General features: G+C 44.4%; 3 protein-coding genes, 1 non-coding gene and 2 pseudogenes across 4 annotated transcripts; 4 read left to right on the forward strand and 2 right to left on the reverse strand.

The window, feature by feature from the left end:
• The first annotated feature begins 7551 nt into the window (after positions 1–7551).
• On the forward strand, positions 7552–7669 carry LOC112896091. Its single transcript, XR_003229379.1, has one exon. It is a non-coding gene; the product is annotated as a small nucleolar RNA snoR104 (small nucleolar RNA).
• Positions 7670–9023: 1354 nt separating this feature from the next.
• Positions 9024–11124, forward strand: LOC112892614. The gene is given in 5 exon segments (XM_025959748.1): positions 9024–9187; positions 9269–9658; positions 9660–9836; positions 9928–10157; positions 10968–11124. Coding segments are annotated over 5 exon segments (1092 nt in total). The 5' UTR covers positions 9024–9049.
• A 610-nt stretch (positions 11125–11734) lies between these two features.
• LOC112893687 (AMSH-like ubiquitin thioesterase 3) lies at positions 11735–20146 on the forward strand. The gene is made up of 14 exons (XM_025961145.1): positions 11735–12131; positions 12304–12368; positions 12668–12761; positions 12973–13137; positions 13277–13383; positions 14400–14505; positions 14600–14646; positions 14748–15057; positions 15240–15329; positions 15403–15465; positions 17506–17580; positions 18300–18362; positions 18931–18983; positions 19627–20146. The coding sequence occupies exons 1-14, from the start codon at positions 12003–12005 to the stop codon at positions 19805–19807; spliced, it is 1548 nt and encodes a 515-aa protein (XP_025816930.1). The 5' UTR covers positions 11735–12002; the 3' UTR covers positions 19808–20146.
• Positions 20147–22989: 2843 nt separating this feature from the next.
• On the reverse strand, positions 22990–24434 carry LOC112892615 (uncharacterized mitochondrial protein AtMg00810-like). Its single transcript, XM_025959749.1, has 2 exons — positions 24000–24434; positions 22990–23265 (listed from the first exon to the last, which is right to left on the reverse strand). The coding sequence occupies exons 1-2, from the start codon at positions 24432–24434 to the stop codon at positions 22990–22992; spliced, it is 711 nt and encodes a 236-aa protein (XP_025815534.1).
• A 20558-nt stretch (positions 24435–44992) lies between these two features.
• LOC112892616 lies at positions 44993–45684 on the forward strand (annotated as a pseudogene).
• A 3193-nt stretch (positions 45685–48877) lies between these two features.
• Positions 48878–49468, reverse strand: LOC112891905 (annotated as a pseudogene).
• Positions 49469–72089: the final 22621 nt, after the last annotated feature.

The raw sequence follows: 72089 nt of genomic DNA on the forward strand, positions 1-72089 counted from the left end.
TCCTCGCGATAGTGGCGCTTCACTGCCCATTACCGCGTAGAGTTGTACGGTGATGTACCATCTGATGTAATAAAAGTGTTATCAGCCTCCTGGGACTGATAAATCAACACTTTTAAGTCTCCCTGATGGGGGGGACGCTTCAGTTAGGGGTGGTGCTTTGTGACTTCCTTTGTATCCAGACTCGCGTCTGTAGCACGGTCGAGACTAGAACTAGCACAGTACCACCGTTGAATGATTATTCAGCTTGCTTTTGTGACTAACGTGGTGCTAGTACTTCCTTGTTCCAGCCCACCTACAGCTCCACATATTCGACTACAGCTACACAAGTCTTGTTGCTGCAGCACTGATACACTTTATTCCATGGTTGCGGACTTGTTGGTTGCCGTTCCCTCCTAACAGCAAGGTAAGAATTGGTAAGAACTTGTGCAACAGGTTAAGAGTTAGCATCTTGCAGTAGCTACACCCTATTAGCTGTAAGAATTTTACTACTTCACTTGTTCTTCTTATTGTCCTTGTTTTTCTCACCATGGCAGGCTCCGAGGAGGAGGATTATAGCTTGCAGCAGTCTCCACGTACCAGGGGCATCATACAACATTTTGAAAGGCAAGTGTAGCGGCGCACAGGGTGACTTGATAATGATATGCAGGTGACGAATGACAAGATTGGACAATTGGAGGCTACGCAGATTGCCATCAACACCAAGCTTATGGGTCTGGAAACAGCGGTCGGCAATATTGACAAGAGTGCCGCTGCTCTTTTGCGGTGTTTTGATGAGGTCCATGTGAAAATCAACGAACAGCGTGATGATTGGGAGGATGAATATATTGTTGATACTGAACAAGATGAACAAGACGCTCGCCATCGCTTACGGCTACGCACTAATCGTAGAGGTATGGGTGGTTTTCGCCGACGTGAGGTACACAATAATGATGATGCTTTCAGCAAAATTAAATTTAAGATATCTCCTCTTGATGGTACATATGACCCTGATGCATACATTACTTGGAAAATTGCTGTGGATCAAAAGTTTGCATGCCATGATTTTTCTGAGAATGCATGTGTTAGAGCTGCTATTAGTGAGTTCACTGATTTTGCTTCTGTTTGGTGGATAGAACATGGCAAGAAAAATATTGATGACATGCCACAAACTTGGGATGCTTTGAAACAGGTCATGCGGGCTAGATTTGTTCTTTCTTACTATGCACATGATCTGCTACATAAGTTACAACAATTGAGATAGGGCACTAAAAGTGTAGAAGAATATTATCAGGAATTGCAAATGGGTATGCTACGTTCTAATTTAGTGGAGGGTGAGAAACCTGCTATGGCTAGATTTTTGGGAGGGTTAAATTGTGAAATTCAGAATATTCTTGCATATAAAGATTATACTAACGTAACCCATTTGTTCCATCTTGCTTGTAAACCTGAAAGGGAGGTGCAGGGACGACGTGCTAGTACTAGGCCTCATGTTTCTGCAGGTAAATCTACATCATGGTAGCCACGCACGAATACTTCTATGGGCGGACGTGCTCCTGTACCAACTCCTTCACTGAGCCATGCAGAAGCACCTTCTCCATCCAGCGACAAGACACGTACTCCTCCCACCACTTCAGCAACCAAGACTGTTCAGAAGCCAACCGCCAGTGCATCCTCGGTTGCATCCACGAGTAGAACAAGAGATGTCCAGTGTCATCGGTGCAAGACTTTGGGCACGTGCAGCGTGACTGTCCTAGCAAGCGCATTTTGGTGGTCAAAGATGATGGTGCGTATTCCTCCGCTAGTGATTTTGATGAAGATACACTTGCTTGGTTTGCTGCTGACCATGCAGGTAACGAGAGAATACCAGAAGAACATATTAATGCAGGTGCCGGCGAACACTATGAGAGTCTCATTGTGCACCGTGTGCTTAGTGCACAAATAGAGAATGCGGAGCAAAATCAGCGACACATACTTTTCCAAACTAAGTGTGGCATTAAAGAGCGTTCATGTCGTATAATTATTGATGGAGGTAGCTGCAACAATTTGGCTAGCAGCGAAATGGTGGAGAAGCTTGCACTCAGCACCAAACCACACCCACATCCGTATCATATTCAATGGCTAAATAACAGTGGTAAGGCTAATGTAACGAGGCTAGTGCGCATTAATTTTGCAATCGGATTATATCATGATGTTGTGGAGTGCGATGTGCCTATGCAAGCTTGCCATATTCTGCTCGGTAGACCTTGGCAATTTGATACGGATTGTGTGCATCTTGGTAGATTAAATAAGCTTTCGCTCTTGCACCATGATAAGAAAATTGTGTTGCTTCCTATGTCTTCTGAAGCTATTGTGCATGATGATATTGCTAGAGCTGCCAAAGCTAAAAGTAAGAACAATAAAATTGTTAAGTCAGTTTCTAATAAGTATGATGAGATACGATTGAAAGTAACTTTCTTGCTTGCTACTAAATCTGATATTAATGACTTAATTGCTACCACTTCTGTTGCCTATGCTTTGGTGTGCAAAGACGCTTTGATTTCGATTCACGATATGCAGCACTCGTTACCCCCTGCTGTCGCTAACGTTTTGCAGGAATATTCTAATGTGTTTCCAAGTGAAATACCAGCGGGACTGCCACCAATATGGGGGATTGAGCACCAAATTGATCTAAATCCAGGTGCATCGTTGCCCAACCGTGCGCCGTACAGGACCAATCCAGAAGAAACGAAAGAAATTCAATGACAAGTGCAAGAACTACTCGACAAAGATTATGTGCGTGAGTCCCTTAGTCCTTGTGCTGTTCCGGTTATTTTAGTCCCCAAGAAAGATGGAACGTGGCGTATGTGTGTTGATTGTAGAGCTATTAATAATATCACAATTCGATATCGACATCCTATTCCACGTTTGGATGATATGTTGGATGGATTGAGTGGTGCTGTTGTGTTTAGCAAAAGTTGATTTGCGTAGTGGGTACCACCAGATTCGCATGAAATTGGGAGATGAACGGAAAACTGCTTTCAAAACTAAGTCCGGGTTATATGAGTGGCTAGTCATGCCTTTTGGGTTAACTAATGCATCTAGTACCTTCATGCGATTAATGAACGAGATTCTGCGTGCTTTCATTGAAAATTTGTTGTTGTCTACTTTGACGATATATTGATTTACAGCAAATCCATGAAGGCACATCTTAATCATTTACGTGCTGTTTTTGATGCTTTACGTGATGCACGTTTATTTGGTAACCTTGAGAAGTGCATATTTTGCACAGATCGAGTATCTTTTCTTGGCTTTATCGTCACTCCATAGGAAATTGAAGTTGATCCAACTAAGGTGGAAGCTATTCAGGGATGGCCTGTACCAAAGACCATCACACAAGTGCGGAGTTTTCTAAGACTTGCTGGGTTCTATCATCGCTTTGTGAAGGATTTCAGCACTATTGCCGCACCGTTGAATGTGCTTACGAAGAAGGGGTGCCTTTTTCTTGGGGCACCAGACAAGAGAATACGTTCACCATGTTGAAAGATAAGTTGACACATGCACCTCTCCTCCAACTTCCTGATTTTAATAGGACCTTTGAGTTTGAATGTGATGCTAGTAGAATTGATTTGGGTGGTATTTTGTTACAAGATGGTAAACCTATTACATATTTTAGTGAGAAATTGAGCGGATCTGTTCTGAATTATTCTACTTATGAAAAGGAATTGTATGCTCTTTTGCGCACATTATAAACATGATAGCATTATTTGTGACCCAAAGAGTTTGTTATACATTCTGATCATAAATCTTTGAAATATATTCGTAGTCAAGGAAAACTGAACCGTAGACATGCTAAGTGGGTTAAATTTATTGAATCTTTTCCTTATATCATCAAACACAAGAAAGGGAAAGAGAGCGTCATTGCTGATGCTTTATCTAGGCAATTTACTTTGTTGACACAACTTGATTGCAAAATTTTTGGTTTGGACACAATTAAAACATAATATGTAAATGATGCTGATTTTAAGGATGTCTTGCTGCATTGTAAGGATGGAAAAGCATGGAATAAATTCGTCGTCAATGATGGGTTTGTATTTCGAGCCAACAAGCTATGCATTCCACCTAGTTCCGTTCGTTTGTTGTTGTTACAGGAAGCACATGGAAGTGGCTTGATGGGGTAATTTGGAGCAAAAAAGACAGAGGATGTACTTGCTGGTCATTTCTTTTGGCCAAAAATGAGAAGAGATGTGGAGCGATTTGTTGCACGCTGCACTACATGTTAAAAAACTAAGTCACGTTTAAATCCGCATTGTTTGTATATAGCTTTACCAGTTCCTAGTGCTCCTTGTGAGGATATTTCTATGGATTTCCTGTTGGGATTGCCTAGAACTAGAAAAGGGACGTGATAGCGTTTTTGTGGTTGTGGATAGATTTTCTAAAATGGCACACTTTATACCATGTCATAAAACTGATGATGCTACACATGTTGCTGATTTGTTCTTTCGAGAAATTGTTCGTTTGCATGGTGTGCCAAACACAATTATTTTTGATCATGATGCCAAATTTCTTATCTACTTTTGGAGAATTTTATGGGCACAATTGGGAACTAAGCTTATATTTTCTACCACTTATCATCCCCAATCTGATGGTCAAACTGAAGTTGTTGATCGAACCTTGTCTACCGTATTAAGGGCTATTTTAAGGAAGAATATTAAGTTGTGAGAAGAATGTTTGACTCATATTGAGTTTGCTTATAATCGTTCCATGCATTTTACTACAAAGATGTGCCCCTTTGAGATTGTTTATGGCTTGATACCTCGTGCTCCAATTGATTTAATGCCTTTGCCCACTTGTGAAAAATTGAACTTTGATTCTAAGCAAGGTGCTGAACTGATGTTAAAACTGCATGAAACAACTAAAGAAAACATAGAGCACATGAATTCTAAGTATAACCTTGCTGGTGATAAATGATTTTTGAACCTGGTGAATTAGTTTGGTTGCACTTGAGAAAGGATAGGTTTCCTGTTTTGAGAAAGTCTAGCACCGTTTAAAGTGCTAGAGCGAATTAATGATAATGCATGTAAGCTAGACCTGCCTGTAGATTTTGGGGTTAGTCCCACATTTAACATTGCAAATTTGAAGCCATATTTGGGAGATGACGATAAGCTTGAGTCGAGGACGACTCAAATGCAAGAAGGGGAGGATGATGAGGACATCGCCACCAACGATACATCTACTCCTACACCAGTATCTACTTCGACAACACCACTTAGTCCTATTACTCGCGCTCGTGCTCGTCGGCTTACCCATAAAGTAAGTTCACTCTTAAGCTCAGGTTCATGATATTTAGACAATGGAGACACGTGCGCTCTTGTTTTACTCAGGAACAATGGATTGGATCAAAAGGGAAGAGGCATCACGCAGGCTGGATTCGGACTGCAGGATAGACACTACTTGTGACGGCCGCCACGACTTCATCCGGACCCCGTTTTGGTCGTTCAAGTACTTTCTAAAAAGCTTATCAAATCCACTTTTCAAAGGATCCGGAATCACCTTCATATCTATTTGGAGTCAACCGCAATCGTCGATTTACTATAGAGTCCTTCTCAGCCACAGTGCTGCGTCATCCTATTTTGGCCCAGTGGGCTGTGTATCAAGTTGAGTCCAATTCGGACGCGTCCTAAGGTTGGAGCATGACCCCAACACTCTTGTGGTCGTTCTCCCACTTCTTTATAACCTTTAGCCGCCGCCAAGAACACTCAGATTTTGTTAGATGCAAGTTTAGCTTTTGCTACTTTCTTGTAGGCGCGCGTGTTGATCCAGCCGCTCGTCTACTTATTTCCGGAACCCTACCGTATTTGAGTTCAGTTTGAGACCTTCAATTATATCTCGTATTTTCAGTACTTGTTATACTTGTTCTTGCTAGTTTTTCGATTGCTTGCAGGACGAGTGCCCTAGTGGCCGGGTGTCACGCTCCATGAGATCGCGGCGACCGTAGGAGGTGGTGTATCGGTTGCTAAGGCGCAGCATCCTTGGAAGGGTGTAGTCGGCCGTGAACGTTATTTCCTCCATCAATTGAGCTATCCCACGCCTCTCATCGAAAGATCGGGAACAAACTCTAGCAGGTTCACATCATAGGGGGCCAGCGGCGAAGGCCCTGGCCGGCAGCGACGACAGGCAGCGCGGCGGCGGGGGGGGGGGGTGGTGAGGGAAGGAGGGAGGGGGGCGAACGCGCGCCGCACGGCCGGGGTAGCGGGGGGTTTCCGCAAAAACAACAACGGGCGTGTTTTTGGAAAATAGCCGGAAAACTCGAATTTTGTCTTCTTCGTGTTGAGATATTTCAAACAACAGGGGGTTTTCATAACAGAATTGAGCGTGTTTACTGTAGCTGAGGGCGTCCGTGGACCGCAGGTTGGTTCCGGCAAACAAGGAGGGCTTTTTCGCAAATTTCTACACGCCTGCCTGCCTGCCTACGGACGACCGGATCGGCGCGATCGGACAGAGGCGACGTAGCAGCGCTCCCGGGGCGCGACTTTGTGCAGGAACAGAGAGGTTCGATACCTTGGGCCTGTTTGGCGCCGCTTGTAGGGCAGTTTCTGCACAATTTTAAGCTGTGGGGTAGCCAAACGGTCCGCTTCCGCCCAGCTTCCGCGAGCAGCGCTTGTGGACAGCCCTTCTATCCGCGCTTCCTCCCGCAGCCGGACCCGAGCAGCTTATCGCGCTTATCCTCCACCCGTCTCTTCCCCGATCCCCAATCCTCCCGTGCCACCCCCTGCGCCGCCCCACGCGCCGCCCCCCGCGCCGGCCCCCGCGCGACGCCCCAGCGCCGGCCCCCGCGGCGCCGCCCAGCGCCGCCCCCCGCCGGCCCCCACGCGACGCCCCCGCGCCGGCCCCCGCGACGCCCCAGCGCCAGCCCCTGCGGCGCCGCCCCCGCCGCGGTAAGAATTTCTCGCCCAAGCTGCTACTGTCCTCTGCTGTCTTGTCGCCGGATGCTGTCTCCTCCGTCCTCTCTGCACCCCAATTGCCTGTCCCATATCTAGTTTATCCAACTTGATGCTCTGCTTGACTGCTTGTATTTCCCGAGCTTTGACTTACATATGCAGCTACTCTGCCTCAGTGGTAGTGGTAGTGCGGTGCCATGGCTGAGATAGAAATGGAACAAACTGCTGCCCCTATCTTGTCGGGGAAACAGTTTCCATTTCAGTCTGGAACAGTATCAATTCCTGGACTTTGCATACACAAATGCAGTGAAATGCGCTTTAGCTTCAGCTAAGAGGTTCTTTTGTATCGGATATATTATCAGATGTCTGCATTCTGTAAAAGCAGATTGACTAACAAGTTTGTTGTTTTACCATGCAAACATATTAGATGTTAAGTGCTAATATGTGTTCTTAGTTGTTTATGCATCAGAAATTTTTGTTGTTCATCCGTTTTCTTTGTTTGAACTGAGCAGAAATGATCGAGTGTTATATATAAAATTATTATGCTTGCACTACTGTAAACAATTGATGTCACATTATGTGGTAATCCATCTATAACGTAGCAATTAGCAATTGAATCCATGTCGATTTCTGTTTGTGCAATGGAAGAAAAGAAAGGTAGCATTCAAAAGAAAAGATGCCTACCCGATACAATCTTCGTAAAGTAAATTTGTCATTTCCTGCTTGTGGTATTGAAAGCGAGTTCTGGAAGTCTCAAATGACAAGACAGCCATCCTCTGTTAGCAACCATCTTAAGTGGATCAGGTGCTGCTTCTGTTATTGTTTTCTTTTGTAAAAAAAAACCTTGCTTATTTGATTGCGGTCTTTTTCATGTTCTTTGATTTCTAGTTCAAAAGTAAGATGCCTACTCAGATCAATCTTTCTGAAGTAAATTTATTGTTATGTGATATCATGTACTAAGACTTAAATGACAATTGACAAGACAACCACTCTGCTGTCAGCAACCACATAGAATGGATTTAGCTTGCCATCCTAAGATGATTGTTCAGTTATAACTCCGTCTATGTCGATGATGTCTAGTATTTGTTCACCTGAGTCATTAGTTCTTAAGAAGCTCAGACTCTGAATTATGTTACCTTGTTCAAATAATTTATGTTAAGGCCTGATTGGTTGATTAGCAGCTATAGGATGAGAAAGCCAAATTTGGGCCCATCAAATTTTTTTGAAGACACTGGAATGGCTTTTGGAAGATAAGCCAATCATATTATCACTCTGTGATGTAACATGTGGTGTCAGTGTAATTACATGATAGAAATCTAGCAAGGCAGTAGCCTTAATACTACATAGTAAACTACTTATGTGCGCAATTGAAGTTTCCTATCCTAAATGTGATGTATGATGTATAATATCACATGCTTTCCCTGCAGTTATAAGAACCATTAGATATTGGTGGTCCATTCATGCTATGCCATATATTTGTATGCAACCTGGATTTATCATTTATAATTCACAAGATACAATTGTATGTTATTTGCTCATTTTTCCTCGACCACCTTATAACATCCTTTTAACATCGTTCTGGTGTCTGCTGAAACAGTGTGCCTGTTAGTGCACCTGCCCCAACTGCAACAGCTGGTCCAGCTCCCACTGCTGCGGCAATGTAAGTTTTAAATATTTCCTTTTAACTTTATTTGTTCACTTTATTTGTTGATTGACAAGACATCAGTTTCCCTCTTTTATTTGTTGATTGGCAAAACATGAATGGCATTCAATAGTGTTACAAAAGGTCTTTATTCCGTGAACTCCAGTGATTGACGCTTTGTGTTATTACCTCGTAGCGAACATAATTAAATGACAACCCATGGATACGCACCATATTGATCCTAATCTCAATCAATTTTTTTGTTTCGCGAACTTGAGAGTGAATTCCTTTGTTGAATTTGATGAATGCATAGATGGAGAATTTGCCAATAACAAAGACTAGGAAACCCAATGCACAATGGGATTCAAATGCCGCAAAAAATTTTAATGAGATATGTGTGGAACAAGTCTTGGCAAATAACAGACCACAAGATTGTTTGAACAACAAAGGTTACGCCAACCTTATTAACCAATTCAATCAACGGACGGGTAGGAATTACACCCGTGTTCAAATGAAAAACCGATGGGATGCATTGAAAGCTGATTTTACCACATGGAAGACACTACTTCTTAGTGCGTCTGGACTGGGAAGAGACCCAAAGACCGGTACAATTGCGGCCAGTAATGAATGGTGGGAAGAAAAAATTGAGGTACGTTGTGTTTGATTTTGTTGTGTATCTCTTTATGTTGTTGTATGATAAATATAAACTTGTAGAGTTTTTGTGTTTCAGGCCATGCCGTTGTGCAAAAAATTTAGATTTGCCCCTTTGGAAAATGAAGAAGATGTTGAAATCATGTTTAGTGGTGCGTCCTGCACCAATGCAAATGCTGTGGCTCCAGGTGCAAGAGAGGGGTCAGCAGATAATGGTAGTGAGGATGTCCAAGAGGTGCATCCAAGTTCTGCTGAAAAACAACCTGCAAAAAGAGGTGCTGCTTATAAATCTCCAAAGAAGCCAAAGAAAAATTTTAGAGATGTGCAGTTCAAGCGTTTTGTGGACTCATTTGTGGAGAAAGCTAGTTCAAGCTCTGCAACTTCTGCACCCACTGATCATGTTAGGCAAGAGATAGCAGAAATGTTGCAATCAGTCATTGAAGCTGGGGCATGTGAAGGAAGTGATGAACATTTTTATGCCACCCAACTCCTGATCAAAAAGGAATTTAGAGATGTGTTTGTCACTCTTAAAACCCCTGAAGGGAAGCTTGGATGGCTTAAGAGGACTTGGGAGGAGAGGAAGAAACGCTAGAGATTACTACTGTATTGTATTTTCAAATTATCATTTGTATTGTACCTTTAATTTAGTGTGTTGTATGTTTTAATTTAGTGTGTTGTATGCTGAACCAGTTTTGAATTTCGAATCTATTGACACATGGTTTTTAGTTATCTGTACAGATGGCTTTTACTTCAAGTGAGTCTAATGATTCTGAAATGGCAAGTAATTCAAGTGAATCAAGTGGTTGGATGTATGAAGCAGCAGCAATAGCAGCTTATGCAATGCTTGATTCTGGGATATCTTCTTCAGAAAAGAAGCCACGAAAAGTGCCAGAAGAATCAGGTTATCAATTTGTTCAGAGGCAACTTAGAAATGAAGAGAGCTGCTATACCATGTTCAGAATGGGAAGGTTAGTGTTCTATAACTTGCATGAGGAATTAGTTAACAATTATGGTTTGACATCCTCGGATGAGATGTGCTCGATTGAAGCACTTGGTATGTTCTTATGGATGTGCGGTGCACCTCAATCAGTTCGGCAAGCAAAGCATATTTTTACACATTCTTTAGAAACTGTGAGTAGGAGGTTCAATGATGTCTTAGAAGCTGTGAATCTTTTGGCTGCCAAAACTATCAAACCCGTAGATGAGACCTTTGCTGTGGTGCATCCAAAAATCCGAGAGCATAGATCCTGGCCTCATTTCAGAAATTGCATAGGTGCAATAGATGGAACACATATTGAAGTCATTGTTCCACCATCTGAGCAGGCAGTGCATATGAATCGACATGGATATTGCAGTCAGAATGTTATGGCTGTTTGTGATTTTAACATGAGGTTCACATTTGTGGTAGTGGGATGGCCTGGGTCCGCTCATGATACTCGCATATGGAGGGACACTGTGTTCAATAAATACAAAAATAATTTTCCACATCCTCCCGACGGGAAGTACTATCTTGTTGACTCAGGTTATCCAAATAGAAAGGGCTATCTAGCACCTTATAAAGGTCAAAGGTACCACATCACAGAATTTCAAAATGCTGGCCAACCAATTGGGTTGAAGGAGTTGTTCAACCATGCTCACTCATCGCTTAGAAATATTATTGAGCGTTCATTTGGGGTGCTTAAAATGAAATGGCGCATTCTTTTAAAAATGCCGAGCTACTCAATGGAGAAGCAATCAAAGATTATAATTGCTTGCATAGCGTTGCACAACTTTATTAGAGATAGCAATTTGAGTGATAATGACTTTGATACATTTGCATCTGATGAGACATATGTTGATGGGGATGCGGGAACTAGTACTAGTAATGTTGATGATGAGCAAGATATGGGAGATGTACGAGATGCTATTGCGCAAGCATTGGCTGGAGGATATTGATAATGTAATTTGCGCAAAAAAATGATGTAATGACACTCTATTATCTAATTTATAATTATATTATCTAATTTATAATTAAGTTATCATTATCTTATTTAACAGTAATTTATGATTAATTGTTTGATATATTTATGTTCTTAATAATTCTATTGTTATTCTGTTATAAAAATAAATAAATATATATCTATACATAAGAAATACATGTATTCAGCAAACAGCAAGGGTATTTCAGTCATTCCTCACTTCATACAGGATTTCAGCCCATTCAATAAGCAGTCAGCCAAACAGTTAATTTCTGTGACCAGCTGCTTCTTTAACAAGCTGCTTCTCAAACCAGCTAGCCACCAGCTGGCTTCAGAATAAGTTTCAGCTGTGCCAAACAGACCCTTAAGCATCTTCCGATAGATGACGCCCGGCTCCGAACGCCGACACGCCAGCGAGCCCTGCTAGCGTGCTCGGCCGAGAGAAGACTCCAGACCGATCTGTGGACGGACGGCCGATAGAAGCTAGCACGGGGATCGCTGCCAGGACTCAAAGAATGTCAAAGAATGAGTTACCGATCGCATGTTCACACTCAAATGTCTACATAGTGTTGTCACGGTGATTATACTCGTAATCCCAATACGCCTTCGTTGCCCCCAGGACCCCGCTCTCCGCCTCCGACCTTCCTGCCCCCTGGCGATTTCCCCTTGCTCCTCGCCCACCGGCTCCTAGCTCGCACGCCGTCCCACCCGCTTCCCCTCTTTCTTGGCTAACCTTACTCCGCCTTTGTTACCACCCGTCGACCTCCTCCCCCCACCCCACAGGCCCACAGCGGATTGGAGCAGAGATCCATCCGGATCCTCGTCGGTCGGGGAAGAAGACCCGCCCCGCCGGAGATGGCCACGGTACCTCCTCGCTGGGCTAGGGGAGACGTAAGTATCGAGTCCCTGGCGCGGCCGGTCGCTGTCGACCACCGCATCACCATCCAGTACTACTTCCGCATCGCCGACAACCTCCTTCGCCAGGTGCCCTATGATCTCGATTCCCCTCCCCTTCTTGTGCAACACTTGTTAGCTTTGCCTGTATAAGTGGTAGCTTCGGATTTGAGCGCGTGTTCGAGTAAACTGCCAGAATACCGTAATTATGGGCAATTAACACTCGGCTTGTTGAATTCCGGTGTTTTTTTTTGTGGTGCAGGCTGATGTGTATCGAGAGGAGAAGAACCTTCTGGACCTGTACATTATCCTCCTGAGATATTCGAGGTGAGGCGTTGACTGAAATCTTGCCAATTTCTTGTTGACATTGTCAGCTTGGAACTGTTTGGTTTGAGAAACGGAGTGATCCATCACCATCTGACTCCTCACATTTTTGTTCGGTTGCATAATGGAATGGTTTCATCCATCAGCACCTCTTCCTTCACAAACACATATAGCTTAATAATTAGGATTGGTCTCATTCCACCATAATTCATGGAGATCACCCCATGATGGACCATTCCATACTAGACAAGGTGGCTCAACAAACCAAACATGCTATAAATGTTATCTCTGTACATTGGCAGCTTGTTGCTTGAGACGATACCCAAGCATCACGATTACATTGCATTTAAGGCGAGAGAAAAGGAATTCCTGAAGAAAGGCCCCCACAACTCTAAGGTATTGCCTTGTGGAGCTTATAGCTACCTTTTTGTTTACTATTTCTAATGTTCTTAGATAGGGATACTTTCTTGGTTCTTTAAACATGCAATTTGTCGTGACTAGAATGCAGAACCCAAGCACTTCAGGATCAGTGTCTTGTTGAACCCAAGCATAGGTTCCAAAAGTTTTTGGCTGAGTGACTGAAATTGTTTTAATTCTTTCATTATAGAAACTTCGTAATGTTCTCAATGAGCTAGAATCCCTGAAGCCAGTTGTGCAGCAACAATTTGCCAACCGTAATAGCGGTGGTGCAGAGGAACCTAATGGTGTACCTGGAACCTATGCTGCAAGCAGTGGGATGGAGCAGTATATCCCAAGCCCGTATATGCCAAAGGTACACAAATCATTGGATGGCATTTCCCATCCTTACTGTAACAATAAGTGAGCATCGGAAGGAGGTGTTATGTGCTTAAAATTGCCAATTTATTGTTCGGGATGTCTGGTCATAGTCTTACATTCCCCTTTGCTCACAGTCATTGGCTGGAAGCCCTATTGGACTACAGCAGAAATCGTTCTCTAGTTCAAACCATCAAGCAGCATCGGTGCAGAATATTCAACCTGAGAGACAACTAATCAAACCGTAAGTTCTGATGTGCTACAACATGCTCACCTTGACCTGTAACTAGATTAGTAGATGCTCCTTCCATCCCAAATTTGGCTTTTCTAGGTATGCACCTAGGTATACGCAATGTTCAGATACATAGTAAAAACCACGTATTTAGAAAAGCCAAAACGACCAATAGTTTGGAACGTATGGAGTATAATGGATTTCATATTGAACAGTTGGTTACAATCTTGTATTTATATATAGCTGCAGAAAGTCAGTTAAATTTTTCATCAGATTTACCTTGAATATTTCATTTAGTTAATGAATTTTACTTGGGTGAGCTTATAGGGTCTGCCTTGCTGTTACAACTGCTCATGTTTGGTTCAAATCTCATAGTCTTAGATGTTCTCACTGGGGTAGATTGAGTTGTAATGAATGCTTTTAACATTTTAGCTATGGATGCATTTTATGGACTTAGGATCATATGGTTGCGCGCTTTGAAAATTCACAACGCAAATCATAGATGAAAAAAAATGATATACCGCATATATTCTTGCAAGATTTTCTGCTAAAGAAATTATCATATGCTCTGTAATTATACAACTAGGACACTCTACAGCACACTCATGGCCATATTTTTTTAAAAATTTGCTAGTGCACATATTCTAACATTTTACATCTACTTTTTAAGTGCACTAGCATTTATATGTAAAAAAAAGCTAATATGATCCTTTCGTCGTATTTGCTTTTCAGTAAAATTTACGAATGACATAAGCGTGTGGTTTCACTTGGCAGGAGTGAGCTGTCTTTATAATTCTCCTGATTATATTATTCTGAGCATTGCCTAGGAGAGTTCATGCAATGCACTTTATTTTTTGTGCAAGTACACTGTACTTTATACTTAAATAAATGAGTCTGAACCATTCCTCTGTTATTTGACTTAACATTATATAGTTTTGAAGAATTCTTTTGTTAATAAATATTTCTTGAACACTTTTGTTAATAAATACAGACATAATTTTTTTTCTTTTACTTTGTAACTTATGCAGATATTCTACTTTGCCTTATCCAAAAGAGGAAACACTATCAAGACACTCGGTACTAGGACCAAATGGGCTTCATGGCCAATGGGCAGGGCCTGTTACTGGTATCAGGGTATATTTTGTTCATGTTTTTGTATTTGCATTTCCTTATATGTAAGGTTGAATTGTAATGATGGGCATTTGTGTTTCGCTCATGCCTGTTGCAGATTGAGTATCCATGTAATCCTGAGTTGACCCAAACTGATATCTCGAGGTGAGAACTTGGAAAATCTTCAGCTTGTCCTTTGTAACAAAGGCTGTCTATACTCAAAGTTATATGGAGTTCATAAACTTATCTTTCCGCTGTCTCTGCAGTTTAGTACCATCGATCTTGAACCAGGACAGCTTGCATGGTCCCATTACAGTATCGCAGGACAAAAATGATGATATGCTGTCTGTTCTCTCACTTGATGATGGAAGATGGTCTTTACCAGTAGAAGAACCAGCCTCAGTATCTCCGGGTTTGGAAGCAGAGTTTTCCCAGCTGAATATAAGACAATCTTCTCCCCCTCCTGTCCTAGCACAGGTGCATTCTCAGCGTGGACCAATTCCTCCATCAAGAGTTGCTGATCCAAGACCAGGACTTGCTACCTCTGACACTGGACGCTATCAGAATTTGCATGTGGTAATCTCTTCATGGAGATTTTCTTTATTTCTTTTGACGTTATGATCCCAAATTGATTACATTTGAGCAAAGATATGGATGAGTATGATTTTTTTTGAACAAGACACTTGAGTATGATTTTCTTGACTACATCTTAATCATGTACTTGAATTGTGAGGTGATTTGATTTTACCACTTATCAGCCAGTGGCATTAATGGAGTGCTTCCTGAGGGTTGCCGAGGCAAATACCGAAAAAAATTTGGAAACCTGTGGGATTCTTGCGGGTACCCTGGTATGCACCTTGCCCAAAATGCAAATGAAAATAGTACTATATATGGCTATATCATTAACAATTTCTTTTGTAGAAAAAACGAACTTTCTATGTGACGACGCTGATAATTCCTAAACAGAAATCAACATCTGATTCAGTAAGTTGTTATTTTATGCTTTTACATACTCTTTATTTGCTCCTTTTCTCCATTAGATATTGGCTCTGACCTGGACTATTTTCTGAATAATTGGCCATCCACTAGGAGCTTGTTATGATCCTAAGATCATTAGGGTTAAACACCGACGGGAAGATAGCTGGGCGGAGTCTGCTTGGAGGGAGACCAGACTATTAGTGGACTTAGGATTAATTCTTCTTCATTGATTGATCTCAAATGACTGCCATGCCTGTGTATATATAGAGCAGCATCTAACAACCTGATAATTATCCTAAAAAACTAATTAATATAATCTCTCTCCCAATCCTTATCTCTTGACATGAGGGGTGGATGGGCTGGCCCTCCAGCCACCCATTACACTTCTCCCCCCTTTTCGAGCAGCTCGTCCTCGAGCTGCAGCAGACCCTTGTTAGGAAAATGACACGACTCGATACGTGATCAAGCCTTTTACATCTCGGCTTTACTTTGTTATTTATGACTAAAATGCAAAATAAATCGACTCTTTATTTGTGGCATAGCTTGAACTGTTGGACCTCATCCGGAAGCATGAAGAGATAGAATGCAAGGGCAGCTTCCCTGGTTCACTTCCTTGCTTAGGACAGAGTTGTAGCCTGTGTTATTTGTAGTTCCAATGAGTTGCCTTGTCATCTCTGGCACTAATACCAGAGATCATAGCATCAGGAGTTCTACCAGGAGGATTGGTCCACCTGGGTCCCACTGAAAGAGCCCTGTCGATGGCTGCAGCTCATAGGAATCTACGCTGCATCTACTTGTGCTGACGGACGCCGGCAAAATCAGAGGATCCGACGGTTCAACCATCCACTTGTTCTGGGCAAGATCTGTGCCCAGTGTCTTGGCCTGCGGCACCCGTCGCATCTGCTGCGCCATGCAGAAGTGGCCTGAAGCGCCGGCTTGAGCCATGCTAGGCAGAGGTGACCTTGAGCGTCCATGGATGAAGGTGGCGATTCGCCGCAGAGATGGGTGGAGCGACTAGCGCATTGTCCACGCCGTCACCCTCATGAGGAAGCCACATGCCGTGGCTTGCAGGTGCATGGCCGCTGCCTTCTCCTTTGAAGATGTCCACATGATTGCCTGAGCGATGGAGTCCACGGAGGAAACCAAGAGGGGAACGGTTGCATCTGCCCTCGTCGTGTCCATGGCAGCTGCACAGATGTTGCCTGCTCTGCTGTGTGTGGTGTCTTGAGACGAACCCTCAGTACCTAGCACTGACATGCCGCATGTTGGCGGGTTGGGCGCAGCCATGGGAGCTGCTCCAAGCAGGCCATCACCCTGCTTGGGGCTTGTGCAGAGCAGACCATCCCTCTATGTCGTCTTCTCAATGTCGCAGATCAATTTCCTTCGCAGCCGGTCCACCAAATCCCTTAGTTCTTTGCGCTCCTCTTCTTCGGCATGTAGCGACCTTCACAGCCTGTCTGCTAATTCCGACCACAATGGTGATTGTACCACCGATTGATTGGCAGCAGAACCATGGGAAAGGATCCCTGACTCATGATACCAGATGTTATGATCCTAAGATCATTAGGGGTAAGCACCTCTGGGAAGATAGCCGGGTGGAGTCGGCTTGGAGGACGACTAGACTATTAGGGGACTTAAAATTAATTCTTCTTCATTGATTGACCTTGAATGACTGGGTGCCTATGTATATATAGAGCCAACACCTAACAACCTGATAATTATTCTAGCAAACCAACTATAACTAATATAATCTCTCTCCTCATCCTTATTTCTTGACGTAAGGAGTGGATGGGCTGGCCCTCCAGCCACCCATAACGGAGCTTCTGAAAAATACCATCTTCAGATTTACTGATATCATTTTTAGACTTCTATTGAGTTGTGGAAACTAATACTAGGGGATTAGCATTTGTTTTGTGCATCAACTCAAATCCTATGGATTTGCATCTGTTGTCTGCAAGTTTACAGTATTGCTTATGTGCTGCAGTGCAGTCTCCAACATGCAGTTTTCTCAGAATACTAGAATTAATTTTCCCCTTAATTTTCCAGTGTCAAGCTACAAATGAAGAAGAAATTTTTGAAGTCCAGGACAAGGGCTCACTTTTATCTCTTGGTTGGATTCATGTAAGTCCGGCACTTGGTTTAGTTAATGCAATTTTTTTGACCAAGTCAATAAATTACTTGTGTTTATTTAGACTTAAAGTGTCTATCTCTATTTTTAATGTTGTATTGTATATTTATATTGAAGGAGCACATCTGTAAAAAAATGTTCTAATCCAACACTATTTTCGCTGCTTTTCACTTAATGTGCCTAAAAGCATGCTTACACAGAATAACTGACAGGGACCAAACTGCTTAAGCGCTATGGAAGTGTTCTATGTCCACCCATTCACCATGATGCTCTGTTGCTTTGGTTATTGATTGCTGATTATGGAGTAATAAGACAAAAATGACCTTAGCTGCCCTCAAATATATACGTAGGATATTATTTAATCATGCGCTGGGTAATTTCTACATGTTATCATTTCAGATGTCAAACTAACATAAAACTATATAGGCTCTACTTCGATGACATGAAAACTTTAGATTTGCTGCAAGAAATACCTTCAAAATCAATATTGCTGCTTTTGTGCTAACATATTATTATGAAAAGTAATTGTCAGAGTTGCGTGTTACAAGCCATCCTTTATCCACCGGATCATGTTCTTAAAAACTGTTTGTTTTTTCTTTTTTCTATTTAGCATCACCTATTATTGGAATGTTCAACGTTGTAGCCTTGTAGGAATGTAATACTGTAATTAGTTTACTAATTTTGATGATTTCTTTTTTTGTCATTCTTTCAGACACATCCAACACAGACCTGCTTCCTATCTTCCATTGATCTTCATAATCATTATGCGTATCAGGTAAGCACTGTACCTTGTTTCTGTACTTTCAAAATTATAACTGTTATTCGTATTGTGCTCAGCACTTGAAGATGCCATTGTCCTGTAAATGTCTTTGTTGCTGAAGAATGTTCTTCAAATCCATATACAGTTTACTATTCAGTTATTGTATAAAGATTTGAAAATTCAGAATGCATGATGGCAATGCAGTTTTTGTCAATATCTAGATCATTTACTAAATTGGTCTTTGGCTTGTTCTGCTTGACCTATGATTTCACTTGAAACAAGTATCAGGAAGACTGACTTTCGCTGGGAGTCATATCGTCTTATTTGTCATGTTTTTGTTTACAGCATAACATAAGTTTATACATTTTAAATTATGAGTTTTTTGTTATTACTTATTAGTATCTTTATCATGACTTGTGAAATGTCCTTAGTATCACCACAAATTCTGAGGTGAAGCACGTCTTGGCTATACTCCATTGGCTTTTGCAAATGCTCTCTCTCCACATTTTTTATTTCAACAATGTTTGAGGGATTTTTGTTTTATTTAACTTGGCCATGTTTTTTCTCATCTTGTTGGCTACAGATCATGCTACCTGAAGCTATTGCCATTGTTATGGCACCAACTGACACAACAAGGTACTTGTTCCATTGATGTCATATCTAACCTTTTGGGCTACCCTTGATGTCACATCTAACCTGATTTAGAGTGCTAATATTAATAATATTGGCAAATGCTAACGTTGGTCTTTAGCCTCTATTCCAACTTTTTGTTCAATGTTTACTGCTAGACCATGGATGAATGCTATTTTTTTCCTTTACAAAAATTCGATTAACCTAGGAGGAACTAGGTGGCAATGTAAGAAATATGCACACAAACTTGAGTCTAAGAGACATTCGCACCTATGAACTTAGCTAGGCTGAATTATCAGCATTCCTTATCCATAACTCAATTTCATGCAGCAAATTATGTAAGATCTTGACTATTAATGAAAGATTCAAAAATCAATGGTGCCCTTGTCTATCTGCTCCTTTTGTTAGTTCTCATTGCTGTAGAGTACCATTTATTAGCTTCTTAGCAGTATAAATTTGGTAAAGCTCCTCAGTTGCAGCTATTTTGCAGCCTTATGCTTTTCATTTAAGTTGCCAAACCTGAAATAATGAATCACATGCAAAGGCCCATTTGCAATACTAATATGTGGTATCCTGTTGTGTTTTCCCCGCGAACATCCTGTTGTGCCATTTTGTAATATGATTACCGAGTTATGTTTCATTGGAACAGAAAGCATGGCATATTTCATCTCACGGATCCATGTGGCATGGGTGTGATCCATGATTGTGATGCTACTGGATTCCATCCCCATGAGGAGCCCCTTGATGGCACGCCAATCTACGAGCATTGCTCCCATGTGTACATGAACCCGAACGTGAAGTTTGAGATGGTTGACCTACGTGCAGCGTGAGAAGCCATGGTTCCCTTTTGGCATAAATTGCCAGTTATACTTCTAGCAGGTGACCTTTTCAGATCCAAGAACCACAGCAGTTTGTACATAGCTATTTTATTCCATTTTCATGTACAGAACTTTTATATTGAATGGAGGCTTTGTTTTCATATCTGGGGGTAAGTGACATCAATCTAGGCACCATGGTATGTGGGGGGAGGTTTTATCTTCGTTTTATGCCCTTTCAACTGTTATTTGGTCTTTTACTTCCCTTTCTTTTGGTAATAAAAGCTACTGGGAGCTGGGTCGCGCTTGCACCAGTGCGTGGCCCCAAGTGGCCCACACTGCGTTTTTTCTCAATGGCTTGCCATGCGTTGGTTTGGCCTGTTTTACTTTCTCTATGCGCACTTGGGCCCTACGAGTTGGATAGGGCCACAGGGGAAGTTGGGGATCACGTTGTGGGTTGGAATATGATGTTTGGACCAAAGTTACTTGTTTCTTGTGAAAGAAAGTTTCACTTTTTAGAGCCTATATCACTTTCATCTGGTGGTACCAATGAGTGCTTTGCGATGAGCACTATACAAGCAGATTCATACTATTCCCTCCGTTTCAAATTTTAGATGATTTTGGCAAAAGTTAGATATATAATTTTTTTTATGTATTTCATCGTTTGTCTAGGTGTATATGTCTAGGTGTATAGTAAAAAGCTATGTATATAGAAAAGTATAAATGATCTAAAATTTAAATTTGAAACGAAGTGAGTAGATATGTTATGAAGATCTTCAATACGTACTAACAAGTTATGTAATAGTTTTAATGATTTATGTGCCTACCAACAAATTATACACATAAATTGCTACAAAAATTTAAATATCTAAAGTATGTATAGAAGTTGTCCTTACATATTTTTAGAGTTACTAGGTTCGTGCCAGTGTTGCGGTAAAAAAGAAGTTTGACAATAACACACAAAGCATGAAAAATACATGGTACAGTTAACGTCATTGATACACAAGAAGCAAAATTCTTCATGATAATTTCAAAATCAAACAAACAAAGGTACGCTATGATATCTAAATCTGTGCAACTCGCTTTCAAATGGTTTTGCATGTGATGCGTTTAAGATATTTTTTAACACATTTATGAAGTATTTTCTAATATGCATTATTATCAATTGTCAAAACGTGGGTCCCCGACAATTTTTTTTAGAAATACAATATCAATTCCTGTACTACTTGAGATATGATGCTCCATTATGATCTCTCCTGAAAAACATAGTCATGCAATTCCTGTACTAGAGGTCAATGATGCAACATCATGTGCGCAAACATATCCATGTAGGCAAGTAAGAGAATCAACTACCCGACTCTGGGACGATCAAATCGATTAGATAGGACGTCTCCATGACTTCACTCCTCAGAAGATTAGGGAGCCAACTACACTAATTCATGTGTTTTGTTTTATACGAGGAGCTAAATACTTTAAGATATGCTAGGGGTATAGCCCCCTTACTGGCTGTGTCCCTGCTCAATATGGCCAGGCCTCTCCTCTCTGCACTGATCAAATTTTTATGATGGCAAGATGTGGCATCTATGATCAACAATTGCAAAAGAAAAAAAAGTTATTTCTCTTAATTTACTCAAACAGCGGGAATCACATGTCCTAGTTGACATACATACGCTGTTCAGCACCTTTTGTGATTAAATCGCGAATTACAAATAGCTGAAAAAACTTTATTGCTATCTCTAGAGGTAACCCACATTGATGTAATGAAAGTGAAGGACCCACAATAATGACAGAACGCCCTGAGCAATCAACCCATTTCCCAAGCAGTCTCTCGCGAAACCTCACCTCTTTACCCTCAACTACATCTGAAAGTGATTTGTATACTTTACTGTGACCATCCCATATCAGTTGCCTGCGGGACCAGACATGTAAGAATTAATATTAAGAGGCAATTCCTAAGAAAACAAATATAAAACTACAAATAGCATGTGACCCCATCACCTACTTGCCTTCATCTGATCCACTCTGTAAAAAAAGGATGCTCAATTGTATTATATGTTGTTCATAGTGGAAGCCATAATCAGTGAATGACATCCATCAAACAATGCCGCAAAGTAAAAGATGAGAGCCAATCACTAAAGGTTTCAGAAGATAAGAGCATCTTTTGACATCCAAGCTCATCGCCTTCCATCTATCCATTTTTTTAGATATGATTGGGAGTTTTCTTATGAGTCATGACAATCCTTAGAATCAATCATGCATTGTTTACCAAAAATCAATTATCATGCATTTCTCTCAAATTTAAAGGCCGATTAGCAAACAGGAAAATAATTGCACAAATTAATTTCATATATAAGCTGAGAAGAAGAGAACAGGAAAGGAAGATTTTTTTTTTCTGTATGCTGCGGGAGATAAACATCATATACTCACTGCTTGGAGATGCGTACTTACCTAAGAAACATTTTTAAAGTGTGTCATAGAGTAAGGAACAGATCACCATTTGACTATCTATATTGTGGCTCATCTTATAATAGCTGGAGAAAAAAAAATAGAGAACACGGCAGGGGGTTAGAGCAAATCTCTACGCACGAATCCTGAGCCCAAACCATGCGATTCTATAGGGCCACGTCGCTTGTATAATTGTCGACCGTTGGATCATGCGTTGACGGCTGAGATCATGGAAGAGCTCGGGCCACTGTGCCGGCTTCGGGAGACGTCGGCCAGCGATGCTTCCGAGTTCCGACTTCTCTCCTGCTGTTCTTCCCGGTCCTTTCCTCCACCGCCACCGCAGGGACAGCTTCAGTTCAGGCAGCTGCGCCGGGCGTCCAAGTCTGGATGTGGAGGGCACAGCGCAGAGCTTGTGGAGAGGGCACGCCGGATACCTCCACCCGCATGGGACCACGGCTGCGAGGCGGGGAGGTCGGCCTCCACGGCACGGCGGCGCTTGCCTGCCTCGCCGTCGGCCCGGCCCAAAGACGAGCACGGATCCTGTGGCGCCGGAGACTTTGATCCATGGGGGCTGCGGATGCAAATTTGGGAGGTTAGCCTCCACCATGCCCGCGCAGCAGCGCTTGCTTGCCCCTCGCCGTCGAGCCGGCCCCGGAGACAAGGGCGGCTCCCGCGGCGATGGCGACCTCAACTCACGTGGGGCCGTGGCTGCATGAAAGGGAGGTTAGCCTCCACCGCTCGTCGGCGCTTGCCTACCTCGCCACCGGCCCGGCCTCAGAGACAAGCGAGGCTCCTGCAGCGACGGCCGCCGGCGCTACGGTGGTCAGCTCGGGAACAGCAGGGACCGACCGAGCAGCCATCACCTCGATTGCGGGAGGGCGCTCTGTCTGCTGCTGTGGCCTTCCATTGAGATGACCGTGTGTGCTGTCATCCTCTGCTGCCCAGTGCCCAGTGCTCACAACATGTTCGACGAAATGCACACCACATATTGACAAGATATTGTGCATAGAGCACCAGCAGAGTGCTATCTGTATTCACATGTGACATGCTTTCATCAAGGATGAAAGCAGGGACCTTCACAGGGGCTACACATGCTCAATCTGCACTTGCAGCATGCCTTCCTTCATCTGAGCCTCTTGTCGACTATGAGCCTCTCCTTCTACAAAACAAACAACCGTCAATATACCTTTTTGAAAGAGTGTTTAGCTAACAAATGCTTGATTACATTGATGAATGATAGAGGTACATATATATAGGCCGGTGGCCTATCCAGTGTGAAAGGACCACCTAGTGTGAAAGGGTCACCTAGTGTGAAAGTTCTCAACCAACACTCTCCCGCAGCCTGATCGTGGCGTACGCAGAACGCATACAGACTGAAGAAATATTACAAGTAGAAGAAAGAGGGAGAGCAAGACGAAGAAGACAGTGTCTCACTCCCCCGTTGTTGCAGCCGGAGACATACCGACGTTCAGGTTGCGGCGAAAATCCAGAAACAGCGACGAAGGAAGGCTCTTTGTGAATATGTCGGCATACTGGAGGATAGTGGGAACGTGAAGGACACGAACGTCCCCAAGAGCCACCCGCTCGCAAATAAAGTGGAGATCGATCTTGACATGCTTCGTGCGCTGGTGCTGGACCGGATTTGTAGAGAGGTAGACGGCACTAATATTATCGCAGTAAACAACGGTGGCGTGAGAAGAGGCTCTTGAAGCTCCTGCAGTAACTGACGTAACCAACAGGCTTCAGCGACACTGTTGGCAACAGCGCGATACTTGGCCTCGGCACTAGAGCGGGACACCGTATGCTGGCGCTTGGAGGACCAGGAGACAAGGTTGTCACCAAGGAACACGGCAAAGCCCGAGGTGGATTTGCGCATGTCAGGGCAGCCGGCCCAGTCAGCATCAGTGTAGACAACTAGAGCAGCCGAAGAGGTGGGACAAAGCTGAAGGCCGTGATCCAAGGTGCCCATGAGATACCGAAGAATGCGCTTCACTGCCAGAAGATGGGGTGCTTGGGGATCATGGATGAACAGACAGACTTGCTGAACGGCGAAGGCGATATCAGGCCATGTGAAGGTGAGATACTGTAGAGCACCGGCAAGGCTACGATACTGAGTCGAGTCATCCATCGAAGGGCCGTCAGAGGAGAGCTTTGAGCAGGTGTCAATTGGTGTGGAGCGAGGTTTACAATCTTGCATCCGGGCACGCTCCAAGATGTCGAGTATGTATTAGCGTTCAAACCAATAGAGCTGTGAGTGACGGAGATCCCAAGAAAGTGATGAAGTTGTCCCATGTCCTTCATGGTGAACTCATGCTGAAGAGAGTCGATGATGCGACGAAGGAGATGGTCTGAAGAGGCTGTGAGTACAATGTCATCCACGTACAGGAGTAGGTAAGCCGTCTCAGAACCAGATAGACCGAAAAATGAACAGGGAGGTGTCGACCTTGGATTCTGTGAACCCAATTGAGAGGATGTAGCCAGCAAAGTGACTGTACCAGGCTTGGGGTGCTTGTTTCAGACCATGCAGAGATTTATTCAAGTGGCAGACATGATCTGGAAGCAGGGAGTCAGCAAATCCGGAGGGTTGTATGCAATAAACTGTCTCAGTGAGAGTACCATGGAGGAAGGATTCTTGACATCGAGTTGATGGACCGGCCACTGGTGAGAGAGCGTCGGGGTGAGAACAGTGCGGACAATTGTGGGCTTGACGAGGGGGCTGAAAGTCTCATCATAATCAATGCCGGGGCGCTGATTGAAACCGCGAAGGACCCAGCGAGCCTTGTACCTGTCAAGAGAGCCATCTGGATGAAGCTTGTGACAAAAAACCCACTTGCCAGTAACAATGTTGACGCCGTGAGGGCGAGGAACCAGACTCCAAGTGTCGTTGGCCTATAGGGCCTCGAACTCCTCCGTCATCGCCACATGCCAGTTGGGATCACTGAGAGCAGAGCGAATGGAGGTCGGCACTGGAGAAACAACGACCACCTGAAGGTTGAGGTGGGGCTGACAAAAACCAATCTTGCCGTGGGTGTTCATCTGATGCTCATTGGCCACAGGCACGATCGGGACGGCCTTGGCTGGCAAACGACCAGGCGGCAAAAATCCGGAGGGCCGGATGTGCGTGGGGACGGGCACGCCGCATCCGGTTGGGGACGCGCCGCAACCAGTCAGGGGCGCACCCCAACCAGTTGGGGGCGCACAGTAACCAGTCGGGAATGCGCTAGGCCGGTCGGGGACGTGCCGCAACCAGTCGGGGACGCGCCAGGGCTGGTTAGGGACGCATCACAGCCGCTCGGGGGCGTGTCAGGGCTGGTCGGGGACATAGCGCAGCCAGTCAGGGGCGTGCCGCAACCAGTCGGGGACGCAGAAGGACCGGTTGGGGACGCGCTGCAGCCAGTCGTGGGCGCGCTACGTGCCTGACGAGGCGGGAAGCTTGGAGGCTGCCCAAGCGGATGGGAGCCACTAGCTCCCCGCGAGGGCCTCGAGTGCGCGGCGGGTGCAGCGACATCGGCCGCACGTGGCGTGCGGTGGTCACCAGCGGCCACATGAGGACCGGCTGATGAGGAGGGCGCGTCAAGGGCCGCGTGTGGCACACGGGCGGCACCGGAGTTACCTGCAATATGGTTAATAGGGGGGGCCACGACCTCGTGCTCATCCAAAAAGGCATAGTCATCAAACGAAGGAGGGGGGCCGTGGATTGCTCCGGGAACGGGAAGGAGGACTCATCGAATGTCACATGACGAGAGATGAGGACCCGATGGCTGGACAGGTCGAGACAGCGGTAGCCTTTGTGTTCAGCGGAGTACCTAAGGAAGACGCATAATGAAGAGGGGGGCGCAAGCTTGTGTGCGGTGGTAGAGGAAAGGTTGGGATAGCAGCAACAGCCAAAGACACGCAGGTGGGTGTAGGTCGGCTGGGTGCCATGGAGAGCAAAAAAAAAGGGTGCCATAGTAGATAGTAGAAATTACCACATCATAAGTAACCGCTTGACCTTTAAGTAACTTGATTGCATGTTTTCTTTTTAAAAACTTTTAGACAAAATAAGTTGATACATTGGTTCTATCATACGTAAATGGTTCAAATACACAAAAGTTGGTACATTATTTTTATAAATTAGTTAATACATGCTCTATAAGTTTTATGGATGGGTTTTATATAACTTGATAGTACCATAGCATAACTAAAACCATTAACCATAAGTTGATAGTATTATATGCATAAGTACATGTCGATACACATATAAGAAAGTTGTTGTCTACAACATACATATAACTTGATATGTGCATTATGCATAAGTTACTATTGTACATACATATAAGTTGATAGTTGCATAAAAAGGCTTGGAAATGCATCCTATATGCATCTTGTTAATTAAATCTTATCGCAAGGACACATTGCTTGCAAACAAATGCTTGATGAGAGGTTAATGCTCATCTAAATAAAACATGAATGATTTTTGTCAGCTATGTCAGCGGTAACATAATCGACATTTCTACACATCATTGTGCGCTGCTTGTTGCGTGTTGTACTTGTTGCACCAACCGCGCTGTGCTGCGCCTCGCGCTAAAAAAGAGACGCAACATCGATGGATAGTGACCATGCACAAACTGTCACGCCTTATCTCGATCTGTATGTGTTCAAATGCTTGTTGGAGAGATGGTGGAGCCAGTTTTATCTTAGAGTTATGAGTCCACTATTGGAATCGCTCATCATTCTCATCAATATTATTGTAGTTTTATGTTTGTCATTGTAGGAAACTCAATAGCCAAGGCAAAACTCTTGCATTGGATCCAGATATGCACATTAGTAGACGGAAGGTCTGCATTTTATTCGAACCTAAAAGGCTCCTGTTCGAAAGCATGAGGCATTTTATTTGGACGAGTCAATTTAGTACATTTTAATCAACACTTAATTAATTATATATAAAAATGTTCAGTATAGACAAAAACTATGTGATTAGATTCATCAAAAAATATGTTGTTTTTATTTTTATCTATAAATGACACATTTTCTATCAAAGCAATAATCTGAGTCTAATTTTAATGATTAGGATAAATAACAGAAAGAGTACTGTAGATTTACCTGACCTACTTGGCTTCTTACTAATTACCAGAGTTAAATAGTAAGACCTTCTGCTCATTTCTGATCAAACCAATATGGGCAATCACATGGCTGAATAATGGCGCGGTTCCGCCTAGAATGACGCATCGTCGTAGCTACATCATGGCCACGAGATAGGAAGCGGTGGAGAGATTATCCGGATTCATCAAAGCTTCTGAACTCTAAAACATTCTCAAACCGCTTGGTACGTCATATCAAATAGCCAAAGGGCACAATGAACTTCTTGGTGATGACCTGCCATGAAGAGGAGAGAGAGGGAGGGAGGAGAGATGCCATATGGGAGTGCTGCAAGCGCAATGATGCTACGGTTGTGGCTGAGGCGGCGCCGCCGCCGCTTAGATCTAGGGTGCTGGGTAGACTGAGAGGTCACCTCACTAAGGATTTTTTTGAAATAATATTATTTTAGTGGAAGATTACGGAAATAGCTGATGAAAATAGTCCACCACGTTTGGGTATTTTCACAGGAGTAGTTGCCGGCCGTTTGGAACTCCCTTCTCATGCTTGTCTGAGCTCCTTCCATAGGCCCCTGAAGCAGATCAAGTTAGTTTAGTTACAAGTCTTCCGTGTAACTGGTTGACTAGCCGACGTTAGACCCTCTACCCACATACCTCTCTTCCCCAGGTGGTGGGTCCAGTTGAACGAGTTCTAGGGTTAGTTACGCTTAGCATTCCATAGATTCGATATACCCAGGTAAGCTCCCTGGCGAAACCTACTTTGGTATCTGTGCACTTGCAGATTATATCTGTATAGGCTGAGGAGTACCAACACTACTCTGTGGAGGAAGGTGAAAGCAACCATGCCTAAAAGGATTAGTGTCCCTATGTGCTTATGCAGTGACCTGTGCAAGCTCATGGAGTTGCAGGTTCCGGGCGACTATTATTGCATGATGTTTGTCATGTGTGACAACTAAGCACATGAACTGCCAAAGCCTTTCGGCAATGAGAGACCTAAGGTACTTTAACATCCTCTTACACAACACTATATCACATTTCCTACAACTGCTAACTCCAGTCAGACAAAGTATCCACTGCCTCTATGTGATTTCGTGCAGTGGTTAGACATGGAATAGTCCCTGGAAGATAAGAACCATGTTGAACGTGAGGCACATTGTCACGACCCAAAGCTAATGAACATGATCAAAAAAATTAAACAACATCATCATGAGCACCATCCAAGCATAATGAAGCATCATGTGCATATGATTGGTTTGAGTTAATTGAATTTCTTGCCTTGTTTAAGAGAGGGTTGTGAAGAAAGATTAAATTTTGCTAACTAACTATGCTCCTAAAAATTTTATTCAAATACTAGATTTCAAATGGTGAATTTTGAATATTTTTTTGAAATTTTTTTATGTTTATCCTGAGCCATAAAAGTTTTGGAAATTTTGAAAACTGCAGTATTGTTTGAATTTTTATGAGCAATCCTTAGTAGATTTTTGAGTTTTTGTTGCTGCATTGTGTTCTTGGTGATTTGATCTTGCTCCAGTAAATATTTGGTAATTTTTGGAGCTCAGGAAGTGCAAGATTTTGAATTTGGAATTTGAATTATCGTTTTTCTTTATTTTTCACTCACCCGGGCCCAGTCGTTAGTCCCCCACCCCGCCGTCTCCGCGAACCGGCCTCGCCCGTTGGCCAGCCGCGGTGGCGTTGTCACACCGTCGGCCACTGGCTGGGCCAGCGTGGCCGCGGGGCGACGCCACCCCGGCCGCTTGCCCCTTTTCCCTCTCACTCTCTTCACGCGGGCGTATTTCCCTCCCCCGCGAAACCCTAGCACGCCGCCCGCCGCCGCCGCCTTCTTCCTCCTCCCCGCCGGCCGCCATGATTCATCGCTGTCGGTGAGCCTCCGCCCAATCCCGTGCACGCATAGCACCTCCTTCACCTCCTCGCTCGACCCCAGCGCTCACCCGCCTCCTTCCTCCCTCGCAGGGGCTCCTCGGCGTCCGCCCCCATCCGCCGCCACCGCCCTTCGCCGCGCCGCCGCCCACTGCCTTGCACCGCCCGTCAGTGCCGCGAATGAGCACCCCCGCCGTGCTAGGCTCCTCCTACGCGCTCCGCCCTCTCCCGTTCGCGCCCTTGGGCTGCAACCCCTCGCCGGCCGCCGCGACGCCACGCCGTGGGCGCGCTCTGGCCACGTCCTGCGGCGATTCAAGGCCCGTGGCCGGCCTTGACTCGGCCCGAGCCTGCCTGGCCTCCCGAGCCCACCTGTCGGCGCCTGGGAGCGCCAGATCTGGGTGGCAGTAGCAATTTTTTAGAGTTTTAATTTTGTTTTGTTGTGCTGTGAACTTGTAAATTGCATAACAAATTGTGTAGGCCTCCAAAAATTGTGAAACTTATTTTTTTTGTTCCTAGGTGATAACTCTGCATAGAAAAATTGTTGTGGTGCATGTTAATATCCTGTACACAAAGTTATGATTAATCCTTGCCAAAATAAGTAAAATGCTTGATAAATGGTAGGATGCTCTAAAAATGTCAAATTAAACCTTGTTGGAATCATGGTGAAATGTTCTATCTAGGGGTACAACTTGTGCAAATGAAGTTATGCTATTTAATAGGATTTTGGTGTATTTAATTAGTTTCTGCCTGCAAGCTTGTTTAATTTATAACTTTTGTTTAAAAGGTGATAAAATGTCAAAACCACTTCTTTTAGCTTTTTTTTCATGTCTATTTTCGCTGATAATTTCCTGAGAATTTATAGAAAGTTTTAACATGTCTTTTAAGATTTAACTTTTATAGATTAGCTGAAAATTGTGGATTTCATAAATAATTCTAATAAAATAATTTTGCTGCAAATCCAACTCCCATAAGATCCTTATGATGTCCTCTATATGCAAAAATTAAACCTTGATTTATGCTTGCTATATGAATTGTTTTGAGCAATCCTCGCTTTGGTCTTTATGTTTACGAGCGTAGTCGGCGAGCCCTTTTTCTAGCGTTCATGTGTTTCTTTGTTTGGTGTGATGTTCATTCCTTATTTCATCATATCATTTTCATATCATCAACATCATGGTAATTCATACATTCCATTCATGCATTGTAGTGACTGAAACGCCGGAGAACGAGCCCGTTGAGCCTGCCAAGATCGTCAAAACCGAGCCGGGAATTGAATTCGTTGTCGGGCTGGAAGAAAACCAAGGCAAGCAGCTAAGCATGATTTCTTGACCCACTTAACTTGATTTGGATTTAGTTATCTCACTGGGGTATATGTGTTTATGCTAAATACTATCTATTGCATCGTCGATCCTATTTTATACATTGACCTCCCTTGCTTTTATATATCCATGTCTTGACACTTGTAGTTAGTAACTAATCAATTGAATAAATGCTTGGCCATGCTTAGAGTCGATCCGTAACTTGGAAGAAAATATTGGAATAGGATCACTTTGCAAGCTACACAACCTTTACCTTGCTCGCGATTGTCCGGGTTTGGGATGTTGAAAGTTTGTATCGGTCTAGTTGGAAAAATAGTTTCGTGGTTTGGGCGGAATGTAGGGCCTCGAAAAGGAGTCTCATAGGCATAGTCCGCTTGAATCGGTTAAGGACCGTCCGTGGATGACCTCGGTTTTGAGCATGTTATCGTACTACCACATATCCAATCATGATATGGATGAGCTGATTACCTTCTAAGTTTTAATTTTTGATGCACAGTCCTAGATGCGTGGCCATAGGGCTTTGTAGAGAGGCTTAGGGGGTGTCCCTGGTAGACCTAAGTAACTCTCCGCACAAGTTAGGCGTGATGTTCAATGGTTGAGACTTGTCAGAAAAGGTTGATGCGAGTACCCCTTGCTCAACGTGATCGGTTGGGCGAGTCGCATGGTCGTTGTGTCGTGTGGGTAAAGAAGTACACCCTTGCAAGGTTAATTAATCAATTCGAATTGCCACGCTCTCGGTTATGAGCAAGCTCATTATCCAATGAATTCTTCGAAGAAGTATCGATTTATGTTCGGGCTTGGTTTATGTCAACTCATGATACTCTTTGTTTTGTAATCTAGCTACCTAAAAGTTGAGGTAGTTTGGGCAAGATAATTAAAATGCTAGAAAGCTAGGTGTTAGATTAGAGAGCTCATGCTTATGCAAATTACTTAACCCTAAAGCCGTATTTTTGTGAGCCCTCATTTGCATAATCCTTGGTTATTAACTAAATTGTGTAAGTCTTGCGAGTACGTTTGTACTCACGTTGCTTTGTAAACTAAGTTGCAGGTGAGCCGGAGGTTGTGTTTGGCCACTTCTACCCCGCCGACCTCGGTGCGGGTGAGGAGTAGGTCGATGCAGCCTTGATAGTGTCCTTGAGCAAGACCCCATCATTCTATCGTTATTTAGTTATCCACTGCGAAATTGTTCTTTTGAGGATGACATGTTCAACATTTATCTTGATGATCTATGTCCCTTTCTAATGTTAAGTAGTGAACCCGAGGCGTGTATTTTATTGTTGAACCTTAAATTTTAGATTTGAACCCCTCACTTTGTTGCACTTATAATGTTTAGTTGTAACCCCTATTTGCTTAAAACTTTCTCTTTGTGGTCCATCGGCAATATGTGAGATTGTAAACGGTATGTGTGTATGCATGATCTTGGGCATATGGTGGAGCACGTACCGGGACTACCAGATTTGATATTATTTTTGGCGAATGACGAGTTGGTCGTTTACAACTTAGATGTGGGTTAACATGTGGCACACCCTTAGTGCGAGCCCGTGTTAGCTCTCATCTTAATGTTAATGACTGGCGGTTCGCTTAAAATAATGTTAAATTGGGCGGTTCTTACCCATATTGGGTAAAAGAAAGATGGCAATGCATGCTGCAAGAAGGAGCAAGAAAACATCCGAAGGATGGGGAACGTGGACCGTCAAGAGGCTGAGGCATGTGAAGCTAATAGGGAGAGGAAGCGAGAGAGGGCATGCCATGCCAAGGATGCAGGGCTTGATGCTATTAGGAAAGGAAAATATTCTTGTTGTACTAAGTAGAGCCTTCTACCTACTCCCAGCATTCTAAATTGTCTAAGGCATGTTAGGTTTAGCTGAAACACATGGTTAGCTTGTTCCACATACCAGCATTGTTCAATGGTGTCTAAGTTTTCGATGCATGATGAAGGTCTGTAGCATAATGTACCGTAGCAATAGAACCATAACGGGGCGTTATTTACCATAACGTTCCTATCATGAATTTTGTTGCACGACAACTATTGAAATGCAAGCCAGGAAGTAATCATCCAACAACATCAGCCACTGTTTCTCTTTACGCACCACTTCATCACTGAATTGATGCATCATTACGAAAGCTCTACCACAGCACTGGAGCATTATACTGAAAAACAATGCTCCTTGTGACGCATGCCTGCAAAGCTAGCTCCCTACAAAGAATGGAAAACTTCTTTGTGAAGATTTCAAGATTAATCAGTTCATCGAAGCTATACGTCCTGTGAGTTTTTGCACTTCTCTCTTGGATATTGATTCTTTCATGTTCCAAATGGCTTCATGTTTTTCTGGGTTGGCTTCTATCCCACTTCTTGGCACCAATACATCGCAAGAGCTTTCCGTATTGTACTCCAAAACATATTTTTCGGTATTCAGTTTCATACCAGATTTTCTCAGGTTGGCAAAAGTTTGGATTAGATCTTGAGTGTGATCCTGGGCCCTTTTACTTTGATGACTACATAGTCTAATACTTCCTCCGTCCCATGAAAGGTGTAATTCTAGTTTATTTTTTCAGACAGATTAGTGGTGGTATAAACCGACCTTCGTAACCTCATTTATTGACTGCATGTATCTAATCAGACTTCCTAAAATTATGGATAGAAGTTAATGCTGGGATACAAATCAAATCTGACCACTAAATTAGACAATAGTAGTTTTCAATTTCTACGATTGCACTCTTTTGTGGAATTTTTTCAAATATTAGGATTGTACTTTTGATGGGACGGAGGGAGTAGATAGAGATATTTTTGCCAAATTGGTCTTTGAAGATTGCACTTGTCATTTTAACGAAGGTGCAACCTGCATTTCGAAGGCCCTCTGCTATTCTGACAAAATAATATGTAGTGAAGGGAGTTCCTTTTTTCATCCATCCATTATGGTATCCGGAGTAACAATCTATGAGAGAAAGTAATTCGCATCCGCAGCAGAATTGATGAGTATGTTGATACTTGGTAATGGCATGCCGTCTTTTGGGCATGCTTTGCACATTCTCCATTTTCTATTTTTCTTCTTAAGCAGTACCGTGTTGGCTAACTGTAACACCTCGGGTGTTAATCTTAGGCACATAAAACCTCATTAGAGCATAATTGAGCATCATAGCATTTCATTTGTATAAGCTCATTGAATTGTTGCTTAGTGTGCAAATCCAACTTTGTGAAGTAACTTAAGTTTTTGTTATACAACTGTGGCTCCTGTTATTTTATTTAAATACTGGATACAATATGGTGAATTTACATAATCTTTGCTTAATTTGTGGTAGCTGTTTGCTTGTGTGAAATATTCTGTGAAATTTCAATTGTAACTGTATTCCTTTTAAATTGTGTGCAAACCTGATCAGCTCTGCAGTTGTTCAAGTTTTATTGTGTTCTTTGTGTTTTTTCTATCCTTTAAATGAGTATTTTGAACACTTTTTAGACACTTGTAGCTTGCTCTTTGACGGCGAAAGTTTATTTTTGCCGTTGGGCCCGCCCGTCACCTCCTCTTTTCTCCCTCTTCCTGCTACCCATGCCGTGGCCATGCCGCCGACTGCTCGCTCGTCTCGCGCCACTGCTCGGCCGTCCTTGCGTCGTCGGCCTCGTCCACTGCTCTTAAGTCGTCAACGACTTCTTTCGCCTTACCTCTTCTCCAAACCTGCCGGCCTACCCTGCCTTCTCTCTCATTTTCTTTCTTCTTCCATCGGCCAAGAAATAGAGACGAACCGAGCCAAGCTCCCTTGGACCGCCGGCCAAATCCCCAGCCTCCGCTCCACCATCTTCAAATCGCCGCCTCCCACGGCTGCCTCACCTCCCTCTCTCTACCCCCTCGGCCACCACTTGCCGTCGCCGTAGCTCCTGGCGCCGGGGATTCAAGATCCCGCGGCAGCCATTGCCGCGGGCCCAAACTCGGGCGCCGCCGCCGAACACCACCTCCCCGGCCTCCTCGTCCCCAACAAGCCGACGGCGAGCCCGTGCGCCTCCGTCAGCCGCCCCCGCAGCACCTCACCGAGCCGCCAGTCAGCCACCCCGGTCCCTACCTCGCCGCAGCGAACGCCGCACCTCGTCGTCACCACTGTCCCGAGGCCTTGCACCGCCGCCGGCCCCCTCCGACCACCCTCGGCCCAAACTCTCGCATAAAATCATTACCCGGTGATCCCCTCGTGCATCCCCACCACTTTCCCACCGCCGGCAAGCTCTCCCCTCGCCGGATTTTGGCCTCCACCGCCGCAGCCGCGCCCAGGGACTATATTGCAAAGATCGAGCTTTTTCTAGGGTTCTTAGTGCATAAAACAGGGACTTTTTGTAAGGCTAAAGTCTGTGTAAATGTTGCGTAGATCAGCAACTTTTGTAAAATTAATATAAAATCATAAAAAATGCAAACTAATTTTTTTATTCCATGTGAGATATAGTTTCATACAAAAATGTAAATGCTCAAGCTGCTGTTGTATATTTTTGCCTATAATTTACCTTGTGCTACACTTGTTTAATACATAGTAAATTGTAGGTTGCTCCAAAAATTATGAAACTAGTTTTGTTAGCTTCCTTAAATCATGTGTGTTTCCGATCTGTAGCTTGAATAGATGAACTATGTGATTTCCATACTGATTTCAAGCTATCTCTTGTTTGCTGTCTTAATTTTATTATTTGCATAGTAACTAGAAGAAAAGTTACAAGATGATGAAATCACATTTGTTGCTCTAGGTGTTCCGTGTAACATCTCTGAAAAATACTATCCATGTTTTTCTGATTTATTTATATGCCTTTTGTGAATTAATATGTTTTATAGCACCTTATCTTGCTTAAATAATATCTCAGTATGGAAACTGATTTCGATATAAATCCAACTCTCATAATCTGGTTCTATTGTCCTTTATCAGTACAATTTAATTCATATTCTTTACTCAACCCGTGACTTAAATCTTGCAATTCCATGTTGCTAATAGCTAGATCAATTGAGGGATCCTTTTAAATAACCCTATAGGGTTGTCTAACTGTTTTAGCTTGCTGTCGTATGTTTAAATTATATCTTGCAACTTTGATTATCACCTTGCCTCACCATATTTCCTTGTGCAGTCCTTTTGCACTTGCTCAGTGATGACTACCCAGTCATGTTCTAAAATGGTAACAAGTTTTGGATTTTTCTACAAATTTCTACAGATTTTCAAAGCTGGCTGATTTGAATTGGGGGGTACTGATATTTTGCAGAGAGGACCCTAGATAGAAATGAAAGCTTGCAATTGGGTCCCTAACCGGTTTGAACCGAGGGACATCACGGCGGCGATCAAATTCCGGCGAGGAGGACCACCGGCGGCAAGGGGGAAGTGGGGGGAAATGTTAAGGAGCTCACGGCGGGCTCGGAGGTGGCCAGAATCGAGGAAGCAAGGTGTGGAGACGGCGGTTCGACGGAGAACTGAGCCGGCGCGGCGAGGTCCCGAGGCGGCGGCCGGAGTGCAGGAAGGCGACGAAGAAGTGGCTAGGAAGCTTCCACGCGTAGATGTAGTGCTGATGGTGAGCTTGGTGACGGCCGAGAGGGGGCGGAGCGGCGGGACGACGGCGAGGCCGAGTGGCGGCGGTGAACCGGACTGCCGGCGCGGCGTTCTGGTGGCGTGAGCGTGAGTGGATGGAGAAGAACTGGTCAGGGAGCTTCGGTGGGATGTGGCCGTGTCGATGGAGCATGGGATTGTGGGTGTCGGGTGGCGAAGGTGGCTGACGACGGCGAGTAGGACTGCGGCGGAGTGGTGGCGACAGTGGTCAAGTGGAGAAGAAGCCGAGGAAGTGAAATGTGGCCGCGTGCGAGTGTAAATGAAGTCGAGTAGGACTCCTGGATGCTTTGCAGAACCAAGAAGAGCACGAGTGAGCTGGAGCAGTTGCTGGCGAGCGGTGGCGCGATGTGGCGGCTGCGGGCGACGACGGCACGACGTGGCGGGGCGGGAGGAAGCCAGCAGAGGTCGGGCGAGCGGCGGGCGGGTGAGTTGGAGGGCCAGGTGGTGAGGTTAAAGCGGCGAGGGGCAGCTGGCAGCGCGGGAGCTCGCCGGCGAGGGGCGGCGGGCGGTGGAGCAGAGCAGCAGAAAAACAGAGAGGGAGGGGAGAGAGGAAGATGACGAGGACTTCTCTGTAATTTTCCAAAAGAGCAAGGGGTGCACTGTAAAGTAAAATTTTCTTTCAAACCAGAGCCCAAATGAACATATGCCCAAAAGCAAAAGTGTAGAGTTTAAAAAGATCAACAAGTTTGCTTTAAGGGTCAGCTTCAAAAGAGTTGGGGTTTTAAAACTATTTTGAAATCCAACAAACTATTAAATTTCACATAAAACCTATTTAAAATTCACATTCAAAATGAAATCTTAGGATAATTCCACTTCTTACAGTGGTTTAAAAGTAAATTCTTGCTCTTACAAAACTAACCCTCGTATAAATTTGAATTTACCCTACCCTCAAACACATTTAGCCAAAGAACCCTAATTTTTCCATAATTACAAAAATACCCTTTACTTGCATTTAGGTTTTTAAAAGCATTTATCAAAGAACCTCACACTTCATTCTAACAAGCACACATATTCTAGAATTTATCATGCCTATCTCCTAAATACTTGAAATCACTGCGTGTCTTCTTATGGGTAAAACTTGCGTAGGTTCTGTATGTTCCAGCAATTTGGAACGTCTTGGCCCTCGGAGTATTGTAGTCGATAAGACCCCGGTCTTGTAATCTGCTTAATAATGAACGGTTCTTCTCATCTCGAATTGAGCTTGTGTAAGCCGGACTCGTCTTGAATGCGGCGTAGGACCAAATCACCTATATTGAACGACCGTTCTCTGACGTTGGGGTCATGCTATCGTCGGATCCCCTGTAGGTATCGAGTTGACTGGACAAGAGCAGTGCAGCGAGCCTCTTCGACAGAGTCAAGCTCTAACTGCCTTGCTTTGTCCGTCTCGCCTTCATTGTACATTTCAACCCTTAGGGATTTCCACAAGATGTCAGCAGGTAAGATTGCTTCGGAGCCGTAGATAAGAAAGAACGGCGTTTGTCCTGTGGCTTTGGACGGCTGAGTCCTGAGCCCCCAGACGACATGTGGCAACTCGTGTATCCACTTTCCGCCTTTCTTGCTGTTTTCATCATAGTCTTTTCTTCAGGCCCTCGATTATCATGCCGTTCGCCCTCTCGACTTGACCATTGGCTCTTGGGTGTGCAACGGAGACGTATTTGACTTCGATGCACGCATTTTCACAAAACTTCCAGAACTGGTTAGCCGTGAAATTTGATCCCAGGTCCGTGATGATGGTATTCGGGAAGCCGAAGCCATGCAGGATGTTGGAGATGAAATCAACGACTCTGTCTGGTGTGAGCTTAGTTATCGGCTTGTACTCGATCCACTTGGTAAACTTGTCGATTGCTACCAATATGTGGGTGAAACCACCTGGCATCGTTGTAAATGGCCCAATCATATTAAGGCTCCAACAGGCAAACGGTCATGACGGCGGTATGGTGATAAGATTGTGGGCTGGGATGTGAGATTGCTTGCCAAAGAATTAGCAGTTTTGGCATCTCCGCACCAGGTCCTCAGCATCTGGCACTGCGGTGGGCCACCAAAAACCAGCTCTGTATACTTTCCCAGCTAGGGTTCTTGAAGCTGCGTGGTTGCCGCAAACGCCCTCATGTATCTCCCTTAGTATGTCGTAGCCGTCTTCTCCCGTGACGCATGTCATGAGGACACCTGATCGTGCGCCATGCCGGTAGAGTTTATTGTCAACTAGGACAAAACCTTTGCTTCTGCGCATGACACGAGCTGCCGCTGCGCTTTTTGTGTCCATCCCCGCTGGCAGTCTTTGGTCCCGGATGAAGTCAAAGTAAGTTTCTCTCCAGTCCTCTCCGAGCATCATAACCTCCCGATCGGGCTTCAGAAGGCCGGTATCAGTGGTTATCTGAGGTGAGGGCTTGATGGATGGCTGCTTCAGCTCCTGTATAAAAACTCCTGTTGGAACTTGTGCATGGGTGGATCCTAGGTTGGATAGTATATCTGCGCCAACATTGTGTTCCCGTATCACGTAATGAACCTCCAGTACGGAAAATTTATTTTCCAGCTTGCGCACTTTTTGTACGTAGGCATCCATTGTCTCCTTGTTGCAGTCCCGCTCTTTGTTGACTTGCTGAATGACAAGAAGTGAATCGTCGTATGCAAGTAGTCGCTTGGTGCCTAGTGATATCACCAAACGCAATCCATGAAGCAAGGCTTCATACTCGACTTCGTCGTTGGATACCTCCAAAAGGATCTGGAGGACATACTTCAGTTGTTCGCCTTTCGGGGAGATAAATAAGACTCCAGCACCTCCACCATCGAGCTTAAGAGATCCATCGAAATACATGGTCCAGTGCTCTGGCTTGTCGACTGGAGTTGAAATTTGGTTCTCTCTCCACTCAGCCATAAAATCGACTAGAGCTTGAGACTTGATTGCAGTGCGTGGCTTGAAGTCGATTGACAGAGCCCCCAGTTCCACTGTCCACTTTGATATACGTCCCGTGGCATCTTAATTGTGTAGAATATCCGCCAACGGAAAATCCGTAATCACAGTGATCTTGTACTCATCGAAATAATGGCGCAACTTTCGTGATGTGATCAGTATTGCATATAGAAGTTTCTGAACTACCGGGTATCGTACCTTAGATTCGGAGAGTACCTCGCTGATGAAGTACATGGGCCTCTGCACTCCAAACGCATGGCCCTCCTCGCTGCGCTCGACTACAATGGCACTGCTGACGACATGAGTTGTCGCCGCAATATAGAGTAGTAGGTCTTCTCCCGGCAGTGGTGCTGTAAGGACCGGGGGTGACTGTAGGTGTTGTTTCAAATCCTGCAGGGCCCGCTCGGCCTCTTCCGTCCACTGGAACTTGTCTTGGCGTTTCAGGAGTTTGAAGAAGGGTAGTCCTCTCTCCCCGAGTCGGGAGATGAACCTGTTCAGTGCTGCCATACATCCTGTTAGCTTCTGCACATCCTTGATTGTGGCTGGAGCCTCCATGTCAATGATGGCCTCGATCTTCACAGGATTGGCTTCAATTCCCCGGTTGCTGACAATGAACCCGAGCAATTTCCCTGACGGTACTCCAAAAATGCACTTTGTTGGGTTGAGCTTCCATCGGAACCTTCGTAAGCTGTTGAACGTTTCTTCCAAGTCTGCGATCAAGTCCTCGGGATTCCTGGTCTTGATGACCACGTCATCCACATAGGCCTTGACATTCCGATGTAGCTGATCAGCGAAGCACATTTGAATTGCGTGTTGATAGGTTGCACCTGCATTTTTCAACCCAAAGGACATGGTTTTGTAGGCATATGTCCCGAACGGGGTGATAAACGCGGTCTTTATTTGATCTTCCTCCTTGAGCGCGATCTGGTGGTACCCCGAATAGCAGTCAAGGAAACAAAGGAGTATACAACCCGCCGTCGAGTCGACGACTTGATCGATGCACGGTAGCCCGAAGTGGTCCTTTAGGCAATGCTTATTGAGATCGGTGTAGTCAACACATATTCTCCATTCATTGTTCTTTTTCTTTACAAGGATAGGATTAGCTACCCATTCTGGATGGATTACTTCTTTAATGAAGCCAGCCGGGAGGAGTTTAGCTATTTCCCTTTTGATTGCCTCGCATTTGTCTTGAGAAAACCTGCGAAGGCGTTGCTTTTTGGGCACAGCTTGTACGTGTACATTTAGACAATGCTCGATCAGTTCCCTGGGCACCCCTGGCATATCCGCTGGTTTCCACGCAAATATGTCTTGGTTAGCCCGAAGGAAACTGACGAGCGCGATTTCCTATTTCTCATCTAAGCCTGCACCGATGACAGTGGTCTTAGATGAGTCACCCTCCTGGAGCTGGATCGTCTTGAGGGCCACGTCGCCGGTCGACTGGATGCTCGACTTGCTGGCCTTCCTCGTCGGGATTTCCAGCCCGGCTTGGGAGAGTTGTTGCGCGGCCGCGAGTACTTCTCCTAAAGCATCTAGCACACGCGTAGTCGAAGCATACTGGATGGCCTCCTGGTTGCAGTCATACGACTTCTTCAAGTCGCTCAGAGAGTGAGTACCCCACTTCATCCTGGCATCTTGAGAAGTAAATAAACATAATGCAGCACTGCCATAAATTTGGCCAGTGCTGGCCTGCCTAGTATGGCATGATATGAAGATTCGAAGTTGGCAACTTTGAATTTGATGAACTCGGTACGGTAGTTCTCCCTCGTGCCGAAGGTGACTGGGAGGACCACCGTGCCAAGTGGATGCGCTGCGTTGCCTGGGACAATGCCGTAGAAGGGAGACTTGCTTGGGACGAGCATGTCCGTCAAGTCCAAGCCCATCTTCCTCAACGTGCTGGCGAAGATGAGGTTAAGACCGCTTCCGCCGTCGATGAGTACTCTGGTGAGCTTGACCTCTGCCACCACCGGGTCCAGGACCAGGGGAAATTTGCCGGGCTCCGAAAAGCTAGTCCATTGATCGTCTCGCGAGAATGAGATGGGGACCTCCGACCACCGGAGTGGTCGTGGTACTGCCGGCTCGATGGACATGATTTCTCGGAGAAGCAGTTTCTGTTCCCTCCTAGAACTAATCTCTTCGTCACCTCCGAAGATGACGTTGATGGTTTTGGAGGCATCTTGGAACTTCGCGTTGTGTGATTTGTCCCCTTGGTCGTCCTCTTCGGGCTCTTTATCCGCTGGCTTGTTCTTCTTGTTGCTACTAGGATTACTGAATGTCCTCCGGAGGTGGTAGCAATCAATTGCCGCATGATTAGCACCTGGATGCCATGGGCATTTCTTCTGTAGGAGTTTTTCGAACTCCTCCTGCGTCGTTGTCTTCCTGCCTCACCAAGGACGATCCACAGCCGCGACGAGGTTGTCTGGCTTGCGCTTTCGGGATGGACCCGAGTAGTCCCACTGGCTCTTGTCGGTACGATTGTCATTTGTGCACCTCAGGTTGTTATCATTGCACCTCGGGAACCGCTCACGCATCCTTTCCTCTTGCTCGGACCAATCGTGGATCATGTCACGAAGTCCTGCAATAGTTTTTGGTCTGTTCTACCCAAAGTCTCTATAGATGCCTGGGTCGGTGAGGCCATTGTAGAAGCAGTCGATGATGTCCTCTTCCGAGATGTTCGCAATGGTGGCTCGCACGTCAAAGAAACGGCGTGTGTATGACCGTAGGAGCTCGTTGCGTTCCTGTTTGCATTAAGTAAGGTCATGACGAGTACCTGCGCGGGCGATCGCCCCCTGGAAGTTGTTGATGAAGACTTTCTTGAGCCGCTCCCAAAAGTTAATCGAGTTGTTCCTGAGGCTCTCCAGCCAAGTGAGCGGCGCAGGGTCCAAAGCCATCAGGAAGTAGATGACCTTGGTGATGTTGGAGCCTCCTGTGACTTCTATGGCGGTGGAGTAACATCGAAGCCATTGCTGAGGAGCCCTCAGGGTACTTGTAACTGCTGAACCGTGTTGTGAATGCTGGAAAGCAATCACTGCAGTCAGTACCCTCTGGATCGGCTACTTCACGCTCTCTGCGTCTGGAATCAATTATGGATCATGCATCGCGTCCTTCATTGATTCTCTGGCGCAGGTCTTCTAGAGGATTCCGATGATTGGGCTGTCGTGGGTTGCCTCCTAGATGTGGCTGCTGCCTCCCGCCAGTGGCCTGACTCCCGCGAGCGTTGTCGTTGTTATTGCTCCGCTGAGGTCGAGGGCGGCCGCCTGCTGTTCGACTGTTAGGCTGGATACGGCTTTCGCCCATGTGTTCTTCTCCGATGGCAGACACCGGGTTTTGTTGATCGAGCTGAATCCATGCCCTCTGCGCGTAGCGAAGAGCTTGGCGCAGGTTTGGATCATTGCTGCGTTCGAGTATGGCAGTTACCCTGGCGATGTTAGCCACGGGGGTTCTGAAGCCCCGCTCGCTCACGGCGGTGAATTCAGCGTCTAGCTCATGATGCATAGACCGCATGCGCTCGTTGACCCTGCTTCGCCGGACTGCACGTGCTCTATTCCTGGCCCTTCGTGCCTCACGCTCGGTGTCGTTTTCATCGCCAGCGTTGGTTGTGGCCTCGTCTTCGGATATCATGTCAAGTGCTTCGTTGGGTGAGATGTCATCGTCCTCGCCCTCTTCCGCCATCAGCACTTGGTGTGATATGAGCTCGTCGGAGCTGGCTTCGACTAGCTCGGTCGATTCTTCTGCCATGGTGGTTAATGGCTTGCCCTCCTGAAAAGGTAAGGGCTCGAGGTGTGCCACGAGTAGGTCTTCGTCTTCGAGTAGATCGGAGAGTTTCATGCTTTTCCAATGCATGAAACATCCTTCTGGAGTGGAGGTGATCATCAGACCGTTGTCACCAAGGCAACCCACAGCCCCCCGACGTGCGGTGGCTTCGGGTTTTCCGATTTGGAGTAAATAGTCCAAGTCCTTTTCCAATGCGGAGAGGGACTCAGAATTGTTGGCCTCCTGAAGTTCAGTGGCCGAATTGCGTAGACCGAGTCGTGATCGGCTACGCAAGTCCTCAAATTGGAACGAGTCTGATCCGAGTGTGGTTGTTGCAGCGCGGGGCGGAGTCGCGTTGAAAACGGACTCCTCCTCGGTCTTCCTGGTGGAGCCATGGGTCGACAAGTCATCGAGATTGTCAACGAACTCGTCGAGCTCGCTATGAAAACTTGCTGCTAGAGACTTCGGCTTCATGACGTCGATGGTGAATCGATGAAAATCGCCCGTGCCGTCTGCGATGCAGACCCACGAGCCGAAAACGAACGTCGTGCCCTGGGGGGGCACGACACTGGTGAACTTGAACGATGCCATCGAGTTCGCCGGTGGATCTTCGATGCGCACCCCTACCTGGCGCACCAGCTGTCGGTGTTTTACCGCCTACCCACCGAGGGGTATACTCGAGGTGGTAAGTTTTACGTAGGGTGACGCCGAGATCAGGAAATCGAAGGTGGAAGGTGCAAGCAACACAAGGTTTAGACAAGTTCGGGCCGCGATGTGCGTAATACCCTACGTCCTGTTTGGTGGTTTGTATTGCCTTGGATGTTGATGTTGTTTTGAGGGGGTCCCTACCCGCTCTTATATATCCGGGAGGACAGGGTTACATGAATCCTAGTCTGACACTAGCTTAGAAATCGTACTCGAGTACAACTCGAGTAGCTTTCTTCTGTATCGTCTAGTTCTACTTCGCATGCGAGTAGAGTACAACATAGATAAGGTATAGGACATGTCCTATCCCCTATTCCGGTATGAACTACGTTATGTACACAGTCCCGTAGTCCAGGGTCTGACAGGATTGTTTCGGGAATCGGCTTTCTGTTAGTTTTTAGACCTCTGATTAGGTTGATATTCTGTTATCTTTCGTATTTGTTAGACTTAGCTACGCGTAGGATGTTCCGGTTATGCGGTGAAAGCTTAACCGTCGTAGATTGAATTAGCTTATTGATTACAGAGCAAGTTTATATTACCATCGAATATATGCACTTTGTTTAAATACTTAGATCCGATCTGATATTGGAAGACAATCGGCTCTTTACAGCCGATATCAGGGATCACCCGATGAGCTGATCACGGCTCGGACTAATATTTAAACGTGTCTGTGCATGCAGGAAACTAACTGAAATCATTTCTACACCTTCCTGATCAAGTATAAGGTCAGGTGGCATGCCTAGCAACCCAGACGCTAGGTCGTGTGCCGGATCCTGGGCCGTTGACCGAGAGACCGGGGCCCACCAGCAGTCCCGGGAGCGTCCCGGCTCCTCGTGTTGCCGGTGGCTCCGGTGGGTTTTGACCGACAACAACCTCCCTTTGTGACAATGAGTTAGTGATATATTGGATAGTTGATATACGGAGCCACAATGTGATAACACTATGTTTTATTCGTTTGTTGTTAAGTTTCCAAAAGTAGTAGTATACTCTCTTCAGCTAAAGCAACTAATCATTTAGCTAAGACCATTGTTATTCAACAAATTGAGCATGATATTTGCTCTGCGTGTTATGCTACTATCTGTGTGTGTGTGTGTGTGTTGCTGCATACATAAATTAGAGCTATCATGTATGCCCTAGAGCTTAAAAGAGAAAAAACTGACAATTACATGTCAAGGTGTAGCCTTTTGTAGTAACATTTGTGTTCTTGTCCCTGACCTTTTTTATGCTTGCATAGGCAACCTCAATGACCACGAATAAAATATGTCATACAGTTTCTAGGTTGAAAGAAATAAGGCATATTAGTGGAAAAATAATCACCCATCTCTCATAAACATTCTATCAAACATCTAGTGTGCATGTTAGAATCCATCCATATCTTGGAATATACTATTTAGTATTTACTGATCTAAGAAAGCAAGCAGAGGAGGACATCGGAGATGAGCAGAGCTCGAGCAGGGCGCTGCTGGCCACTATGCAGAAATTAGGTGCAACCAACATGATGTGCTGAAGTAACTGAACTAATCTGTATACAAATGGAGAGGATGGAATAGATACCTCAGGGATGCTCGCGCTTGAGGAGGAGATGGGGGCTACGAGTTCCTGGGAGGCGTGCTGCCTGCAGCCGGCGGGCGTGGTGAAGACGCGGCTGCAGCTGGACCGTGCGCGGCGCCACGATTGCACCCGCGAGAGCGTGGTCACGCACCTCCTCACGCCGCGCTCCGCAAGATCCCTGCTCCAGGACCCCACCACCGGCGCTCTCTCCACGGCGGCGCTCTTCACTTCCGGCCTAGGCGCCCGCCTGCGGCGCAGCGCAGAGGCGCTCCTCGTCGTCACCCCCTTCAAGGTCGTCAAGATCCGGCTGCAGCAGCAATGGGGCTGTCTCGGGCCTCGGCCCGGGCATGCCGTTGAGGTACCGGGGCCAGTCCACTGAGCGCGCGCCGTTGTCCGCGAGGAAGGCCTCCGCGGGATGTGGGCGGGCGCGCTACCCACCGTCCTGAGCAACTGCACCAATCAGGCCGCCATGTTCACGTGCAAGAGCAGGCTCGACACGGCGCTATGGGGCAAGCGACGGGGACAGCAAGGCGCTCCTCGTCTCCCAGTCGATGGAGTCCGGGTTCCTCGCCACCGCCATTGGGCCGCTCTGGACAGGGCCATTCAACATCATCAAGGTCAGGCTCATGGCGCACAACGGCTCTGGACAGGTATTGGGGCACGGTGCACGCCCTGCGGACGATCCATGCCGAGGAAGAATAGATACCTCAGGGATGCTCGAGCTTGAGGGGGAGATGGGGGGGGGGGGGGGGGGGAGCTACTTGGGATCATGGTGGTGCCTCAACCAAGGAGGAGGGACACATCCATGGCGGTACGAACCCCACCACAGAGCGAGGACGACAGAGATAGGGGTTGCGGTGGCAGCACGAGGCAGAAGAGGAGGCGGCTTCGGCGATGGTGGCCTTGCTACGCCAGCGACGGGGCGACGTAGGACGCCGGCTTCAGTGGCCGTAGAAGGCCAGCGACGGAGCCCGTAGAAGCCGGCGATGGTTCGGGGACGGAGCGGCGGCGCGACGAGGCGCCGGTGACACGGGGCAACGGAGGCCGTAGAAGCCGGCGACGGTGGCCTCGCTAGGCCAGCACAGGACGACGTAGGACGCTAGGGACCGAGCGGCGGCGCGATGATGCAGGGTTTTGGCTTATAGGGTACGGAAGGGAGCCAAGATTATCGGTTTTTTGAAACGGGGAGGGGGGCCCACATACGACGGCTGGTGGGGGCGACGTACGACGCGCCAAGCGTAGCTGATGGTAAAAATTGTGGCCTTTGCCTCTTTTAGTAGTATATACTAGGTGTATGTGACCATGCGTTGCTACGGGAGAAACAAATTCTCTCTATTAGCGTCAATAATCTTCATCATGAAATATTTGTAAATACCTTCAACTTTCAAGCCATTTGTCAATGTCAGCAACGTTACAGTAGACTACATGTTGGCATCAAAGTTCATATATGGAGAGAACAGACTACCATCAGAGATGGGAACAAAAAGTCAAATAATAAAATGTTTTGACAGTTGAATCTCAATGTAAATTAATTAAACTCTATACTACTTACATATATTTGTCTAGCATATAAGTAAACTCTTTTAAGAAATCACAGCTCAAATTATTGTCCAGATGGAGCTCAGGAAAACAAACCAAAATCACATTACAAAATTTTTTATACGAACTCACAAATCAGCAAAGAAAAGATACCCTCTTACTACATTAGAGAGCTCTCCTCCTTCACCTCCTCGCCATCAATAGATTCTGAACTGGATACAAGAGATAAAATGACCAATAATCTGTCGAAGAAGAAAATAAGGAACCAGCTTCAAACTATTTACTGAAAATGATAGCATTCTATGAATTAAAGTATTTTGCATACACCATATATGTGCATCTCTCAAATCGATTTGATCAACTCTGAAACTAAATGCTATCACACTGAACACAGCTCATAAGACATCAAACGCTAGCAGAAACCACAAGTAAAAAAGTCAATGAAAGCTGTACCTACACAACTTAAGCTGTTCATCCCATATTGCGAGCTGTACCTACTTGCGATCTGAACTCGAATATAGATATTACTACTTTATGCAGTGGTACTTCGTATGAGCTCAAAGAATTCTCTAACTCTACTGATAATCATAGATATTACTACTTTACTATCCAATTATATTCCACTTAGTAAGGTACAAACTTTTGTTTCGTAGAATCATCGGACAATCTCCTTTCAATTCAGTAGGAACTGGGCTGTATATCGTATTTCTATTTAGTCCTACAAGCAGACTACAATTCTAGAGCTAGTTAGCTACATAATTTAGAAAGGACAAGGCTAAGTATACACAATTTTGGTCACTTGGCTATCCAAGAGCTGTACTAATTAAATTAGAGTGAACGGGCAATTGTTCTCCCTCCCTCTCTAATCTTTCTATTTCCCTGCCAACCAGAGCTGAAAGCTCCTCTAGGCATGGCCAGGCACTCTAATCTCTCCAATGTAGCTCCCTCACTCCTTCCTAGAGTCCATCAGCCACTGCCCTTTCGCACTGTCTTCTGCGCCGACACATGAGAGCCAAGCTACCAGGATGAGCCAACAGCTCTGCTTGGTGCCGGCTCGACCATATCTCTGATGAACTCAATTACTCCCTCCTTTTCCTCTGGCTCCTCTCTCTACTCCCGCACATCTATATTGAGTGCATCTCCGAGCAAATCTCTTGCTGGTCTCAAAACAGAATATATATCATCACCTCTCAAAACAGAATATGGTCTTTATTATATATACTGGAGCTGAAGAGAAAAGGGATGATGCGGTCTTACTGTGGCGGGTCCGCTTGTTGTAGAGGACACAATAGCAACTTTCAGGGCATTGTTCCTGGCTTCAGGGTGTTATCGGCTCCTCAATCTGAAGCAGAACATTAAAGGTTTCAATAAAAAAAAAGACATAAGTTTAACCATATTCCACAGGAAAAAAGCTCGAGGAACATAGAAGCTAATCACTATGAGTCATATGAAAGTAGAAGGAACCTGGGGTCACGCGAATGCCCAATTTCTCTGCCGTAGGGAAATGACGGTGAGGGTGCGCAGGCCAGCGCACTTGACCTGCTGGCTGCTGCAGTGGTGGATCCAAGTATCTCAAATATGTGATAAATTCACTCATTTGTTTTTTCAGGGATGATTACATTGATTCAGGATTTATTTTTTTATACTGACAAAGACATGCAAGTAATTAGATTCATTTAACACTTTTATGCAAGTAATTAGATTCATTTAACACTTTTAATGCTGTTGAGGAGTAACACAGGCAAACTTTATCAGAATGTAAACTCATTGGTTTATATTCTGATGATTACTTAAGACATGAAAAAGACAGCTTCATGAAAGATTACTGAACACAGGCAAGCATTGACAAAGTTCAGAGTTTGCATAACTTTTGAAATAGTACAGTGTTGTTCTATAAACTGGTTAACTTCCTGAAGGGTCGTATCTAAATGGGTACGTGTATTTTTTAAGCTATTTAGATTACACAATATTTTCCTGCCAGATCAATTTTACTTGAAAAGGTGTTACCTGTTCTTTGTTGATTTGCTCTTTGTTCACACATTTGGTTTGACTTTTCAGTAATTCTGCAACCCCTAATGCATGTTATTTGATCATGTGTATATGACTTAGAGAAACAAAAAGAAAATTCGAACATAGAAGAATAGAAGGAGGGAAATGTGCTAACCTGAGTTGCCACAGGAGCTTGAAAATTTGAGCCATGGCTTCTATCAACTCCAAAAACCAAGAATGACACTCAGCATAACTCTTTGTAATGGCCACTGGAACAGGCAAACAGCTACGTGAAGAAGCCATTACAAACACAAGCAGAGATCTGCAACAAGCATCCATCAGTCCATCACCGAGCTTATCTCTGTTCAAAGAGCATTTGTTCACAGAGCATTAGAAAAATAGCACAATATAGAAGTTATCTTACTGCAAAACAAGATCCCTCCACAATGGACAATATATATTTATTAAGTTCACTTGGGACCTAAAAAAGTAAAGATTAGCTGGTTAATACATGCAACTATCCAGTTTCAAGAATTAAGCATGTCATGATCACTGCAAAATGAAAGATTAGCTGGTTAATTCTGAAGGGCAGCAAATTTGACATATGAACATAGGGGGCTGGCGGAGGTTCTATGGCAGGAGGTGTGGTTTTTCTCCCAAAACTCTTGTGAATTTAGCCGCCGAAGGATGAGCACGAAGGGGAACCAATCGGGGGTGGTGTGCCGCACCATGACGCCATGGATGGCCTCCTCCAGGCACCGGATGAATGGATCCCCACCACCTCGACTGATGGGGAAGCGGCGGGGGACCCGGGGGCCGCGGCGTCCTCCTCGGTGGAGTCGATCTCGATGACATCTACCTTGGTGGCGAGGCCGAGGAGGGAGGCGAACACGGCAGTGGTGGAGGGGGAGGGGGAGGGGCGGGCAAGGGTTAGGGTCTACGCGAGGAGGCGGGCCATCGGCAGTGGCGAGGCGACAGTGGTGGTGGAGATGCGGGTTGGAAGGAGACAAGATGGAGATCGAATAGATAGGGACGGGGAGGAGAGTGGAGCAGGGCGTACCTCCAGGGTGCGGAGGTAGGTCTAGATGTTGGAGGCACATGGAGGCGGTGGGACAAGCGCCGCTTGCCACTCTTGACTCGCTCGGCCTCGGCGGGGACAACGGCGGTGCGATGGTCCGTGGGGATTGTGACATCTAAGGTATCTGGGAGCTAACACACACTAGATTTAGTGTAAAGTTATGTTTGTTTTTGTGAATGTGTTTAAAACCTAAATGCAAGTTAAAGGATGTTTTTATAATTATAGAAAAATTAGGATTCTTTTGCTAAATGTGTTTGAATGAAAGGTAATTTCAAATTGTATGAAGGTTAGTTTTGAAAAAGAAAGTATTTACTTTTAAACCACTGTAAGAAGTAAATTTAGCCTAAGGTTTCAATTGGAATGTGAATTTTAAATAGATTTTATTTGAAATTGGATAGTTTGTCAGATTTTAAAATAGTTTCAAAACCCTAACTCTTTTGAAGCTCACCCTTAAAGCAAAGTTGTAGTTCCTTTTAAACCCTACACTTTTGCTTTTGAGCATATTTTCATTTAGGATATGGTTTGAAAGAAAATCTTACTTTACAGTGAACCCCTTGAACTTTTGAAAAATTGTGAACAAGTTCCCGTCGGCTTCCTCTCTCTCCTCTCCCTCTCTGTTGCTCTGCTGCGCTGCCTGCCGCCCCTCGCCAGCGATCTCCCAGGCTGCCAGCTGCCCCTCGCCGCCCTACCCGCACCACCTGGCCCTCTAGCTCACTCGCCCGCTCGCCTCTCGCCCGACCCCCACTGGCTTTTCCCCGCCCTGCCATGTCGCGCCGCCGTCGCCCGCAGCCGCCACGTGTGCCGCCAACCGCCAGCAGCTGCTCCAGCTCGCCCGTGCCTCTTCTTGGTTTCGCAGCGCGTCCAGGAGCCCTCCTCGACTTCTTTTATCCTCTCACACGCCCGCATTTTCGCCCCTCTTCTTCTTCTCCGCTCGGCACCACCGCCGGACCTCCGCCGCAGTCTCTTCTCACCGCCATCAGCCACCTCCGCCGCCCCACACCCGCAATCCCGTGCTCCATCGGCACCACTACATCCCACTAAAGCTTCCTGGCCAACTCTTCTCCATCCCCTCGCACTCACGCAACCAGAACACCGCGCCGACAGTCCTGTCGACCGCCGCCGCTCGGCCTCACCATCGTCCCGACGCTTCGCCCCCTTTTGACCCTCACCGAGCTCACCACCAGCACCACATCTATGCGTAGAAGCTTCCTGGCCACTTTTCCGTCGCCTTCCCACACTCCGGCCGCCGGAATGCCGCCACCGCCTAGGAACCTCGCTGCGCCGACTCGGTCCTCCGTCGAACCGCCGTCTCTGCACCTTCTTTCTTCGGTTCCTGCCACCCCCGAGTCCGCCGTGAGCTCCCAAACCTTTTCCCCCACTTCCCCCTTACCACTGGTGAGCCTCCTCGCCGGAATTTGATCGCAGTCGTGCTGTCCCTCTGTTCAAACCGACGAGGGACCCAATTGCAAGTCTTCTTTTCTTTCTAGGGTCTTTTCTGCAAAAATATCAGTACCCCTCAATTCAAATCAGCCAGCTTTGAAAATGGATAGAAATTTGTAGAAAAATTAAAAAATGGTCAAACCACTTCCGTTATACTCTAGGAGTTTAGTTCTACAACTTTTGTTACTAAAGTTTAGTTTGAAACTTAAGTTCTATTTTAAATTCTATCAAAAGTGAATCTTTTCGGTATCTTTTACATGTTAGCTTTATTTCATGTAATTTTTGGTATGCAACTTATATGTGATATAAGTGAACTTATGTATAAATTTCACCATCAGTATTGCACTCTAACTTGAACCCATTTAAATTTGTGCAAAGTAAGCTTGAAATGAAGTAAATTTATTCAAGCATGTTACTGATGCTTTCATGCTTAGATTTTTTTTACCATGTGTTGTTCTGATGTTGAGTAATTCATAGTAAATTTTGAATAATTTTATAGCACTGTTTAACTTAAGATTTTGATTTAAACTTGAAATTTGAATTTAATTCAAATAACTTAGTTTCTGCTTTCAAAAATTTATGAAAAATTTATGGTAAGCTCATCTGATAGAAGTAAACACACTCACCAAAATTCAAAGCCAGAGCCTCTATAGATTTCAAACTGAAAATAAAACTTTTTAACTTAAGTTTGAATTTGTTCATTTTTGTACCACTAACCTGCTAGGTTTAAAAATAAGAAATTAACAGACGCTTTGTATCAACTTCAAGTGTGCGTAGTTAAATTCTTAACCTCAATTCTCTTATGTTTGAAGTTATAGAAATTATTTATGATATTAGTAGAGTTAATTGGATTAATGTATAATAAATAAATTTGAATTCTTAGAATTCAAATCCTTTGCTTTGTGATGTTTTGAATGTGAATTGTTGGATTCCAAACTTATCGTGAAGGAAAGTTATTGACTTAATAATCACTTAATTCAAATCATTGCATATCATGTAGAATCGACGACGCTTAAAGACAGAACCTACGAATTGGTCCCGGAATTCGAGCAGGATATATCTGAAGACCAAGTGAACGTCGCCGAGGATCTTACTGAAGCCCCGAACCAAAGTTCGGAAGTTGTTGACATTTCTGACCCTAGCCCCACCCAAGAAGGCAAGCCCCGGTGCATAACCCAGTTTTTCAAATTATGCACTCATTATGTTATATATCTATATTGTGCATTAAGTTTTAGGAGTTGTAATGGAAACCTAGATGCATGAAACTTAGGAACCTATGTAATGTTTTTCTGAGTCCTTACCGAATAGATGCTCTGCTAATAGGACTGGCAGAAGTCGAGTGATTTTCTGTCATTTGCGCGATATAGGAGTTAATTGTTTATCTTTCTGCAATCTCTATTGTGACAGAACCAACCTGAATTACACCGACTCAAGTGCGCTGATCCTTTCTCATCAGGCTACACAGGCTCATCCGCACTTCAAACGGTGTAATCCCTTGGCCTGTCGGGTAAAGTCCCGATAAACCACATATCACCGGATTGACTCAAGGTACCTCGCACGAAGGCGAGTCCAGAAATACAAGTACCCATAAGAGTTTATACTACAAGCATAATATTACATAAGTTTCAAGGACAGTAGTAAGACCTAACTAGTACGAATTTATACAAAACTAAGAAAAATTAGGGTATCTGCAGCAGAAATAAAACATGATACTATCATACGTCGCAGGACGGATGTCGAGCTGAGCCCAAGCCCAACATCACTCGGAGGGACCTGTGTTGGTCGGGGACGGATCCCATTCCACGGACCAACCATCGGGAAGAGCATAGGGCTAGGGCATAGGCAGAGCAGAGTCCTTAGGGGGATTACCTGAAACAAAAGTCACATTGCAAGGCTGAGTATTCTAATACTCAGCAAGGCTTACCCGTTTCATGGTATACTTAGCCATGTAGCTAGACTATGAAGGCTTGTAATGGTTCTGGGTATAGTTTCAGCTGAAAAGCAATAAAGAGTAGATCCTTAATTTCAACTTTTAGCTTTCAGGTTCTAGTTGGTTATCCATTCTAAGTAAGCAACTATAGCTACTCAAGCATGGTGGAAATTTTCTAAACAAACATCATCTGTGATCATCATAAGGTTACTCTTATTACTCTATGTGGCAAAGGGATCAAGCAGTCTCAATCTCCGCGAGAAGCGGACGATTCTGAATCGAATTTCAAACCTTGCAAGGGTAAACCTAACTCACACGCTTGGAACATCCAATGATCATTCCGAAGCAACCGTTTGCCTTTCATTCCGACTCGTGGATCAGTGCCACCACAAGCGACTGTAGGACCATACGCACATCCAATGTGCAGGACGTACGCCTATACGTGACTATATGACCGTACTCCTGTCCGCTGTGCGGAACGTACTCCCGCACGTCGGTGCGTGTGCGAAAAACCAAATTATGAGTGGTGGGGGGTATGTTCACTCCTTGGTCCGATTGGTTACTAGGCTTACCGCTTACCCATGATTCACGACATGTGGCTAGTACATTCAAACGCTTAACCACCGCTACCACACACTTTTATTAACACAGACGGGGTTTTTACCAAGGTCATGAATCATAATCACAACCCATGATTCACGGCATGTGGCTAGTACATTCAAATGCTTAACCACCGCTACCACACACTGCAACCTTATCAACTTTTATTAACACAGACGGGGTTTTTACCAAGGTCATGAATCATAATCACAACCCCGTTCGTTATCCTTATAGTGATTGCAAGAATGTAAATATTGCAACTCCTATACAACTCGCAAGTGACAGGCAATCACTCGACTTCTACCGGTCTTATTAGCATAGCAGCTACTGGGGCTCAGGTTCTAATATACAGTACATAGGATTCTAGGAATGTGCAACTAGGGTTTCCATACAACTCCTAAGAACTTAGATGCATCAGTACAATAAATTAATATTTAAATTGCAGTGTATGAAAATAAGATTTATGTTCGGGGCTTGGCTTCGCTGGCGGGGCTAGGGTTAGAGATGTCAACACTAAAACTTTCCGAACCGGGGTTCGGGGCTTCAGTTAAATCTCCGGTGACGTTCCCAGGGTCTTCAGAAATTCCTTCTTCTGGTTCCGGAATTAGCTGATAATTTCCGTCAGCGAGAGTTGTCAAGTCTACATGATATGCAAATATTATACTTTAGGGAATGCATACACTTTCATTTCATTTCATGATAAAGTTGCAATCCAACAAGTTAATTAAATTTCTTCTACGGGCAGTCATTTATCAAGTATTAAATTACATTACCTAATTTCATCAGATAACCTACCTAGTTACTCTAAATAATCAAACTAATGACATTAAACACATGGAAAAGACTCTAATATATTCATTAAACATCATTACTTGATTTAATTAACTAAATTACTCATTCAATAAGAGTTGGGGTTATTATTTTAATTCTTGGTCAAATAATAAAACCCTAAGTTAGGAGTGATTACTAATGCTATAAAAATTAGTATAAATAGATCTAATTGAAATAATCTTATCCCGAAATTTTTAGAATATTTTATTTAGTAGATAACTCATAACAAATGTTGTAACTAAAACATACATAACACATGAATTATTTTTACAGATCGAACTACTGCAGCAATGAAGTTGAAATGTTTACTAGGGACAAGTTGGTCTGTATCTAAGCTACTGCAAATTTATCAAGATTTTATCGTTACACAAACGGCGCTACAAAAATAAACAAAAACAGCACTATTATATTAAGATCTATTTATATCAGAAGTTCTACACTAGATCTTGTGCTACAATTTCGTGAACATGTTACGCTACGCAAAAGTAACACTCTAATTTAATTTCATAAATTTTCATAAACTAGAACTATTATTCATGAATTATCTTTGAATCTAAGCCTAAATTCATAACTCAAGCTACTCTATGCTACTGATATTCAAAATTTTATCATGGATTACACATGCTGAAAGAAATTTAGAGTAAACTTTTCAGCTACAAACACTAACGGATTCACCCTTGAATAAATTCTAAATTTTTCATCAATATAAAACAAAGACACTTAAACATCATAGCTAGGAAACAGTTCTAAGTCTACAAGTTTTATGTAAAGCTATACATGAGACACATATCCTATGTTTCAAATTTTAATAACAGCATGGCTATGGATCAAGAGATCTAATTAGCACACCTATTTCCTAATATTTATTCTAATTCAAAATATTCACTTATTCAGCTCAAGGCTATAACACAAAAGTTGTAGAGTTTACTTCAAGGATTCAAATAAAACTAGTTTGACATTTTTCTGAATTTTCTACAAATTCTTATAAATTTCTAAAGATCACTAATTTGAATTGAAACAAGGGCTGAGAACTTTCAGATGGGACCCTGCAAAGATTAAAATCTTTGCAATTGGGTCCCTGGCTGGGCGAGACAGAGGCTGAGCGGTTACGACGGCGGTGTTCCGGTGAGGGGGTTCACTGACGGCGGTCCAAAGGTTGGGGAGAAGCTCGAGGGGAGCAAGGCGGTTCGATTGAGCACCTTGGCGAGGGTTGGGGTGGTCGGAAAGGCAGATCCCCACGGCAGACCGAGGTGGCGGCGGAGAGGTCGACGGCGACGGTGATGCTTCGACGATCAACGTTGGCGAAGGCCCTGCGCACGAGCATCGGTGAGCCATGGGTGATGCACGACTGCATTCAATTGAGGCTAAAGGCTACGGAAAAGGGGTGACTGACGGTGACCGTAATGACGGCGAAGGAGAAGAACACCGGCGAGTGTCGGGAAGGCCAAACTGAAGCTCAAAGAAGTCGATTGAAGGGTGGGCGAGCGTCACAGGGTCGAGGTGAAGCTATGGGAGGGGCTGTCGTGGATCGAGAGAGGCTGGGGGTACTCTGCCCACGGTGGACAGGGGGTTCGCCGGAGAAGAACACGGGCGGCGACGGCGTTCAGAAGCTCGGGGTGAAATGAGAATGCAAGAGGGAGCAAAATGGAGGGAGGGGGAGCTACTGAAGGTCTTGGACCAGAAAAGAAGGGTGAGTGGGGGGGGAAACATGCACGGGCGCTAGCCACGATGGCGGCGAGGTGGCGGCCGGGCGGTGCTCGGGCAGAGGCGGGGCGGCGTGGCGCGCGCGCGAGAAGGCCAAAGGAGAGGGGCTAGGGCGGCGGCCGGCCTTGTGACACCCTAGGTGTCAAAATTGTAACACATTAGGAAAGAATGTGTAATGTATGTATTGAATTGAGTGAAATTGAGTGAATGTGTGGAAATAAGGACTTACGTGTAATTTTTCAAAAGTATGAGTCCTTTTATGCAAAATATTTGAATTACAAATGTAACTTCCAATTTTAACTAAGGGTCAAAGTGTAAGAGTGTTAGTCATCATTGCATTATATAAAACTTGCAATTAAGTCCAAAAATGCATGAAATTTACCCTAATAAGGGCAAAAACTTTATAAAGTTTGAATTAAATCCAAGGTTTTAAAATAAAGCTCTATCCTTTGCGTTTTTGAATATGAACCCCAAATAAAAGTTGTAGGTTTTGAAAAGTTCTACAATTCTTGTTTTGATCATTTTCTCATTTGGGATATAAAATAGTGCGAAAATCTTGTTTTACATCGGGGACCCTAGGATTTTTGAAATTTCACATCAGCCCCTGCCCCCCCTTTCTTCTTCCTCTGCTCCCCCTCTGCCGTCACAGGCCGCCACCGCCCACCGCCGCTGCAGCTCTGCCGGTGCCACCTCCTGCCTCTGGCAGCTCCCACGCGGTGCCCCCAGGCCGGCCGCCGCCGTAGCCCCTCTTCTCTAGCCTTCTTCCGCGCGCGCCACGCCGCCCCGCCTCTGCCCGAGCACTGCCCGGCCGCCACCTCGCCGCCGTCGTGGCTAGCGCCCATGCATGTTCCCCCTCACCCTTCTTTTCTGGTCCGAGACCTTCAGTAGCTCCCCCTCCCTCCATTTTGCTCTCTCTTGCATTCTCATTTCACCCCAAGCTTCTAAACGCCGTCGCCACCCGTGCTCTTCCCCGGCGAACCCCTTGTCCACCATGGGCAGACCACCCCAGCCACTCCCGATCCACGACAGCCCCTCCCATAGCTTCACCTCGACCCTGTGAAGCTCGCCCACCCTTCAATTGACTTATTTGAGCTTCAATTTGGCCTTCCCGACACTCGCCGGTGTTCTTCTCCTCCGCCGTCATCATGGTCACTGTCGGTCACCCCTTTTCCGTAGCCTTTAGCCTCAATTGAATGCAGCAGTGCATCACCCATGGCTCACCAATGCTCGTGCGCAGGGCCTTCGCCGACGTTGATCACCGGAGCATCACCGTCACCGTCGACCTCTCCACCGCCGCCTCGGTATGCCATGGGGATCTGCCTTTCCGACCACCCCAACCCTCGCCAAGGTGCTCAATCGAACCGCCTTGCTCCCCTCGAGCTTCTCCCCAACCTCTGGACCACCGCCGGTGAACCCCCACGTCGGAACACCGTTGCCGTAGTCGAGCTCCATCGTCGCCACCTCGGGTCACCGTCGTTCCACCCCCTCCGGTCAACTCCGACCTTCACATCACCCCCAGTAAGGTCCGCTCTAGCCCCCTGATCCTTCCTGGCCGGTTCCCCCTCGCCGCCGGCAACCACCGTCGCCGGAATTCGGCTGGCGAGTCTCGGCTCTTCTTCCCCGATGAGCCAAGGACTCGATTGCAATGATCTAAATCTTTCTGAGGGCCTGCTACAAGATTCCAGTCCCTCCCTTTAATTCAAATCAGTGATTTTTAGAAATTTGTAAGAATTTGTAGGAAATTCAGAAAAATGTCAAAGCAGTTTTGTTTGAACCCTTGAAGTAAATTCTACAACTTTTGTGTTATAGCCTTGAGCTGAATAAGTGAATATTTTGAATTAGAATAAATACTAGGAAATGGGTATGCTAATTAGATCTCTTGATCCATAGCTATGCTGTTATTGAAATTTGAAACATAGGATGTGTGTCTCATGTATACCTTTATGTAAAATTTGTAGACTCCGAACTATTTCCTAGCTATGATGTTTAAGTGTCTTTGTTTTATATTGATGAAAGCTTTAGGATTTATTCCAGGGTGAATCTGTAAGTGTTTGTAGCTGAAAATTTTACTCTAACTTTCTAGCAGCATGTGTAATCCATGATAAAATTTTCAATATCAGTAGCCTAGAGTAGCTTGAGTTATGAATTTAGGCTTAGATTCAAAGATAATTCATGAATAATAGTTCTAGTTTATGAAAATTTATGAAATTAAATTAGAGTGTTACTTTTGAGTTGTGTAATATGTTCACAAAATTTCAGCACAAGATCTGGTATAGAACATCTGATATAAATAGATCTTAATATCACAATGCTATTTTTTTGTTTATTTTATAGCATAATTTCTATAAGGATAAAATCTTGATAAAAATCACAATAGCTTAGATTCATATCAACCTTTTTCCAGTAAAATTTTTATCCTTAGGTTTGCAGTAGATCAAACTAGAAAAATAGTTCTTGATCTAAATATGGTTTGATTGAATTAATTATTCTGCTGCTATGCTGTATGAAATGTTCTCAAAATTTTATGATAAGCTTATTTCAATTACACCTATTGATACTAATTTTTATAGCATTAGTAATCACTCCTAACTTAGGGTTTTATTATTTGATCAGAATTAAAATAATAACCCCAACTCTTATCGAATGAGTAATTTAGTTAATTAAATCAACTAATGATGTTTAATGAATAGATTAGAGTATTTTTTTCATGTATTTAATGTCATTAGTTTGATTAGAGTAACTAGGTAGGTTATCTGATGTAATTAGGTAATGTAATTTAATACTCGATAAATGACTGCCCGTAGAATAAGTTTAATTAACTTGTTGGATTGCAACTTTATCGTGAAATGAAATGGTAGTATATGCATTCCCTCAACTGTGATATTTGCATATCATATAGACTCGACAACTCTCGCTGACGGAGATTACTAGCTGATTCCGGAACCAGAAGGGGATATTTCTAAAGACCCCAGGAACATCATCGGAGATTTAACTGAAGCCCCGAACCCTGGTTCGGAAACTTTTAGTGTTGATATCTCTGACCCCAGCCCCACGAGTGAAGGCAAGCCCCAGACATAAACCGCTATTTTTACTACACTGCAATTTATATATTCATGTATATCTACTTGTGCATTTAAGTTTCCAGGAATTGTATTGAAACCTTAGTTGCATATTCCTATAAATCTATGTATTGAATACTAGAACCTGAGTCCGACTAGCTGCTAAGCTAATAGTACCGGTAGAAGTCGAGTGATTCCCTGTCACTCACGAGCTTTATAGGAGTTGCAATGTTTACATTCCTGCAACCACTATAAGGATGACGGACGGGGTTATGATTATGAATCATGACCTTGGCAAAAACCCTGTCTGTATTGATGAAAATTTGATAAGGTCGCAGTGTGTGGTAGCGGTGGTTAAGCGTTTGAAAGTACTAGCCACATGCTGTGAAATATGGTAAGCGGTAAGCCTAGTAACCGATTGGCCCAAGGAGTGCACATACGCCCCACCACTCGTAATTTGATTTTTCGCACACGCACCGACGTGCGGGAGTACGTTCCGCCAGCGGAAAGGAGTACGGTCATGTAGTCGCACTACAGGCGTACGTCCTGCACATTGGATGTGCGTATAGTCCTACAGTCGCTTGTGGTGGCACTGATCCACGAGTCGGAATGAAAGGCAAACGGTTGCTTCGGAATGATCATTGGTAAAAACCCCATCTGTGTTAATAAAAGTTGATAAGGTTGCAGTGTGTGGTAGCGGTGGTTAAGCATTTGAATGTACTAGCCACATGCCGTGAATCATGGGTAAGCGGTAAGCCTAGTAACCAATCGGACCAAGGAGTGGACATACCCCCCACCACTCGTAATTTGGTTTTTCGCACACGCACCGACGTGCGGGAGTACGTTCCGCACAGCGGATAGGAGTACGGTCATATAGTCACGTATAGGCGTACGTCCTGCACATTGGATATGCGTATGGTCCTACAGTCGCTTGTGGTGGCACTGATCCACGAGTCGGAATGAAAGGAAAACGGTTGTTTCGGAATGATCATTGGATGTTCCAAGCGTGTGAGTTAGGTTTACCCTTGCAAGGTTTGAAATTTGATTCAGAATCGTCCGTTTCTCGCGGAGATTGAGACTGCTTGATCCCTTTGGCACATAGAGTAATAAGAGCAACCTGATGATGATCAAAGATGATGTTTGTTTAAAAAGTTCTACCATGCTTGAGTAGCTATAGTTGCTTACTTAGAATGGATAACCAACTAGAATCTGAAAGCTAAAAGTTGAAATTATGGACCTACTCTTTATTGCTTTTCAGCTGAAACTTTACCCAAAACCATTATGAGCCTTCATAGTCTAGCTACATGGCTAGGTATACCATGAAACGGGTAAGCCTTGCTGAGTATTAGAATACTCAGCCTTGTAAATTTAACTGTTTTTCAGGTAATCCCCCTGAGGACTCTTCTCTGCATGTACCATGGCCCTATGCCCTTCCCGATGGTTGGTCCGTGGAGTGGGATCCGTCCCCAGCCAACGCAGGTTCCTCCGAGTGACGTTGAGCTTGGGCTTAGCTCAATATCCGTTCCGCGACGTCTGGTAGTGTTGTATTTTATTTTCCGTTGCAGATACTCTACTTTGAACAGTTTTGTATAAATTCGTACTAGTTAGGTTTTTCTACCATATATGTTTGAATACTAATGTAATATTATGCCTGTGATATAAAATTTTTGGTGATTGTATCTCTGGACTCGCCTTCATGTGAGGTACCTTGTTTTGATCCTGAGTTAGGTGGTTTTATCGGGACTTTACCCGACAGACCACGGGGTTACACCGTTTGAAGTGCAATTGAATCCTTACTGCCTTTCGAGAAAGGATCAACGCACTTGAGTCGGTGTAATTCAGGTTGGTTCTACCACAGCTGCTATCAGAGCTAACAAGTGTACACCGGAGATATGAATTGCCTTAAAAATACTTTTAGTATAAAATTGGACCAACAACGTATTTTACAAAACTACGTTGGTTTCGTTAAGGATTGTGCTTAGTACGTAAAGCCCTGGGGTGATGTTTAATAAGGGAGTTAGAGGTGGCTATAGTATATATATATATATATATAACTCTAACTTCTAGCATTACCTTTTCGTTAAAAACTTAAATTTATGCACAATCAACTTTATATTTTGTAACGACACCTTCGACGATGAGGTAAGAAAGTAAGGATCCTCAGCTAACTGGGAAGTTAGCCTTCCCATCGGTGATGCGAACCGAACGCTGTTTCTCAAGCAGTGGCCTACTTGAGATGCTGCTAATATATCAACTTCGGTTGGTTATATTGGGAGTATATGGTTAGGCACAGGGTATGGGGATAGCTGTTCATACCCCCGCATATTGCGGTACCCCCGTGAATATGTTGTTTTGATAACGTATGTTAACAATGTCTGTACGGTGGTAATTGTACAAATATTGTTTCTATAGTGAACAGTAATGTTTGGGGACGCTTTCATGACATGCTGGCATGAAAGGTTCACGATATACAATTGTGGTTTTCTACAGATACGCTAACCACAATTCGATAGGTTTTGAACGGTTAGGATTTGTCGATTAGATATTATAGGAAGAGATGTATCTATATTATGCCACCGTAATTAACCACGTAAGACCCAGATTACTGGGCAGTTTTTTTTTGGTTTGTGAGGATGTAGTACGTGCGTGCATCTTTGAACTATTGTTTGTAAATTAGAATTTGTGCTTATGTTGTCATAAGGATACCTAGAGTGTGGTTATTCACAAGTGCAATCTTGTACAATTTTGAAACGGTCATGTGGACAGTTATAGGGTTAGTATCTTAGCATCTTTCGATTCAACTTCAAGATCTTCTTGACAAGGGTTTCATACGCCCAAGTGGTTCAGCTTGGGGATGCCCCGCCCTATTTGTAAAGAAAAAGGACAATAGCTTAAGGCTATGTGTCGATTATCGTCCACTTAATGCAGTCACTATCAAAAATAAGTACCCTCTTCCCCGCATTGACATCTTGTTTGACCAACTAGCTGGAGCCAAAGTCTTCTCTAAGATTGATCTACGCTCTGGTTATCATCAGATCAAAATCAAGCCTAGTGATATTCCAAAAACGGCTTTTTCGACCAGATATGGACTTTATGAATATCTGGTTATATCTTTTGGACTCACTAATGCACCGGCTTACTTCATGTATCTTATGAATTCAGTCTTCATGCAGGAGCTTGATAAATTCGTTGTAGTTTTCATCAACGATATTCTGATATACTCTAAGACTGAAGAAGATCATGCTGATCATTTACGTGTCGTTCTTCAATGACTACGTGATCACCGCCTTTACGCCAAATTCTCTAAATGCAAGTTCTGGCTTGATAGTTTGAAATTTTTGGGGCATACTATCTCCAGTAAAGGCATATTGGTTGATTCAACTAAAGTTCAGGAAGTTATGGATTGGAAGCCTCCAACTTCAGTCCATCAAATCCACAGCTTTCTTGGATTGGCAGGATATTATCAACGATTTATTCCAGACTTCTCCAAGATAGCCAAGCCTATGACTGAGCTACTCAAGAAGGAGATTAAATTCCATTGGAATGATAAGTGCGAAGAGGCATTTCATACACTGAGAAAACTTCTAACCACTGCTTCAGTATTAGCTCAGCCAGATAATACCAAGCCTTTTGATGTCTATTGCGATGCTTCCGGAACCAGACTTGGTTGTGTGCTTATGCAAAACAACCGAGTTATTGCTTATGCTTCCAGAGCACTCCGGAATCATGAATAAAATTATCCAAACTCATGATCTTGAGTTAGCAGCCGTTATTCATGCTCTCAAGATTTGGAGACATCATCTTATGGGAACTAAGTATAACATTTACACTGACCATAAGAGCTTCAAATATATCTTCACTCAAGCTGACTTAAATATGAGGCAAAGGCGCTGGTTAGAACTGATCAAGGACTATGATCTTGAAGTACACTACCATCCCGGCAAGGCTAATGTGGTTGCGGATGCACTAAGCTGCAAAGCACATTGTCATTGCTTATCCATAGAAATCTTCAGTGAAACTCTCTGTTACCAGATGAGGAAACTCAATCTGGAGATTATTCCTCAAGGTAGCCTGAATCTCATATCTATTGTATCTACTCTTCAAGATAATATCATCATGTTGCAATTGCATGATGAAGGTATCAAAATTATCAAACAGAAACTATCTCAGGGAGATGCAAAATATAGATATTTCCACACTGATAATCAAGGGGTTCTATAGTTCAACAATCGTATTGTTGTACCTAAGAATCATCAGCTTCGTAAACAAATCCTTGATGAAGCACATCTGTCCAAGTTTTCTATTCATCCTGGCAGTACTAAAATGTATCAAGACCTTAGACGAAACTTTTGGTGGATCAGGATGAAAAGGGAAACTGCTAAATACGTGTCTGAATGTGATACCTGTCAGAGAGTTAAAGCCAGTCATCTGAAGGTATCAGATACACTCCAACCACTGCCTATTCCATCTTGGAAGTGGGAAGTCATCAGTATGGATTTTATTGTTGGTCTTCCCCAAACGTCTCAGAAGCATGATTCCATTTGGGTAATCATTGATAGACTCACCAAAACTGCCCACTTTCTTCCCGTGCATACAATTTACACTACTAAGAAGTATGCCGAAGTCTATCTTGATCGAATTATTTGTTTGCATGGTGTACCTAAGACAATCATTTCTGATCGAGGGGCACAATTTGTTGCACGCTTCTGGGAGCAATTGCAGTCTTCTCTCAGAACCAAACTAATTCGAAGCTCTGCTTATCATCCGCAAACTGATGGACAGACTGAGTGAGTTAATTAAATCCTTGAAGACATGCTCCGAGCTTGTATCATTCACTATGGTACGAACTGGGACAAATGTCTAGCCTTGGCTGAATTTTCTTATAACAACAGCTATCAGTCCAGTCTTCAAATGGCCCCCTTTGAGGCGTTATACGGTCGAAGATGTCGAACTCCTTTGAGTTGGACTGAGACCGGCGAACGCAAAATCTTCGGACTAGACTTAGTTACCGAAGCTGAAAATAAAGTCAAGCTTATCCAAGCCAACCTTAAGGCAGCCCAGTCTAGACAGAAAAGTTATGCAGACCAAAGGAGAAAATCATTACAATTCCAAGTGGGAGATTATGTCTATCTTCAAGTATGTCCTACTAAGGGTGTTCAACGTTTCGGCATAAAAGGAAAGTTTGCACCTCGATATATCAGACCTTTCGAGATCACCGAAGCCTGTGGCCCAGTGGCTTACAGAGTTCGTCTTCCTTCTCAGTTGGCTGCCATTCATGATGTCTTTCATATATCCCAACTCAAGAAATGCATCAAAGTGCCTACTGAGGTCCTTGAATCCCAAACCATCGAAATTGAGCCTGATCTATCTTATGCCGAACGACCCATTCAAATTCTTGATGCCAAGGAGAGAATCACTAGGAGGAAGAACATCAAGTTGTACAAAATCTTGTGGGACCACCATACTATAGAAAAAGCCACTTGGGAGACTGAAGATTATCTTCAGAAAAACTTTCCCGAGTTCCTTAAGAATCCTTAGGTAGCTATCTTCCAATGTATCATTTCACCTATAATCTCGAAACGAGATTCCTTTTAGGGGGGAAGGTTGTGACACCATAGGTGTCAAAATTATAACACATTAGGAAAGAATGTGTAATGTATGTATTGAATTGAGTGAAATTGAGTGAATGTGTGGAAATAAGGACTTACGTGTAATTTTTCAAAAGTATGAGTCCTTTTATGCAAAATATTTGAATTACAAATGTAACTTCCAATTTTTACTAAGCGTCAAAGTGTAAGAGTGTTAGTCATCATTGCATTACATAAAAATTGCAATTAAGTCCAAAAATACATGAAATTTACCCTAATAAGGATAAAAACTTTATAAAGTTTGAATTAAGTCCAATGTTTTAAAATAAAGCTCTATCCTTTGGGTTTATGAATTTGAACCCTAAATAAAAGTTGTAGTTTTTGAAAAGTTCTACAATTCTTGTTTCGATCATTTTCTCATTTGGGATATAAAACAGTGAGAAAATCTTGTTTTACATCGGGGACCCTAGGATTTTTGAAATTTCACATCAGCCCCTGGCGCCCCCCTTTCTTTCTTCTTCCTCTGCTCCCCCTCTGCCATCGCAGGCCGCCACCGCCCGCCGCCGCTGCAGCTCTACCGGCGCCACCAGGCCGGCCGCCGCCCTAGCCCCTCTTCTCTAGCCTTCTTCTGCGCGCGCCACGCCACCCCGCCTCTGCCCGAGCACTGCCCGGCCGCCACCTCGCAGCCATCGTGGTTAGCGCCCGTGCATGCTCCCCCTCACCCTTCTTTTCTGGTCCAAGACCTTCAGTAGCTCCCCCTCCCTCCATTTTGCTGTCTCTTGCATTCTCATTTCACCCCGAGCTTCTGAATACCGTCGCCGCCCGTGTTCTTCTCCGGCGAACACCCAGTCCACCATGGGCTGAGCACCCCAGCCTCTCTCGATCCACGACAGCCCCTCCCATAGCTTCACCTCGACCCTGTGAAGCTCGCCCACCCTTCAATCGACTTCTTTGAGCTTCAATTTGGCCTTCCCGACACTCGCTGGTGTTCCTCTCCTCCGCCGTCGTCACGGTCACCATCGGTCACCCCTTTTCCGTAGCCTTTAGCCTCAATTGAATGCAACAGTGCATCACCCATGGCTCACCGATGCTCATGCGCAGGGCCTTCGCCGACGTTGATCGCCGGATCATCGCCATCACCGTCGACCTCTCCACCGCCGCCTCGGTCTGCCGTGGGGATCTGCCTTTCCGACCACCCCAACCCTCGCCAAGGTACTCAATCGAACCGCCTTGCTCCCCTCAAGCTTCTCCCGAACCTTTGGACCGCCGCCGGCAACCACCGTCGTCGGAATTCGGCCGGCGAGTCTCGGCTCTTCTTCCTCGACGAGCCAAGGACTCGATTGCAATGATCTAAATCTTTCAGAGGGCCTGAATGCAAGATTCTAGTCCCTCCCTTTAATTCAAATCAGTGATCTTTAGAATTTGTAAGAATTTGTAGGAAATTTAGAAAAATGTCAAACCAGTTTTGTTTGAATCCTTGAAGTAAATTCTACAACTTTTGTGTATTTTGAATTAGAATAAATACTAGGAAATGGGTTTGCTAATTAGATCTCTTGATCCATAGCTATGTTGTTATTGAAATTTGAAACATAGGATGTGTGTCTCATGTATAGCTTTATGTAAAATTTGTAGACTCATAACTGTTTCCTAGCTATGATGTTTAAGTGTCTTTGTTTTATATTGATGAAAGATTTAGGATTTATTCAAGGGTGAATCTGTTGGTGTTTGTAGCTAAAAATTTTATTCTAACTTTCTTTCAGCATGTGCAATCCATGATAAAATTTTGAATATCAGTAGCCTAGAGTAGCTTGAGTTATGAATTTAGGCTTAGATTCAAAGATAATTCATGAATAATAGTTCTAGTTTATGAAAATTTATGAAATTAAATTAGAGTGTTAATTTTGAGTAGTGTAATATGTTCACAAAATTGCAGCACAAGATCTAGTATAGAACTTCTGATATAAATAGATCTTAATATCACAATGCTGTTTTTTTGTTTATTTTATAGCATAACTGCTATAAAGATAAAAATCTTGATACAATCACAGTAGCTTAGATTCATATCAACCTTTTTCCAGTAAAATTTTTATCCTTAGGTTTGCAGTAGATCAAACTAGAAAAATAGTTCTTGATCTAAATATGGTTTAATTGAATTAATTATTCTGATTGCTATGCTGTATGAAATGTTCTCAAAATTTTATGATAAGCTTATTTCAATTACACCTATTTATACTAATTTTTATAGCATTAGTAATCAGTCCTAACTTAGGGTTTTATTATTTGACTAATAATTAAAATAATAACCCCAACTCTTATTGAATGAGTAATTTAGTTAATTAAATCAACTAATGATGTTTAATGAATAGATTAGTCTTTTTTCATGTGTTTATTGTCATTAGTTTGATTAGATTAACTTGGTAGGTTATCTGATGAAATTAGGTAATGTAATTTAATACTCGATAAATGACTGCCCGTAGAAGAAGTTTAATTAACGTGTTAGACTGCAACTTTATCGTGAAATGAAATGGAAGCATACGCATTCCCTCAACTGTGATATTTACATATCATATAGACTCGACAACTCTCGCTGACGGAGATTACGAGCTGATCTCGGAACCAGAAGGGGATATTTCTAAAGACCCCGGGAACATCATCGGAGATTTAACTGAAGCCCCGAACTCTGGTTCGGAAACTTTTAGTGTTGATATCTCTGACCCCAGCCCCACCAGCGAAGGCAAGCCCTGGACATAAACCGCTATTTTTACTACACTGCAATTTATATATTCATGTATATCTACTTGTGCATTTATGTTTTCAGGAATTGTATTGAAACCTTAGTTGCATATTCCTAGGAACCTATGTATTGAATACTAGAACCTGAGTCCGAATAGCTGCTAAGCTAATAGGATCGGTAGAAGTCGAGTGATTCCCTATCACTCGCGAGCTTTATAGGAGTTGCAATGTTTACATTCCTGAACCACTATAAGGATGACGGACAGGGTTGTGATTATGAATCATGACCTTGGCAAAAACCCCATCTGTGTTGATGAAAATTTGATAAGGTCGCAGTGTGTGGTAGCGGTGGTTAAGCTTTTGAAAGTACTAGCCACATGTCGTGAAATATGGTAAGCGGTAAGCGTAGTAACCGATCGGCCCGAGGAGTGGACATACCCCCCACCACTCGTAATTTGTTTTTTCGCACATGCACCGACGTGTGGGAGTATGTTCCGCATAGCGGACAGGAGTATGATCATGTAGTCGCGCTACAGGCGTACGTCCTGCACATTGGATGTGCGTATGGTCCTACAGTCGCTTTTGGTGGCACTGATCCACGAGTCGGAATGAAAGGCAAACGGTTGCTTCGGAACGATCATTGGATGTTCCAAGCGTGTGAGTTAGGTTTACCCTTGCAAGGTTTGAAATTCGATTCAGAATCTTCCGTTTCTCGCGGAGATTGAGACTGCTTGATCCTTTTGCCACATAGAGTAATAAGAGCAACCTGATGATGATCAAAGATGATGTTTGTTTAAAAAGTTCTACCATGCTTGAGTAGCTATAGTTGCTTACTTAGAATGGATAACCAACTAGTACCTGAAAGCTAAAAGTTGAAATTAAGGATCTACTCTTTGTTGCTTTTCAGCTGAAACTATATCCAGAATCATTATGAGCCTTCATAGTCTAGCTACATGGCTAGGTATACCATGAAACGGGTAAGCCTTGCTGAGTATTAGAATACTCAGCCTTGCAAATTTAACTATTTTTCAGGTAATCCCCCTGAGGACTCGGCTCTGCCTGTACCATGGCTCTATGCCCTTCCCATTGTTTGGTCCGTGGAGTGGGATCCGTCCCCGGCCAACACAGGTTCCTCCGAGTGATGTTGAGCTTGGGCTTAGCTCAATATCTGTTCCGCGACGTCTGGTAGTGTCATATTTAATTTTTCGCTGCAGATACTCTAACTTTGAACAGTTTTGTATAAATTTATATTCGTTAGGTCTTGCTACCATATATGTTTGAATACTAATGTAATATTATGCTTGTGATGTAAAATTGTCGGTGATTGTATCTCTGGACTTGCCTTCATGCGAGGTACCTTATTTTGATCCTGAGTTAGGTGGTTTTATCAGGACTTTACCCGACAGACCACAGGGTTACACCATTTTAAGTGCAATTGAATCCTTACCGCCTTCCGAGAAAGGATCAGCGCACTTGAGTCGGTGTAATTCAGGTTGGTTCTGCCACAGGCCTGCGGGCGCCGCGTGGGAGCTGCTAGAGGCAGGAGGTGGCACCGGCAGAGCTGCAGCAGCGGTGAGCGGTGGCGGCCTGCGATGGCAGAGATGAGCAGAGGGAGAAGAAGAAGGGGGGTGGGGCGCCAGGGGCTGATGTGCAAATTTCAAAATTCCAAGGTCCCCGATGTAGAACAACATTTTCTCACTGTTTTATGTCCCAAATGAGAAATTGGTTGAAACACGAATTGTAGAACTTTTCAAAACCTACCACTTTTATTTAGGGTTCAAAATAAAAAACTCAAAGGATAGAGCTTTATGTTAAAACCTTGGACTTAATTCAAACTTTATAAAGTTTTTGTCCTTATTAGGGTAAATTTGATGTATTTTTGGACTTAATTGCAAGTTTTATGTAATGCAATGATGGCTAACACTCTTACATTTTGACCCCTAGTAAAAATTTGAAGTTACATTTGTAATTCAAATATTTTGCATAAAAGGACTCATACTTTTGAAAAATTACACATAAGTCCTTATTTCCACACATTCACTCAATTTCACTCATTTCAATACATATATTCCACTTTCTTTCCTAATTACACCTAGAGTATCACAACCTTCCCCCCTAAAAGGAATCTCGTCCTGAGATTATTGGAATGATACATTGGAAGACAGCTACCTAAGGATTCTTAAGGAACTCGGGAAAGTTTTTCTGAAGTTAATCTTCAGTCTCCCAGATGGCTTCGTCAATGGTATGGTGGTCCCATAAGATCTTATACATCTTAAGCTTCTTTCTTCTAGTGACACTCTCCTTGGTATCTCGAATTTGAAGGGGTTGTTCGACATAAGATAGATCAGGCTCGATGTCGATGGCTTGTTGTTCAATGACCTCAGTAGGCACTTTGATGCATTTCTTGAGTTAGGATATATGAAAGACATCATGAATGGCAGCCAACTGAGAAGGAAGACGAATTCTGTAAGCCACTGGACCGCAGGCTTCGGTGATTTCGAAAGGTCCAACATATCGGGGTGCTAACTTTCTATTGTCGGTCAAAACCCACCGGCGAGCAGTGACAGGCAACACGAGGAGCCGGGAGGCTTCCGGGACTGCTGGTGGGCCCCGGTCCCTCGGTCAACGGCCCAAGAGTCCGGCACACGCCCTGGCTTGGTGAAGTGGTAGGCATGCCACCTGACCTATACCTGATCAGGAAGGTGCAGAAGTCGTTTGTCAGCTATCTTCCTGCATGCACAGACACGTTAAACATTAGTCCGAGCCGTGATCGGCTCTGACAATGACTCTCAAGATCAGCCAAAGAAGCCGACGGAGTCATTGTACTAGGTCGGACCCATCTTGGCAACAGGTTGAACCTTCGGGTACTTATCAGAATCGGCTAGAAGAAGCCGATTGCCATGTTTAACAGATCGGATCTACTAAACATATGATCGTTCACACAAACCCGATGGAAAAAATAGAAACATGCTCTGTAATTACCAAGCTAATTCAATCTACGACGGTAAAAGCTTTCATCGTATAACCGGAACATCCTACGCATGGTTAAGCCTAATGAACATGAAAGATAGCAATACGCTAACCCAAAAAGAGGCCTAAAAACCAACTAACAAGTCGATTCCCGGAACAATCCCTTGCCACGTTATCATAAGGCACCAAACATGCAGCCGGGACATTTAACCCGTTTGAAGGGCCTAATCATACAGATATTAAACCAATTCTTTGTAACACCAAGAACTACCATAACAGATTAGATCTACTAAGTAATAACAGAGCAAGGCGCTTCCCCTACGCCCAAGATCGAACATAAGGACAGCTAAACGATTACAAGCAGCAAACAAAACATGGATTTACTATTCAGAATCATTGCAGCATCACAACCGTTTAAGATAACTAGTGCTACTCGCCATAAAAAACGCTTCAGTACGAGCAACACAAGGATAAACAGATAAACGCGACGCTGCTCCGACCATGCAGGACATGATCGAAGCAGCATGTCGATTACCTGGAGAAAGCCCTTAGACAGGGGTGGCGATGCGCCGAGAGTTTGTTGTGGATGATTGATTGATTCTATTGAATCTCATGATACATATTTATAGTCCGGAGACTTAACCATTCTAACTAATCCTAGCTGATTACGATACAATCTCTAACTTACTATATTTAAACTATCCTTAGATACATGGCCATCCTGGCCCTTGACACGTTCGCTCAGAAGCCGATTTGCAAACCATTATGATGATTTCCTTCAGCCCATACTACTCTCGGCCCATCCCTTGGCCCAGTCAAATTATGGCGATAAGACATGCCCCCCTGGTTTTGGCAATAATAATTCCAAAACCATTGCTTGTTCAACTTCTCGGACTTGTGCACGCACATACTGCTCCCAATGCCGTCAGACGCGGCCCTTCGACTTCCAAGGCCTGTACACACGCATCGCCTTCCAATCTCATTGGGCGCGACCCTTCATCTTCTCCCTCGAGAAACGCGATAATGCCGCTTCGCCTTCCATCTCTGTCTTTATAAACCGGCATCGGCGGATTTGTCTCTATCCATCTTCTTTCCCAGTGCATTAGTCGTATCAGCACACTCTGCATCCCCCGACAATGGCTTCCTTTTCTTCTATTTCCTCTAATTCCCCTTCGTCTTCTTCCATAATCTCCATTACTTCTCCTGACTCCAACACATCCAGAGAGGCAACGCTGGAGTTTGATCCAATAGCTTCGTATGAAGATCTCGCTCCTCCGCATTAGGACGCAGAGGAGTGGGACTACAGCACCTGGTCAGAAGACGACGAGCCCCTGACCGACGATGAAGACCTCCAGATTCTCCTTCATGGGGACCTGGGCGAAGACGACGACGAAGAGTCCTGGGATGATGATTCCTTCTCTTTCTCAGAAGAAGAAGCCAAGGAAACCTCCACCGATGATGACTCAGTAGCAGGAGGGTTCTTGCATGATGGATTGTCGACTTCGGAAGACGGCGGGAACACTAGCGACAATACCTGCGATGATGGCTGCAACAGCAGCGGCACCAGCGGCGGCGACGGCAGCAGCGATGACGACACCAGCACGTCCCCCCCGTACAAGCGCCGCAAGACCTTAGGGACTTACTGG

The sequence above is a fragment of the Panicum hallii genome, chromosome 5 (assembly GCF_002211085.1).
Source record: "Panicum hallii strain FIL2 chromosome 5, PHallii_v3.1, whole genome shotgun sequence".
Classification (NCBI taxonomy): domain Eukaryota; kingdom Viridiplantae; phylum Streptophyta; class Magnoliopsida; order Poales; family Poaceae; genus Panicum; species Panicum hallii.

Bases quoted from the DNA above. Each gene is read 5' to 3' on its own strand.
- LOC112892615 (XM_025959749.1), bottom strand. From the start codon at position 24,434: ATGCAAGATTGTAAACCTCGCTCCACACCAATTGACACCTGCTCAAAG. The intron at 23,266-23,999 runs GTTGCCAACAGT...ATGTGAATACAG, and splicing joins CCGAGGCCAAGTATCGCGCT to ATAGCACTCTGCTGGTGCTC.
- LOC112893687 (XM_025961145.1), top strand. From the start codon at position 12,003: ATGGCCACGGTACCTCCTCGCTGGGCTAGGGGAGACGTAAGTATCGAG. The intron at 15,058-15,239 runs GTAATCTCTTCA...ACCACTTATCAG, and splicing joins GCTATCAGAATTTGCATGTG to CCAGTGGCATTAATGGAGTG. The intron at 18,363-18,930 runs GTAAGCACTGTA...TGTTGGCTACAG, and splicing joins ATAATCATTATGCGTATCAG to ATCATGCTACCTGAAGCTAT.